Source organism: Haliotis cracherodii, unplaced genomic scaffold (assembly GCF_022045235.1).
Source record: "Haliotis cracherodii isolate W230 unplaced genomic scaffold, xgHalCrac1.p SCAF_10, whole genome shotgun sequence".
Taxonomy (NCBI): domain Eukaryota; kingdom Metazoa; phylum Mollusca; class Gastropoda; order Lepetellida; family Haliotidae; genus Haliotis; species Haliotis cracherodii.
The window spans coordinates 41,065,327-41,130,163 of NW_027266265.1; the positions used below are offsets into that span (position 1 = coordinate 41,065,327).

Below are 64,837 nucleotides of genomic sequence, written 5' to 3' on the forward strand. Positions count from 1 at the left end.
CAGAAGCCTGTTGCACGCGACACCCTCTTGTCGTGAAATATTTACCGCATCTGGTTCCGAGTCAGCAGTCACGCAAGCTAGTTAATCTGTTTCCAGGGTGATGCGAGATGCGGTAACAGAAACCGCACAGTAGAATCGCGAACTGCATCACTCAGCATCCATTGATGTCGCGTTCTAAAGACAGTTCAGGACGAACGTGATGCTTGATTGAACAGGACACAAAGATGAACAAACCAGCGACCATCATAATGGCGCCAGTGTGATAGTCCTGGGTACTCGGATCTTTCCCCATTAACAATTAAAGCCACAAACATCGTGGTAATCATTCGTTTATCATGTACTACACTGCCCCGTTTGACAAACGGTAATTCGATATTGCCACATGTAAGGCATGTCATGTTTCAGTAAGTCAGTTGCGTCTATCTGTTATGACAGTTTGTCGGTTAGATTAACATATTCATTTGTTAGGTACCTCCCGTTGGTCGCCTCTTACGATCGTACAAGCATAGTCGCCTTTTACGGCAAGCATGGGTTGCTGAAGACCTATTCTACCAAATCAGTCGGGAGTCTGCTATTTTAGCTTGTTCGGCATATCTACTTCTGAGGCATGCACTCATTTTCAAAATGTCAGTTGGGTATCTGCTATTTTAGTTGGGTTTTTTTGCATATCCATTAGGCATGTCTTCTATTTCGATACGTCAGCTGTTTCGGTAATTCTGTCAGTTTAATATATCCGTTACATATATTCATTCCTCGCCTTGGTTAACGTCGGGTAAAAGACAGCAAATGGAGGGTGTCCAGAAGTGTGAAAAAGGTAATAAGAGTAGAACAAGTGGGTGGCAACGACACCAGTGACATACACTGGAAGCATCGATCTTAACCTTGGAGCAAGATTGGACCCGATGCCCAGCCTTTGTCATGTCAATAATACCACCGACGCTCAGAAAACAATCTGACAATACCATGACTCTCTCGGAGACACGCACAACGGGCACTGATTTTGAAAATACAAATACCTGTGTATACAGCACAGACATCTAGAACAGCCTATTCCCATGCGTCAAAACAATAACATTCATACTGGCCTGACCTTTTACTCTCGGGACAGATGCTTTATGCACAAGATTTTAACGGCAGAAATGGGGCTTTGGCGGTGATTGAAAATAGCGGATATGAATGGATAAAGAACCTTTTCATCTGTGTACTGAAATTAGGCCGTGTATTTTGGTTCACTGCACTCAATAATATTCCAGCTATGTGCCAGGGGTTCGGTAAATAATCAGGTCTGGACCGGACAACCCAGTGAACGACATCTTAAAATGGTTTGCGATGATTTGCTTTCAACCAAGTCACCGAGCCTTACCACACGATCCATTCAGTCGCCTTGCCAAGGTTTTATGGGAACATACATTATTGCGGGAATCGCCAGGGTTCTTAACATGTAGCTTGAAAGAGCCTCTTGGAAGATCCATAATAAGGAACCTGTTATTCATGGAAATATTTCTGCTAAAATACCTGCATACTTGCTTTGCTTTGCATGAGCATCACAGAGAGAGAGACATTTGAGAGTGTTCTTTGTTCAACCCCACACTCACTCTATGGTGGTCGCCTGTTAATCAAATCTAGACCAGGCAAACTAATGATTGATATAATGAGCCAATATGGATGAACGACGACACACAATCAAGTTGTATATAATACAATAACAAACCAATCCGGATTCGAACATCAGCATCCTGGGACAGCTAAGAGGCAAAACTCAGCAACGAATGGGGCCCCCACACCCCAACCAACTTAAGACCCGTGAAGATCCGGGGTAGAATAGGTCTTCTGCAACCCATGTTTGTTGTAAGAGGCGATTAGCTGGATCGGGTAGTGAGGCTCGCTGACTTGGTTGATGCATGTCATTGTATCACAATTGCATGGATCGATGCTCATGATGTCAATCACTGGATTGTCTGGTCCAGACTCGATTATTTACAGACCGCTGTAATATTGCGGTGTTATACAACAAACAAACAAACAAACTTAAATGCACCAGCATTACTCATGTACATACCTGTCTAAGTATTCCCGGTCACTGCAAAAACACCCACACACATCAACAGAACTGCTTTTATTCTAAAATCATCTTTTATTAATCCAGATCACTGATGGTGCTGATCACTTATCATAAATCATTTCAGTTGTGACCATGGTGCCTGAAACTAGCTTGCATAGATTTTCAAAAACTACTATACTTCAGACACAACTATATATAGAAGATATATAAATAGGCAAAATAGTGTATGTAAACAATGGTCAATATTTAAGTACACATGTAATGCCTTCAAAATGACAACATTCATTATTACAAAGCAGCACAAAGCTGTACTTAATTGTAGGTGTTAAGCGTTCGAGATGCGATGGTAACAAGTTCACATAGATGCTGTCAACGCATACTTCACAGGATTAATCCAATATTGACATTAACAGTGATGTATGACAATGCTGCATACCCTTAAGCAATAGGCCTAAACTCCATTGAAACACATATGAACATGTCTCATGTCACTTCCATCACTTTGTATCTATTTACGGTCAGTCTGTCAACTGAAATCATTGCTGTTACAGTAAAAAAACAAAACGATGTCATGGTCCTTTAGAATTCCATCGTACAGCCTAAACCTGCGTGGAAGCTACTGGACTGTTCAACCAGCGTAAGGGTTAGAAACTAACAGTTTTTGTCCACTAGTCCTTATAATGATAACATATAGCAAATCCCTTAAAATTGGCCAATTTCTACTGGTCCTTAGGATACCTTTACCATTGGGCAGTTTGGTAAGGACTACAGGACTAGTGCCAATTTCTTATGCTGACCGCTGCATTCAGACTAGATGAAACTAAGCACGAACAGTCATGTTGCACAGGAATTGACAATGTCCTGAAATGTGCTATTTGTATTAGTAATGCAGTGACACATCTGCAGATGACTTGACTGCAGAGTTGCAAGGTCAGACAACCCAGTAAAATCCTTCAGTGACATGTACTGGATATCAGCATGATTTGATATTTGATTTTCCTGCTCATTAAATACTTTGATTACTCCTGATGGTTATACACCATTGTTTGATCAAATCTCTGTTGTATATATACTGAAACTGTTCATCACTAAACTACATTGAGATTACAAGGATTAGTTGATTGCAAAAGAGTCAACTGAAAAATACTGAGATCTACGTGTTATTATGGATAATGCTTAGAGTCCACTAGCCTGACCTGTACCGATGGGGACATACAAGTCTTGTATAGGGGTTAGTTGTCATTGTGCTCAGGCAATTTTTTTTTCCAAGTGGACTTATGTCATTTATCCCTGATTATTCATGTGTATATACAAGCAGCATATATACTACAACATTCTAACTGAACTTAAGACTCGATTTACCTAAGGGAACAACCATTTTATATTCAAGGGGCCTGGGAATTTGTTTCAAGATTAGATATTTTTACTGCTACAGCTACAAACCAGATAATTTTATATTTCAAACTATGAGCCTAAATTATTTGAAAGCAAAACACCTTGCAACAATGTAATTTTTGTGGCAGATAATACCTATTTTTTCAGAAGTCTCAACCATATAAAAAAAAAATCAAAAATTTTCAGGGACACTCCCGAATATCAAATGGTCGGTCCTTAATGCTGGTATTTGTCAATGACAGTGTAGCATACATAGATGACAATCAAATAGAATACATTTACATAATCCAGACTAGTGAAAGGTTAACACCAATACACCTAATCAATAAATATTTGATTTATCTGTACATTATATAAAAATAAATATAAAAATACAAAATATGAGGTATTCATCATCATTCCTACAGAAACAACATGATACAAGATACACTATTTTACCATTTTGAGATCTAAATGACAAATATGCTGATGCAATGAAAAATACCAAAGTATTTATTAACTTTAACACTACATAAATTGATTTGTTAATATCCATACACTACACTGTCATTCACATGTACTGACCACACTATAAAATACAAACTGGCATAAAATATATATACAACTTCACCTTCTTCTTCCACAACCAAGAAACTAAAATATTTTAAACATCGGCTTGTAGTAATGGCGTACTCCTACCATGTTATTCACCATGCTTGACCTAGAAAGGATGACATTTCACATACCCTGTGGTGGAGGGAACAAAGTTTAGTTTGTACTGTAATTTCATCTCCCTGGTCAATATTATCGGAAGTACATGAAACGGATGCATGCCGAATCATCATAATCTAAAGCATCATTAAGAAGGACGTTCACAACATTTGTCATGAGTAAAAAGTCAAACCTTTTTTTTTAGCAACTGATCACAACTTTTGAGGTCAATGTGGCCACGTGTAATCTCACATAACCCCTCAATACTTCATATGTCAGAGGAATTCTATCATATTCACTTGTTTAATTTTTAACTCTACTCACACCTAATCCCTATCATAACTCAAAATACACTAAGTTCAAAGCAGAAACCTGTTTGTCAACCAGACATCAGCCAATTATATACATGTGGTCCGGATGTGAAAAAAGTGGGAAAATGATACTTGAAAAGCAAATTTGGGACAGTTGGCTATTCTTGAAACATTTCATGTACAACTACTTGAATAACAGGTTGTTTCTTCAAAAATCATTTTCCGTTTATATCAGTTTTCCACCAAACTGTATTTGGTGGCGAGTTTAACATCTCCTTCATCAGGAAAATAATACAAATTATTAACAGCACTAATCATTAACAAATGTCCACATTCTAATTGTCATTTGTTGATGGTATGTGATGGTTGAAACCATTTACCATGACAACATGGCTAAAACATGTAAGGACGGCATAAGCATATTGTGATATACATCACAGAAAAAAAAATGCACAAATGAAAAATAATTATATATCAGGTAGAGATTGTGCCCTTTCTGTAAGTCATAGCACTAGTTCTGCCAGGGTCTACCTATGTCACTGTGAAATAATAATTTCTAGGAAATATGGTTAGAATGGTTTTGTTCCTATATTCCATGGCATCAAATATATGTGAAACAACACAATAAACAAAACGACATGTTACACACGGTGGTTAATTTCACATCTGTGTACAAGTCAGCACACTGAATAAATCCCTACCATGATACGTAAAAAATATGGCTGGCTGGCTGGTCATGTGTGTATATTTGTACCCACCCTTATACCCACCAGTACAAGCTTGGTCCAGTTATCCTTATACTATAGACAAGGCTGCTTCAGCTTATTCCAAGACTTGTTGATACTGGTTATAATGCAAATTGCTGGGACATAAAGATGCTGACTAAGCATGTCTCTGACCACTACATTTACTGTTGTCCTTGTGGAATAAGCTGTGACCTCATAGGCCGTCCACAGCAACCTTGACCTCTTCATTCGCGCTGACCTTCACCCCAGATTCTGCGTATTCGATTGTAAGCTCGGACTCTACAATTTCATCCGGAGGTGGACACTTGAGACAGTGGGGTTCGGGCAGGCCGTAGTTGAAACAAACGTCCCCGACACACTGGCAGCAGCCATACTCGTGGAACCAGCGGTACTTGGCGGCGCCCATAGACTTGCAGGAAGCCTTGCACTTGTGTATGGACATGCACTGCGAGAAGAACGCCACGGTGCAGTTCTTGTTCTCATCCTCATCACTCTTAGCTGCAGTTCTCTTTTCGTCATATCCTACAAATGAAAAAAACGATGTGTCTGAGTGGACAAGGGACACAAGAGTGAGTGAGTGAGTTGGATTTAACGCCAATTTTAACATTATTCCAGTGATATCACGGCGTGTCAGCTTAATGTGGGAGGAAAGCCCGAAGTAATGCAGGTCTCAGACGTTTATCACTTCGGTGAAACCCACAAGCACGGGTATGGTGCTGACAAACCTAGAAACATAATCGGGGTGAACCAGGATCATAGGTTTCTGGTGTGCCCAAGGGACGCCACTCTGCACAGAGAACAGTGTCACCTTAGACGACTGGGCCACCCGTGCCCCCAGGGACACAAGACATACACTTCCCACACTATGTGAAGCTGGGTGTTTAATGTGCAGAGCCAATTCTATCCCAATAGCTATAGCAGAAGCTATGTCATAATAGTTAGTAACATCAGAATATTCAAAGATTAACTTCAGCAAAAGAATAAGATTAACTGAAAACATTAATTCAGTTAACACCATATAAACATGTCCAAGCTTTGTGAAACTCATCAGGGCATTTGAACAGGGCATCACTGCTTGACTAAGGGACACAACTCTGCACAGCAGAAGCTATGCCTTTGCAATATGACACTCTGAATGGGCTTCACAAATGGCCTTCACAAATGGCCTTCATGTTGCAGTCAGGCCTTCGTCTTCAACTTGACAAGTCAGCCACTTGCCTAGGCTATGCAAATGCTCTTCAATAATTAAACAAAGCATATTACTAGAATTATCTAAACTCAGAAGCTATTTGCTATTTCTTTCAGAGAGGATTGACCTGTAAATGTTTTTGATCATGAAAGGGTGTTGGTCGAATCCACAGAAAACAATATTACAGTCATACCACAGCATCTTGTACATGATACATGTAATAGAGTCTGGGCCAGACAAGTCAGGTTTGCATTACCAAAGAGGTGACAAAACCATATTTTTAGTTGTTAATTATGGCAGTCATTAACATTCCAGCTACCTCGGCTTATCTTCGGGGTCAGCTTATCTGCGGTCATATACAGTATATCACATGAGCCAGTAAATATTTTATTCTGGGCCAGACAAACCAGTGGCTGAAATTATTAGCAACATCCAACACAGTCGGGATACAATGCCCATAATCAACAACAGAGTGCTGAGGACATCTTCCAACATCATCGGGGCGGTCGGGTAGCCTAGTGGTTAAAGCGTTAAAACGCACGCCGAAGACCCGGATTCAATTCCCGACATGGGTACAATGTGTAAAGCCCATTTTATTGATTTAAGGTGTCCCCCGCCGTGATATCGCTGGAATATTGCTAAAAGCTGCGTTAAACCATACTCACTCACTCACTCCAACATCGTCACGATTCTGACTGAAATAAGGAACACACTTCTAACGAAGGTAACTGTTACAACTTCTCCCTTCATTACCTATAGTGAAGGTGTACTTCAGGTCCTTGGAGACATTGGTTAAGAGAGTCTCCTCTGGCTGGTGCCGGGGGTATGTGTAAGTCACCCAGCGCTGCTGGAAGTCTGGAATCTCTGTCAGCACATTAAACAGGTCAGGAATGGGGTCCCCCAGACGTTCAATGGAGCTGGTCTTGTAGAGGTCCATGTTCGGGTCGGGTGGGGGGCAGAGACCTGTCCAACAAAAACATTCCTAATGAATCATGCCACACATTATGTAGATTGTAAGTGTTGCTGTGTTGTAATTGTTTGTTGAAGTTACACCAGTCAGCTTTAGACCAGCTATATCATTTTTGTCTGGAAAAGCTGATTTTTGACTCAACAAACCAGTGGTTGGTATTAAAAGCAACACCCCTTGACTTTGGGGTATAATGACAGGCAATCAATCAACGAAGTTGCCGAAGCAGGCCACTGATTTAGTGGCCCCTTATGAGAGTAGAGAAAACCCTTTGCACCAGAATAGAATTTTTTATTGGGGTAAAGAGGGTCTGTTCACAATTCATGATACTTAATTTGCTGCAATTTTCCATGAATTTATATATCATGTTCAAAGGCTATGCACTTTATTAACATGATTAAAAAGGTTTGAAACTTCCTGAATATCTGGTCTCATATTTGAAAACATAAAAGTCATATTTCCATCATATAAAACTTGAGTGTCAACCCCAGTTAAAATGTAGGTAGGACCCACTTTGCCATGTTTTTCTAACAATGTAATTCCATTGCTGTTGTAAATGTTCCATGTGTGAACGAGAAAACAATATGAACCGATGCAGGAATTAAATGTGACTCGATACATGTAAGTGTGTATTGCGTTTTGTATAATCTCACCACATTATTGATGCATGATCAATACACTGGTGAATCGAGACATCCCGAAATATTAATAAAGAGATTATTTTCTTCTGCAAATTTGTGAAATACAATTTTAAAGACATCCCAACATCATCATTTGTCTATTAATATAAATATATACACCTGAACACATCCCAGCATCACCATGGCCACCACCTAAACAAAAGTGTGACACACTGTAACCCCATTTGTGTGCAGTTAACCTCAAGCGACCTGAACACCTGACATACCCTGCCTCTTTATTCTCTTTCTTAGGCTATTGTAACTGTGATGGAGAGATGGTTGGGTGGGAATATTGTGTGTGAGATAGGATGAGCATATAAACATACAATTTATAGTAACAACATGTGATTTTTTAAACTTATTGTGTACCACATGAGGCAGATACCCTAGCCTGTAGAGAATACAACTGTGATAAGTCCACAAGGAAGCTGGTGCTAAACTATTCTTCAAGCTCATGATTGTTACAATGTTTAGTGTCATAAAGACAAGAACTCTTGAATGTGTGATCACTAAAGGAGGGAAATAAAACACTTTGCATTACTAGGACATAAACATCATGATATCAGGTATTACATGTGTCATGTGTCTTCATGCAGAACATCGTTTCAAGAAGGACCACATAGCTTTGAAGTGGGAACCCTATTCAGCCATGACTTATAACCAATCCAGAGGGGTGCTTTAGTCAACCGGTTCTACAAGACAGACCTTGCACATACACTCCAAGGATGATCAGCTCGAAATTACTTTTAAAGCTTCGTCAAAGCTATCAAATTAGTCCTGAGTGAATGAAACATGCTATGACAGGAAGCGGAATGATCAACAAAATCCACAAGGTGTTCGGGGACACCATCAGAATGGACGCGCCTTGCGGCAACTTCAATGTTAAATATCAAAGTCCCTACAGGCGAGTATCTGTGCCCTCCATACAGCACTCTATCTGGGAAACCTGAGTCCTGTTTGGATTGGAGGCCAGTGGAGATGTATGCCTTGATGATAGACGAGTGTAGCAAAATGAACACCGTAGTTCTCAAAACCGTTGTTTTCGCCACAGTGGATAACAGGATGAACAGTCTCTTACAACCATGTCGTAGGGTTGCCGAGGCTTTAGGTAAAAGCGTAAGCTCTAACAGGGCACATGGCAAGGTCTTTATGGTCCTCTGGATTCAAGATCAAGGTGAGAAAAGGGATGGGATAGGTGATCTGCTTGTCCCTGAAAGCTGGTTGTTGGCAAAGAAATCCAAATGAGGATGAGGTTGAGAAAGACTTTCCCATGACTCTCAGTTCTCTCCAAACTGTCCTGTTGACATTGGGGGGCACGGATGGCCCAGTCGTCTAAGGCGCCGCGATTCGCTGTGCAGAGTGGCGTCCCTTGGGCACGCCAGAAACCTATGATTGTGGGTTCGAATCCCGGTTCGCCCCGATTATGTTTCTAGGTTTGTCAGGACCATACCCGTGCTCATGGGTTTCACCGAAGAGTTAAACGTCTGAAACCTGCATCACTTCGGGCTTTCCTCCCATATTAAGCCAACACACTGTGATATAACTGGAATGCTGTTAAAAGCGGCTTTAAACCCAACTCACTCACTGTTGACATTGAGAGTGTGAATCTTACTAATGTGTGCTGCCGTTGCTGGTAGAAATGCCGTCTTGAGCGTGACATGTCTCTTGTTCGAACCGTACATTGATCCGTGGCTGGCGGGGAATAATAACCTGGCCGATATAAGTCGCACATGTACTGTCCGGGTCGCAGAACTAAGTTTAAAAATTTGATTTGGTTGGCAACTGCTACATTGTACTGTCTGTTATAATGGTTATTACAGCTAAAAGTTTAGAATTTCCCTAGATTAAGACATTTTAGTCACAAACTTCAACATGCTCTTGGACCCCAGAAACCTAAAAGATTTAAACACTGCATAACAAACTATCAAAATTGGTACACACTCAAAATTAGTGTCCCGTGGTCATGACTAGTTTTGATGTATTGCCAAACCTAGAGACTGACAAGAGCAATGCGTGAGGGAGTCGTCAAAGTATTTTTTACTTTAACAAGCCATGTCATATCAGCATCTGTATGATAGACAGATGGTAATCCATCCCAGGCCTAACATGTTTAACGATGATAAGGTGGTTGTCACAATAAGATAGTGATTGTGACTGATAGTGATGTGGCCCGCAGTTTGGCACTAAATCTTGCCAATTAGCACAATAGTTCAGCCATAAATGTGTCTTATTCTAAAAGTTTGAAAGTTGTACGAATATTTTTTTCTGTCAGTAATAAAAGTGCCAAAGGGGTTTCTTGTCTGTTGCTGATAAGCTAGAATCAACAGGTGGCTTCTTGCAAAGGTATACCAAAGCATATGTACTGTAAGAAACATTTATAATGAACCAATCTCATTAAAATCAGACCTTAGTTCTCGCTACTGCTAAACAAAGATCTGAAGACATCCACCAATCAGTGCGTCGCTTGTCAGATTATGAAAGTAACAGTCGGAGTGTGATTTCTAATCATACAACCTCGAAAACTTTAACATGGGGTATACCGAACGATGGTTTAACGACTGATTCCTTACAATCTAGACCATCTATTAGCCATTCCAGAATGTTTTTTGTTCAGGTTTCAAATTTTTAATCGGAATTTGTCAAAATATGTTTCGAAGCGAATTCGCCAATTTGAAATTAGTGCCATAAAACACGAGAAAGCCATTTGTCGGTCAAAGTTCGCGCAAGGTCGGTCTGACGTGACCCGTAATGGAATGTCCTCAGATCTTTGTTCAGCGGTAGCGAGAACTAAGATCTGATTTTAATGAGATTGATAATGAACACGCTCATAACAAGTTGTTTGTTTGTTTAGTTGTTGTTTAACGCCACACTCAGCAATATTCCAGCTATATGACAGCGGTCTGTTAATAATCGAGTCTGAACCAGATAAAACAGTGAGTGACCTCATGAGCATCGTTCCATGCAATTGGGATACGATGATGTGTTTCAACCTACGGAAAGCCTGACCACCTGAACCCATTAGTCGCCTCTTAACACAAACATAGTTGCCTTTTATGGCAATTATGGGTTGCTGAAGACCTATTCTACCCCAGATCTTCACAGGTCTGCATGTAATGAATTGGGGGATATAACAAGAGAGTTTTTAGGGTCCCATCCATATGCTAGTATATATGCTGTATATGTCCTCATAACAAACTTCATTTATAATTAACTATAATTAATGGCCCCTTGGAGTTTGTTATCACCGTTGTTTACTGAATACTGTATTTCACAGACAATTGAGTAGGCCTCAAAGTTTAATTTTTTTACAAAATAGCCAAATGGCTACAAATACTATTTTCCTGGCAAAATCAAAAAGTCAAGCTAATATTGTAGGTAGCCAAAAACATTTGAAAAGCTTAAACTTCCTATCAAAATATATACAAGTCTCAGCATTTGTCTTGGAATCATATATAAGCCTTGCAAACAGTTTTAAACATTCTTTGTATAATTTTCTTTTTATAGCAACCAATTTTGAATTACTTTTGAATGTCATCGTCATGAACGGTATCTCCATGTCTATATTTGCGTCCATTGCGTTATTATTTCCAAAGTTACTGTCATCATTGTTTTCACTCTCAACTTTCAGTGGTATGATTGTTTTTTGCTGTGCAAAGAAGGAAAAGTACTTTGCAATGATGTTGTAAAGTAAAATCGAACAGTCTACCTGTGTTGACGTTCATAAACTTGATCATGTGTTGATGCACTGCACACAGTAAAAATATTTTGCTGAGCTGCATGGAGCTATTGAAATGTTCACTGATAGTATACATACAACCAGTGCGGTTATACAAGTTCCATTGCAATCGGCAAAAAGTGGAGATTGAAAATGTGAATCAAGTAAATTATTTCTGTGTCCACAAATGTGAAGTAATAAAATTTGGTCGCTACAAGACATTTTTTCAAGGTAGTCAGTTGGCGACCTCTGAATTTAGGTTGCATTGGCAAACAATTATCTTCGACTTTGAGGCCTGCTGCCTGTGGCAGAATGTAATAGAATAATCTAACTTGAACTTGAGAAATGCATCATAACTGCTATTGTGTATGTTGAGTACATATATTTTGTTGTTGCATAATCAATTACTTATTAAAACATGAAATGTCACATCATATGAAAACTAAAAAGAACCAGGGTGGTCCATATTCACCGTAATGTTACAAGACTCTCCTGAACGTTTGCATGAAACATATATATACAGGAGAAGTTTCCAATGGGCATTTCCAACTACTCCCCAGTTTATTTCAGACTAGTGGGTTATACAAAATAACTAGATTTGGGGAGAAAATAACACTTTCACTAGTCTCGGACAAACAGACTAGTCTATCCCTTCATATATGGTATGAACTTAATCTGTGGATATCCATGACCTGATTAAAGCTTTTTTTCAAAATGCTTTGTGGCTACTATACGACAATCTAAATTTGTCTCTGGCACGGTCAGGACAACATACCATAAGCTTGACTTACCCACACATGAGCAGCACTCTGTATACAGGTCAGCCAAACAAACCTGGCAGTCCCGGCAACAAGTGCAGTTCTTTTTATCCGACATGTTGCACTCGCAACATTTGATCAGCATGCACTTACTGACCCGGCTGGCACAAATCGCTTCATTGCAAGCTTCGGCTAGGCAGAGTACAGCCAGCACTCCACAAAATGCCAACGCTACACTTGTCCACTTCATTGCTGGAACAAGCATAAAGACATGTCAGTAAACTTTGAAAATGTTCAGGAATAAGGCGCTACAGTTGTCAAGTATGCACACCATGTGCAAGCATTGTTTTGACGGGAAACCTGCTCAGTCTACGAACTTTCTATGAGGAGTTATCGGATGTCTGAGGTCAGTTCAGATCTACTGTACTCGCTGTTTTGAAATTTAAACTGCACTGGAAGTGAATAAAGTATACTACCTCTATTGATCGGATGTGACGGTTTCTAAATCCCGATTGTAAATTGATCTGTCACTTTACATTCTTTCTCTTCAGTCATGGAGTAAACTTTTTTGCCCCCTCTATCGGCGGGTGGTTAAAGGGGGATAATCTTTGCTATGTTCATTCGCTCCGGTACAGGGCGTTTTTTCTTAACAGGGAAGTTTGATTCCATCAATCGCTGTTAGGATCTAAAACAGCTTATGTCATGACTACTTCCAATGGGAAAATACACGTCAGACATATGGATAACATTTCTTGGCTCGTGATATTTTGCTCAGCGTGTATAAAAAATCTCAATATGATGAAAAGTATTATATTCTAGTGCAGGAGAAAATCACTCGTTGCCAAAATGGCCCCACCATTTTGGAGAATAATGGCCCCGACATTTAGTGAAAATAGACACCCCCACCCCGAAAATAACACAATGACACAAATCTTCTGTAATTTAGTTTATTTAATGCAAAGAAAATGCTTTCACTGATCTTTGAGTCACATGGTCTCCATCTCAAATATTTTCTTATCTTATTGGACGCGTAGATCCGGGGTAGAATAAGTCTTCAGCAACCCATGCTTGCATTAAAATGCGACTATGCTTGTCGTAAGAGGCGACTAACGGGATCGGTTGGTCAGGCTCGCTGACTTGGTAGATGCATGTCATTGTATCCCAATTGCGTGGATCGATGCTCATGATGTCAATCACTGAATTGTCAGGTCCGGACTCGAATATTTACGGACCGCCGTCATATAGCTGGAATATTGCTGAGTGCGGCGACAAAAAAACAACAACGACAATCTTATCTTCTTGGACCATGGATTTCCACCACACTTGTGAGGTCTCAATGCTGTACCAACTCCACCCATGTACTGCCCCCACAACAAAGATGACAATGATATCTGTGGATGAAATGACGTGGAATGTGATAATCTATGAGGCACTGATAGAAGACAAAGATGACAATGATATATAGACGGAATGTCGTGGAAGGTGACAGTCTATGAGGAGAAAGAGGTGCCATTTTCGCCAGGGAAACACCGTGACGTTACTCTGAGGTGTCGTTTTAGCCTGCATCTGGCATTCGTCGAGAATAGCCCACGGAATGCGTGTTGAACAATCGTTATGTTCTTCACAGGTCTGTGCAAGTTTATCATTCAAATACCGACAACCACCCCAAACAAGCATGGTATAATCATATTCCCCGCCAACATGACATGTCTGGTTGTGCGCAAGCCAAGAAATATTGTACTGTTTTCAAGATCTGCTCCGGAAATGAACACTATTCCGCCATTTTCAATCTAAGTCAAAGTGGTTGCCGTGGAAACGCGAAAAATATTTTTTTCCAAAAAATCCCAAACTTTCAAAATGCACCAGTTCACCACTAGACCTATCCATGTGCCAAGTTTGGTTTAGATATCTCTCATGGTTTTAGAGTTCTGCTCCGGAAACGAAACGAAACGTGATGGACGGACGGAAAGTCGGAAGGACGGACAGCACCCATTCCTTAATGCCCCTTCGACTTCGTGGCGGTGGAGAATAATAACACAGAAGCACAGTATCTGCAACTTTTCATAGATCCACCACGGTTTCGGCCAAGTTTGCACCTCCTTCTTGAGACAGTAGACTAACGCATAGTCTCTGAACATATTTAATTGTGATAGCAACAAACAACTCAAACACTGAGCCCCAGTGAGATTGACGATTGATCTAGACTTGCTTCATTTAAGGCTATATAGTATTACATCGAGGGCTGGACCGAAGGGGATAGTCATACAGACCCTGAAACAAATATATCCAATACAGCCCATACAATCTATAATTGTGGGCAAGTCTAGATTATTGCAGTTCATGAAAATGAAGAGTCTCTAGGCTCCTGTTTTTACTGTACATGTAATTTATTAAGATAATTTAACAACTATTTTCTTCGGTAAAATATGTTTATTTCAGAGACAAGACGTTAGTCTAGGAAGGTTTTTGATATGGTACAGGGTCTCATGTTGAGACTAACGAAACCACTCCAGGCATTGATGCTGCCATTTTGACACGGTTACCATTTTACGTGCGCTTCGAGATAATCCCGTTTACTCACCCATTACGAAAGGGGACTAACGGCCAGACATGACACGTCGAATGGTCAAAACTGCCAAGGCGAAGTAAAAAATAATGATATATTGAAAACTAGAAAGGATCAGTTAGTTAGTGATTTGGGTTTCAGGCTGATTTTAACAGCATTCCAGTTACATATCACGGCGTGTCAGCTTCCAGCTTTGAGGAAAGTCCGAATTAAGAGATCAGAAACGTCTGAGAATTAAGTCTCAGACGTTTACCGTTTTGGTGAAACCCAAGAGCACTGGTGTATGGTACTGAAAAAACTAGAAACATTAGCGGGGCAAACCGGATTCATAGGGTTCTAGCATGACCCAAGGGACGCAACTCTGCACAGCGAAGTAAGTATATATTGGCTGTTTCCGCGGTCACTCGGTCACCGTGTGCGAAATACTCATCAGTCGGAAAGCGCACGTTAAATCTCCATAGTAAGTAAGTAAGGTCACTCGGAAACGCACGGAAATCGCGGTGTGTAAATCGGGCTTGTGGCGGAAACCAGCAAAACTGTGACAACTCTATGTCTAGGGATTAGATCCGGGTGTTATTTACCATTAAAAACACAATATATGTATATGATACAATTCAGATATTAGATTATTAAGGCCTACGGCAAAATTCAAAAGATAAATGAAATCAACGGAAGTTCTTCTGAAGCATATGTTATTGTATATAGTTGTTAGGGATGTACTATAACTGTGAACATTGTAAACATTATCAATGTTATACGTCAGTGTTTATTCCGATCACGATTAGGTGCTTCAGTGCGGTGCCATAATGGCCCAGTGTTCTTCAAACACTGATCCATCATTCAAATGCCTTGTTTGTCTGGAGATATTACAGTCGCCTGTCAAGATAACCTGTCCTTTTCAGCATGTGTGAGTCGGCTGTGTAATTTCGGGCGACGTTGAAGGGGAAGTGTTCGTTTTTCGATCACTTATTCAATACCTTCCCTGATTATGCCATGTATTCGATTTGATGCGTGAATTGTAAATGTTTTCAATCATTTTGAATGGTCTACAATGAATGTATTAATGACTTGTACTTATTGTTAGTTCACCAGAGGAACATTGATAGATTGGATGGGTTGGTAGCCCTATGTTTACGTCAGTGCTCAGGAAGCATTGGCTGAAGCAACTGACCTACAACTCATACATGTAAACTTTATGTGATTACTATCATTATTGAACATAATTGATGAATGTTTATAAATTGTTTTTTCAGTTTTGAATCTCTTGAATTTGTCTCCATTTTCATTTTGACATTGACAGCTAATTTTAGAAACAGAAACTGGGACTGAAGATATGTACCCCAGGTACGTTATTGTATACAGAAATGTACCCTAGCCAAGTCAGAATACAGAGAGATACCCAGTAGCCTAAACGACAGACAAGTCCATATTCCTCAACCCGAAACTGAACCTGGTTCACATTGTAGTTCTATTTCACTTGATGATGAGTGCATGTAATGTATCACTGTCGCTGTGTTCGCTAGTGTTTTTATAAAGCAGACTCGAATGCATCTCATACAACAGTATGACAGTTCAGATCCATTTATGGTAAGGAAATACGAGAGAAAAATATATAATGTGTACTGCCATGTTAAATTTTACCGCAGTTTGGCGTCCAGGATGTCGTATACGCAAGTGTTCAAGGAACCGGTTCAGCACATTGGGCAAAACATCCTGTGGCTGTACCTTTCTGTATTCTGAATACCTTTCTGCATTCTGATTTTGGCTAGGGTACATTTCTGTATAAAGAAACGTACCTGGGGTATATATCTGTAGTACCTAAGCTAAGTTACGAAACTAGGTAGTCAATTTTGAAATGAACACAATTGGGGACAGTCGTGTGTGGTAACTCAAAATTTTACTTTGGGTGCCCCAAACAATAAATCCTAATGGTATGGGTTTCCGAGCCCCCTCAGAAGTATTTCTTTTTACATGTCTTATAATAATCCTGATATACTAAAACTAGGTCTTACCTTTAACTACATTTATTTCTGTTAGGACTTGGATGGTCAAATAACTTGTGTTGTTAAGTCTAAAGTGATGATGCCTCATCTAGCAAGACAAGTCAATCAGGCGTATCTTGTTACCAACACATGATTTCGAGACCCTCAAATTCAGTGAAGTTAAAAATAGATGCACATGATCAGTCACATGACATTACACTTAGGAAGTTTACACACAGCAGCCGATACATAATTAGTGGATGCAAATGTTTGAAGCAAAATTATCATCAGATCAAATTTAATTAAAATGTGCATGAGTGCAAAGGTTTTGAGGTACATTTTCATTTCTTTTTGAATATCTCAGCAGCAAGTTGCAAACACTTTCAAGTTTGCAGTGGGCTTTGAACCATCTACCTTGGTGACATCATTAAGTACTCAAAAATAGGCGAGGCTTGAAAACATGTGGTGTGGGGATATATAGAGCTGTACTCAGATGTTTTGTTGCTGTAATGTTTTGTACCCAGGGTACATTTCAATGGTAACCCGATCAAGACTACCCCTATAGGCAAAACTTATCAATGACAAAACAAAGTTGTTGGTAGTTGCACAAGTGGTCCTTTAAACATAGAATATATTGCACAGCAAGTATCCACATGCGATGGAGGAATATAATATTCAGTCACCCTTGATATATATTGATAATATCAAAGTCCCGATTATCCGATATGGTTGGTTGCATATGCTTATGTCTGATTAACAAGTATGTCGGATAAACAAAAATTAAGTTGTATTGTGATTGAAAAAGGGACAACTACATTGTCAGTAAGGATAAGATTTATTGATGAACAACTTCTTTATAACAATTAAGAGTAACATAATATAAACAACAGGATAATAACTTCAAGAAGCCATTCACATCAAAAGACTCCCAACTGTCGATCAACCATGACCAAGGCTATGACATATCCCAACTCATCAAAGACCCCAGCCATAATCTCGTTGTTTATATTACTGGCTTCACCCTTTTCTTTATGTTACAGACTTTGCCAAAAAAAATCTGTACTACCCTTTTGGGTACACTACAGGCTTCTCTGACCTCCAGTATAACTACATGATATCTACTCTACTGATATCTACTCTATCGCACACAAAGTCAGCGATCTAACCCACTCAGCCACCGAGGCTTCCACAAAAATGGAAGTCCGACAACTGGTAGTCTAGGTCACATACTTTGAGTACCCCCCTGACAAGTGTAAATTGGCACGGCTCCCAATAATGAATACACAGAGTGGGTTAGATCGCTGACTTTGTGTGCTGGCGATTAGGTGCCTCACCCTGGCAGGTGTGGGTTCGATTCCCGGACAGGACTCAACCCAAAAAAGTACTAGACTCTGTACTTTACTAAGGAAGTGTTATCCCAAATATAACATTAGTTACTGTATATACTTGTCAACCATACTCTGCAGGGTTAGAAATTGGCACTAGTCCTATAGTCCTTGCCAAACTGCCCAATAGTAAAGGTATCCTAAGGATTAGTAGAATTTTGACATTTTTAAGGGTTTTGCTATATGCTATCATTACAAGGACTAGTTGACTGAAACTGTTAGTTTCTACCACTGCTCTGTATATCACTTGCTTGATAATGGTGTTAGAACCTACTCCCAAACGTTACTCTAAATTGTAATAAAGAAGTTGTTCATCCATAAATCCTATCCTTACTTAGTACTCCAACTTCTAAATGCCTATGAAAAAAATACATGATAGATAATGAAACATGTACTTTGTAATAAAATACACGTAATTAGAAAGGAAATATTCAATAAGCTGTGGACTCACGGGCAGATGACCTAGGAGTATGCTCATCATTGTGTCGGATTAACGAGACTCATTAATGAGTGGTTTCAGCAATATGTTCAAATTAGTTGTGTTGTAGTCGAAGTGCGAGACTGTCGAATAAACTGGTCTATACACCACTGATTTAATCAGCCTACGTCATTTGTGTCGGATAAAGCCGATTGTCGGATTAACAAGTGTCGGGGTAATGAGACTTGACTGTACGTCTTTGACGATGTATAGAACTAACATATGTTGTATCAGGCATTACAGATACATGATTTGCACTGTGGTGGTTTCAGATACTGTGAGCGCTGTGTCACAGGGCTACAGAGTGTGCCAGAGCCTACATGTCCACAGTGTCGGTCACCTATTGACCCCACCCACATGGACAGGGCAGTGGACATTGAGAAAATCATGAGGACAAACAGAGGCAGTTGCCAGTGGTGTGGACAACAGGTACAATGCACCTTTCAAATTAACTGACATTAATTGTGAAGTATTGTAGTCGTTACAAACGGAAAATGTTAAAAGCAATGCTTATTCAGTGCAAGCGCATATGACCCTCCACAAACAGAAATTGATTAGTTTAGACCTGTTCATAGGCCAACATTTGGCCCCCAGGCTGCAGCAATTGTCATTAAATATTCCGAATCAGAATGAAAATTTCGCAATTCATTTTATTCATTTTATACTGTAATTCTGGAAATTAATGCGTCTCCAAATTAATATGCCTGCTGACCCCTAGCCGCCAAAATGCAACTCATTATCACCACAACCCCATCCCCAGTCGAATGATACATATCCTTACCTTAATCCAATCAAACAGAAAATATCACCGCTTATTAATGCTTATTAATATTCTAACAGTGTTTGCCTATAAACAACACCGTTTATATGTTTACTGAGTTGACTGGCATTAAGGAAGTTCAAAGGCATTAAAATAATTGAACCAACGACAGATCACTGATTGGTATGCGGAGAAGGTGTCAACAAGCTTCACACAAGTGGGTAGAACTCTTGTCTCTAGCAGTGATGACTCACTGGATGCCCATTGTATAACTCCTATTCTTTGCATGACATTGTTATATACTTGTTACAGCTGCTGGTCAATAAACCGTGTTTATGTTTATATTCAGGGTGGTATTTCCGCAATCCAAAGTGTGCAGTGATTGCAGATAGTCATTTGGAGACATAAATACAAAGTTAATTAATGCGAGCAAAGACATTGCATGTTTCACATATATTTCACATTTGCATTAATTTCAAGATTTACAGTATATAAGGCTGTTAAATTAATTGCTAGATTGTCATCCACTTTTTGGGGGAGTGGGGAGGGAGGCTTTTTTATTTCCTGTTAAAGTCGTCAAGCTGAAAAATGGACACCTTGGTATGAACAATAGATGACTGACATAGCAAAGATAATTAACAAACATTGATTTCAACAGTAGCAGCTGGATGTATCTGTGTCAAACCTATTTTCATTTTTCCTGCCCCAATTTGTACTTGTACATTTATGGTTTAAACATATTTTTATTCATTGAAATGAGTTGGGATTGGTCAACAAGCTTTACAGCTTATGTTAACACCGCTCCCATACAACATATATTACATATTGAAATGAAGGATGTGATGTCATCGATATAGACATTATTTAAATAATATGTCTGTACATATTACATCAGATACAAATACAAAGTGAACATAAATAGAAAGTTACAGCTTGTGTGTGTCTAACAAGTCGTTTGTAACAAAAGTAATTGTCAATCATGAGGTTATTGTCCGCTTAATTTAATTATTAATTTGTGAGGAGCTGAAACGTTTTGTCTTGATGATGAAACTTGTACATTTATGAATTTATCCTCCTATACGTTAACGTGTCAATTTTCCGGCAAGCAAACTTGTTGAATATTTCGATAAGAGTAGCAGACTCTGGCAAAGGACAGGCAGAGAGTCTTTAATGGTTTACACACACTCACATATTTTCAAAATAGCGAGGCCATCTTGACAGCAAGCAGCTTGCACACCCTGAGAGTTGGTTGTCGACCAGTTTACAGCATATCATAAATATGAAATGGCTGTTTGACAGCTGATGTCATTACAGTGCCCTAAGCTCTAAACATTTCAGTCAGGCAAATAAAATTTATTTGTCGGGGTGTGTGTGGGAGGGTGTTACTTGTGCGATTAATTCATGAATCATACATGCATTTAGTGTGTTCATACTTTCACTTTTCATGTATTGTTTAACTTTTCTTTTTGTTAAAATGGTTTATATATTTTTTCAAGCATACCATGATTTTAACAGTGTCACTTCAAGGAATTTTGAACTCAGCATTCTTTGTCATGTCTGCTGCATATGCAACATTGTTGCTGGGGTATGACCTCATAGAAGATAGCTACCCGATACATCGCAAAGAACATTGAATTTGAAGAACAAAGCATGGTTTATTTCATGATAAAACATTGTTCTGATTTATAATAACACTGAATGAGATAGCAGTCTTAAACTTATCTGCCAGACAGTTGGGCAGGTGGAGGAAATGCAGCCCGACAGAAAAGTTACCAGCCACGGACAGGTGTGCAAGCAGTTATTTTGGACTCTACTAGCATATCAAGCTGACACGCTGTAATGTGACTGGAATACTGTTCAAAGCAGTGTTAAACACAACTCACTCCGTTCCTTTCATCATGTTCATTTACAGGGGGGTGGAGTATCCTGGTAGTAAAACATTAACTTGTCAAACCACACAGTCCAGGTAGAAGTCTTACATGGGCACAATGAGTGAAGCCAAATCTTGATGTCTCACATCATGACGTGTCTGAGAAATTGCGAAAAGTTATTGATCAATACTCCTGACTTTGTGTTTATGTTTTTGCTCACCAGATGGCAGTGTATAAGCTGCGAGACCATATGGAGAAGTGTGCCAGTGCCGATCACAGTATTCCCCAGTTCAGGCCAGTCCGTGAGACCTCACAACCAGTACCCAGGTAGTGCCATGGAAACCGTTGCTAGTCTTTTTAAAAAAAAATGTCTTGTGGGAGAAAAATATAACAGATATATCAGTTTTATTGTCTTTGATCTCCAAAATGTTTTCACGAATATGATAGCATTTGTGCAGTGAGAGCATGTTTGTGGGACTGTTTCTCCACTTTTCATTTGTACTATGTCAGATCCATTATGGATTTGGATTCTTTTGCTAGCTTTTTGTCAAAAGTAGGGAAAAGATTCATATGTCACACACATTCAAGCATTTTATTGTCATGAATCACAATACATAAAAAAATTACCTTGTGTGTAGCTAATGGCTGTATGATGGATCAAGGCATCATGAATGGCATTTAACTTTGGAAGATGATGTTATGGTCTTCAGCAACCTATGCTGTTCGTAAGAGGCGGACATACTCCGGGGTCTATTTGATAGAGCGTCTGTCTGGAGAGCTGAAGGACGAGGGTTCGATTCCCAGACATGTCATATCAAAAGACGTAAAAAGCTGGTACTTGTTGTTACTCTGTCTGGTACTCGGCATTAAGGGTCTAAAACAAGGACTGGTCGGCTTTGAGTCAGTATAGTGGGGTATTCATGTTAAACTGCAGCATGGCTATCTCAGAGGGCTAAGCAGACAGTTTTTGTGGCATCAACAAACAAAAACAACTTTTTCTTCTTTGTTTCTCTGAATTTGTTGAACCAAATTTGCAGAAAATGAGCATAAATGTTTTGTCTTATTGTCGACTGGGGTGTTTTTAAATCAACCAAATAACAATGTTACAAAAAGTAGAAAATCTATTAAAAAAATGAATAAACTTATCCTCTCTCCCAGAATGCATTTCTTCCTTCTTTTGATCCTTCTGTGGAAACATGCTTGAACAAAGTTTCCTTCTTCTTAAAACAATTTACATGAACACATCCCAGCATCAAAATGGTCTCCACCCAAACAAATAGGTCACGCACTGTCATCCCGACCTACATGACATGATCACATGACTACCCCTGCCACCTCATTCACTTTCTCATCGCCACACTGTGAGTTCCTTGGTAATACATTTTGTTTTTATTTTCGGATTTCTTTCCAATATTGTATTAACTTTGTGTTAGTAACCTGAAGGAAGTTGGGCAACGAACATGTAAATCATCCGGCATGTTTTCAAGTGCAGTAAACTTTCTCCATTTCGGATCCTCACAATCTCTGTTGTGATTGTCATAGCCATTGTAGTGAAAACAAAACATGTTCCCAGTCTCATCTCATGAATAAATCCTTTACCATCTACCTACGAAAATGCCACAAGTGGGTCTTTGACACACACTCAAAGTTCAAATACTTGGTACATGAGCCGTCCGCTACAAAGAAGCCTAAGAGGGTCACCAAGACATCTGTCCCCTCCTCCGTTTCTGTCGTTATACCATCTCCAGCATCTGTCTTACCTGAGCTGTCGGTGGCTGAGGATAGCGTCTCCTCACGGATGACATCCCTGCCGTACCTGTCCTTTCCCCAGTGCGCCTGTGACCACACCAACGGTTGAACAACCAGTCACCTCAGGCTTCCGCATGGTATTCTCTGGAGACAAATTGTCCAAGCCAGTTTCGACAGCCCCACTGGTTGACCCTCCTTGCGTTCCACGATTTTCAGCTACCGTAATGGATTCAACTTTACCTCAGAATGATCGTACACGTTCGTCTTCTACCTCTCACAAGGATCGCCATAACCAGGGGCGCTCCCACGCTTCTGCTAGGGATCGTCATTCTTCATCCAGGAATCACCTGGTTTGAAGATCCTTTCGTGGATGTTGTCGATCGTTCCTCTTCGCGTCTTAGCATACTTCAGTGAGTGAGTGAGTGAGTGAGTATGGATTTACGCCGCTTTTAGCAATATTCCAGCAATATCACGGCGGGGGACACCAGAAATGGGCTTCACACATTGTACCCATGTCGGGCATGAGGAGCGAACGCTTTAACCACGAGGCTACCCGACCGCCCCTTGGCATACTTCAGTTTGTACAAGCCTGTCCGTGTATATTTTGTTATTCAATTGATCTATGACTCGAGATGCACCATTTGTCTCATGCAGGATTAGCATGTAAAGTTTAGAAATCACGTGCATCATATCATGATAAGAATAAAGACATTGTGGTAACACTTAACTGATTGTTAGTTTTGTCATTGAGTGGTACACACTGGAAACATCTCTTCTTAACGTACATACTTCTCTATATGTTTTGCGTTTCTTTTGGCAGTGAGTATACATTAATTTATTTGGGTCACCAGCTTCCTTGTGTAGGTTTCACAATCGTATCTGTATCCAGGTTATCTGCGCCACCATCCAACCGTGGGATAAATGCACAGTGTGGGATAGCATAAGTCTATAAATTTGTAAATTTTACATTAAATTATGTATTTATATACTTATCCTATCTCACACACTATATGCCCACCCGACCATCCCAGCGTCACAGGGTCTCCAGCCTGTTAGCCCCAAGATAGAGAATGAGGTGGCAGGGATAGTCATGTGATCACATCGTGTAGGTCTCTATGCACAGGATTACAGTGCATGACCCATTTGTTTGGGAAGTGACCCGATGCTGGGATGTGTTCGGGTAAATTGTTTTTAGAAGCTGGAAACATTGTTCAAGCATGTTTCCATAGAAGGATCGAAAGAACAAGGTAGAAATACATTGTGTGAGATAGGTTAAGTGTATTAATAATATACAATTTAAGTCTAAAAAATATAATAGTCTTGGTTCTCAGGCACCGCCTGCATCATCATAATGTCGTTTTTATTTCAATTGTCAAAAAGAATTAAAAAATCCTGATACTTAAAAACAATGCAATCTAATACAGCACAGAGTTACTTCCCTTTACATGCGCACTGCCAAGCTCCTCGTGACGCCGAATACACTTACCACTGCTAAATTACTTTCTTTGTCAATTTGAATTTCTGTTTCATTAAAGCTATCATGTTATTGATATAGTAAGAATGTAAGGGAGAAGTTGTGTTGATTTTCCGTAAGTCTGCAATCTCGAACTAATCTGATTATACAAACAACAAAGTAAAAACATGGTCAGTTGTAAACCTTTTCAAAATGAACCATGATTGCATTCCCAAAGACACAAACAAAAGTATGAACGTTACTACATTTGGGGTTAGAGGCCAAATTTCAAGATTCTTGTAATGGCCGCGCCCACACTGGTGGCAGCGATGTTACTGAGAGTGTAAACGAAGGTGTCACGCGCTGGGAAGGAGCTTGGGGCTCTGCTTTACTGCACATCCCGTGTTATGATCATGGCAGCTTTAGGAGTTTGTATGCTTGTTTATGTAAGGAGGCCCTTTGCCAGGTTGATGGTACACAATTGTATATTTTGTTACATACTAGTTTGAAGAAGCAAAAAAAATTTTTAAAAATCAGCCTGCCTGCACTATATTTTTTGAAAATCATTTCGTGAGAACCAATTCTTTTATTTTTTTAAGCCTAACGTAAAATTTAGTTTTTGTGTTTTGCAGATTAAGAAGCATTGTCAAAATGAAGTTGCTTGTTTTGTATTTATCAGCTAGTCCTCATTATTTATGAAGAAAATATTTGAATATCAACACTGACAGCGAATTTAGTTAAGTAGATGTCTTGTAGACAGACCATGTCTATGGATGTTGTGTGGTGATGAGGTTCTGGCTGTTAGGAACGCGTGAAGGGATCGCTGACTTGGTTGATGCATGTCATCATATCCCAATTGTGTGGATCGATGCTCATGATGTCAATCACTGGATTGTCTGGTTTGGATTGGATTATTTACAGACAGCTGTCATATAGCTGGAATATTGCTGAGTGTGGCGTTTAACAACAAATAAGCAAACAATAAACTGTTAGAAAAGTGCAGTGTTTGGACTGTGTCTTTCATCACTCTGTTTCAGCAATGTTCCCAACAGATCCACCTTCCAGTGTCCATATTGTGGGGAGAAGAATTTGGAATGCTCAGCATTGGTCAAACATTGCAATGAGCAACATCGACACTGCCCACAACAAGTGGTGAGAACACTGTCAACATCTTGAAGGACAAGCTTTTCTCTCCCCAAATCTACATAGGTCTTCAGCAACCCATGCTTGCCGTAAAAGGTGACTAAGCTTGTCGTAAAAGGCGACTAACGGGATCGGGTGGTCAGGCTCGCTGACTTGATTGTCATCAATCCCAATTGCGTGGATCGATGCTCATGATATCAATCACTGGATTGTCTGGTCCAGACTCGATTATTTGCAGACCACCGTCATATAGCTGGAATATTGCTGAGTGTGGCGTTAAACAACAAACCAACCAACCAACCAAGATATTTTCCTATATATGTGTGTGTAACATAAATTGTAGATCTGTAAATGTGCTGTGGACTGTAATTAGTTAGTTTATCTCATGGTGATGACGCCTGAAGATTATGTTACATGATGCAAAATAATGTGTCCTATGCTCAAACAACTTGAGGCACTGTGACTCCAAAGAGACTGAAAAATGTAAGACTGTTTGATTAATTTTTTGTATGCAGGTACGATACTATTGATAAAACATCCATTCAGTATTACTGTCCATTATCGTTTCTCGTTGCCATGGTTACAGCCCTGTTGTGTTTGATACTACCTGCTGGTCTTGTTACCATGGTTACTGCCTTTTATGACACTTTTTCTGCTGCAGGTTTGTCCTGTGTGTGCGTCAATGCCATGGGGAGATAAATCACGTGTCAGCGCCAACTTCCTGCAACATCTCAACCTCAGGCACAAGTTTGAATATGATACTTATGTAGTAAGTACATGCCATTAGCACCTAAGACACAAGTTTGAATTGACACTTATGTAGTAAGTACATGCCATTAGCACCTAAGACACAAGTTTGAATTGATACTTATGTTGTAAGTACATGCCATTAGCACCTAAGACACAAGTTTGAATTGATACTTATGTAGTAAGTACATGCCATTAGCACCTCAGACGCAAGTTTGAATGTGATACTTATGTAGTAAGTACATGCCATTAGCACCTCAGACGCAAGTTTGAATATGATACTTATGTAGTAAGTACATGCCATTAGCACCTCAGATGCAAGTTTGAATATGATACTTATGTAGTAAGTACATGCCATTAGCACCTCAGACACAAGTTTGAATATGATACTTATGTAGTAAGTACATGCCATTAGCACCTCAGACGCAAGTTTGAATATGATACTTATGTAGTAAGTACATGCCAATAGCACCTCAGATGCAAGTTTGAATATGATACTTATGTAGTAAGTACATGCCATTAGCACCTCAGATGCAAGTTTGAATATGATACTTATGTAGTAAGTACATGCCATTAGCACCTCAGACGCAAGTTTGAATATGATACTTATGTAGTAAGTACATGCCAATAGCACCTCAGACGCAAGTTTGAATATGATACTTATGTAGTAAGTACATGCCATTAGCACCTCAGATGCAAGTTTGAATATGATACTTATGTAGTAAGTACATGCCAATAGCACCTCAGATGCAAGTTTGAATATGATACGTATGTAGTAAGTACATGCCATTAGCACCTCAGACGCAAGTTTGAATATGATACTTATGTAGTAAGTACATGCCATTAGCACCTCAGATGCAAGTTTGAATATGATACTTATGTAGTAAGTTCATGCCATTAGCACCTAAGACACAAGTTTGAATTGATACTTATGTAGTAAGTACATGCCATTAGCACCTAAGACACAAGTTTGAATATGATACTTATGTAGTAAGTACATGCCATTAGCACCTCAGACACAAGTTTGAATATGATACTTATGTAGTAAGTACTTTGCACCTCAGACACAAGCTACAACCGTCCTATTGGAATTCCAGGTTAGAATTGGTCCCAGCAGCCTGTGATCATCATGGCAGCCATCTTTATGAAACGGGTCATTCAGGTGGTTGATTGCATGTCAGTGTACCCGGTCACTGGGTTGTCGTGTTCAGGCTGGACTATTTGCAGGCCATCATCTTTTAGCTGGAATATTGCTGAGTGTGGCATTAAACATAAGCAATCAAACGTTTGAATACAAAAAGATAAATATCAAACTCCGCCCACATCTCTCCACACATCCACTTCTTGCCATAAGTAGGAATTGACTTGCCATAAGTGGGTATTGACTTGCCATAAGTGGGTATTGATTTGCCATATATAAGTGGGTATTGACTTGCCATAAGTGGGTATTTACTTGCCATAAGTGGGAATTGACTTGCCATAAGTGGGTATTGATTTGCCATTTATAAGTGGGTATTGACTTGCCATAAGTGGGTATTTACTTGCCATAAGTGGGAATTGACTTGCCTTAGGTGGGTACTGACTTGCCAGAAGTGGGTACTGACTTGCCATAAGTGGGAAGTGACTTGCCATAAGTAGGTATTGACTTGCCATAGGTGGGTACTGACTTGCCATAAGTAGGTATTGACTTGCCATAGGTGGGTACTAACTTGTCATAAGTGGGTACTAACTTGTCATAAGTTGGTATTGATTTGCCATAAGTGGGTATTCACTTGCCATGAAATACAGGCCTATCTTTTCACGTTGTGGATTGAGTCATAAGTCTGTGACATACAAAAGCAGAAACATTTTCCTGACCTGAAACCTTTTTCATCTCCATGATGTTGTTTGGCCCACTAACATTGACAAGATTAAGAAATAAGGAAAACTTGAAAATCTTATTCAGTATCGTGGTTATTGAAAGTGTTCACTTGATTGTATCACATGTTAGGTAAGGACAACATCAATGACATGTATCTCCATGTTTTGAGAAAATATTTTCTTCCAATCTTGCAGGATTACCAGCATGATGATGACTCCATGTTACAGGAGGCAATCCAGGCCTCACTGCAGAGCTTCTGAGTCTTCAACAAAGCTATTGGAGCCTGACTGCAGAGCTTCTGAGTCTTCAATGAGCTCTTGGAGCCTCACTGCAGAGCTTCTGACTCTTCAATGAGCTCTTGGAGCCTGACTGCAGAGCTTCTGACTCTTCAATGAGCTCTTGGAGCCTGACTGCAGAGCTTCTGACTCTTCAATGAGCTCTTGGAGCCTGACTGCAGAGCTTCTGACTCTTCAATGAGCTCTTGGAGCCTCACTGCAGAGCTTCTGACTCTTCAATGAGCTCCTGGAGCCTGACTGCAGAGCTTCTGAGTCTTCAATGAGCTCTTGGAGCCTCACTGCAGAGCTTCTGACTCTTCAGTGAGCTCTTGGAGCCTGACTGCAGAGCTTCTGACTCTTCAGTGAGCTCTTGGAGCCTGACTGCAAAGCTTCTGACTCTTCAACAAAGCTATTGGAGCCTGACTGCAGAGCTTCTGACTCTACAACAAGCTATTGGTGCCACATTGCAGAACTTCAGACTATTTGAACCTCTTGAGAGACTTACCGACTCTGGAACTGACTATATGAACCTTTTTAGAGAGCTCTTGACTCTGGAAAAGACTATTTGAACATCCTGGCAGAAATTCTAACAGTGCCATGGATGGATGTGATGTTTGTGTGTTGAATCTGATCTTGTTCTACTGCCTGAGATGTAAACTGTTGGGGCACCAACAACTTGGTGGAGCTCCCATCACTCAGACAGTACCGGAACTTGTACCGGTTAACTTACTCAAAGACTGATAGGACAATTATCTGACATTCAAATAACTTTTCAAAGACCTGGGCCCCATTCCTTTAAGCGATTGTAGCACGAAGACAATTGTAACTTACATACTTTAACATGAATTTGTGACAGTCGTAGCGCTACGATCGCTTTGTGGAACTGGTCCCTGGACCTTACTAAATTTACTGTGTCATCAAGGCTCCATTAATTAATGTGCCATTTATTCGGTTGTATTAATTATTAATGACAAAATCCATACTTTAGACAAAGCATGCCTTAATAATATGTGATATTAGGTTGATAAGATGAAGGAGTCCGATAATTTTTTTATCCAAAACATGTTAAGTACATCATGAAATGAATGTTGGAAGTGATGCATTTGGCAGTTATGATTAGCCAAACTGGAGTGTGAGTGTGTGAGTATGGTTTTACGCCGCTTTTAGCAGTATTCCAGCAATATTACGGCAGGGAACACCAGAAATGGGCTTCACACATTGTACCAATGTCGGGAATTGAATCCAGGTCTTCGGCGTGACGAGCGAACGCTTTAACCACTAGGCTACCTGACCGCCCCATAACCAAACTGTAAACCTTATACTTAAAGTATCATTACTGGTAGTAAATGATCCATTTTAATGTTGCCCATTTACTACTGAAACATTAAGATTTTAGTGAACCATGTGCGAAGCCCATTTCTGGTGTTTCATAACATTTCTTACTTCCCACTTCATATATTGTGAAATTTTTGTTACCACTGACACAGATCACAAACTATTTTACCAATTTTTATTTTTTTTATTTAATTCGTTTTTTGACAAGTATTATTTTGAAAGTATTTGTCATGAAATTAGTACAAAATCGGCCTCTGCACTGCCACTGAATCTGCCGGTATACTAATATGTTATTAACAACAGCGGCAGGAGCTAGGATGATTGCTTGAAGTCACTGGGGCATGGGTATGGCATAATTGGTGAAACTTCACAGTGGGTAAACTCATGTCAGTTTATGTGTCATGTGATACATCTCAGTTGGTATGTCATGTGATACATGTCATGTGATTCATGTCAGTTGGTATGTCATGTGATACATGTCAGTTGGTATGTCATGTGATACATGTCAGTTGGTATGTGTCATGTGATACATCTCAGTTGGTATGTCATGTGATACATGTCATGTGATTCATGTCAGTTGATATGTCTTGTGATACATGTCAGTTGGTATGTGTCATGTGATACATGTCAGTTGGTATGTTCCATGTGATACATGTCAGTTGGTATGTGTCATGTGAAGCATGTCAGTTGGTATGTCATGTGATACATGTCAGTTGGTATGTGTTATGTGAAGCATGTCAGTTGGTATGTGTCATGTGAAGCATGTCAGTTGGTATGTGTCATGTGAAGCATGTCAGTTGGTATGTGCTATGTGATACATGTCAGTTGGTATGTCATGTGATACATGTCAGTTGGTATGTCATGTGATACATGTCAGTTGGTATGTGTCATTGATACATGTCAGTTGGTATGTCATGTGATACATGTCAGTTGGTATGTGTCATGTGATACATGTCAGTTGGTATGTCATGTGATACATGTCAGTTGGTATGTGTCATTGATACATGTCAGTTGGTATGTCGTGTGATACATGTCAGTTGGTATGTGTCATTGATACATGTCAGTTGGTATGTCATGTGATACATGTCAGTTGGTATGTGTCATGTGATACATGTCAGTTGGTATGTCTTGTGATACATGTCAGTTGGTATGTGTCATTGATACATTTCAGTTGGTATATCATGTGATACATGTCAGTTGGTATGTGTCGTGTGATATATGTCAGTTGGTATGTGTCTTGTGATACATGTCAGTTGGTATGTGTCATGGATACATTTCAGTTGGTATGTCATGTGATACATGTCAGTTGGTATGTCATGTGATACATGTCAGTTGGTATGTGTCATGTGACACATGTCAGTTAGTATGTCATGTGATATATGTTAGTGGGTGTGTCATGTGATACATGTCAGTTGGTATGTGTCATGAGATTCATGTTAGTTGGTACATGTCATATGATACATGTTAGTTGGTATGTGTCATGTGATACATGTCAGTTGGTATGTCATGTGATACATGTCAGTTGGTATGTCATGTGATACATGTTAGTTGGTATGTGTCATGTGATACATGTCAGTTGGTAGGTGTCATGTGATACATGTTAGTTGGTACATGTCATGTGATACATGTCAGTTGGTATGTGTCATGTGATACATGTCAGTTGGTATGTGTCATGTGATACATGTCAGTTGGCATGTGTCATGTGATTCATGTAAGTTGATATGTCATGTGATACATGTCAGTTGGTATGTGTCATGTGATTCATGTCAGTTGGTATGTCATGTGATAGATGTCAGTTGGTATGTCATGTGAGACATGTCAGTTGGTATGTCATGTGATACATGTCAGTTGGTATGTGTCGTGATTCATGGCAGTTGGTATGTCAGGTGATACATGTCAGTTGGTATGTCATGTGATACATGTCAGTTGGTATGTCATGTGATACATGTCAGTTAGTATGTTATGTGATACATGTCAGTTGGTATGTGTACGACCATGCTAGGCCAGAGGCTGTTTTTGTTGACTTGGTTCTGAGCTAAAATGTCTCATCCTTGTGCAGTGTGGGACACCCCTCTATAGGTTGTTTATTAACTATTGTATGTTTCCATAGTTTCCTGAAAGAATGTGCTTATGCCAAGTTTGTAAGCAATATCATGCTAATGTTGATGATAATATTGAATACTAGGTGTATATAAATGACTATATTTGGTGCAAGACTCCTCACCACAAAGTGACATGCTTATGGTGTCTTAAGTTCCTGTATGTATTGTCATTGTTATCTTTCTGCTAACCAAATATAAAACCGTAACAAAATTATTATGCCAAAAAGTTTACACACTCTAGTATCTTTATCGCACATGTTATGTAAAAATGAAAACTTGATACGAACAACCTGCAAAATGACAAGACTAGTACATATGGTTCCTATTTACAACACTTCAATGAAAACACAAATGTCAACATTTGTATATAAACTGCCATAAATGTGAAAGTTTAGACAAGTATTAAAACGAAAATGGACAGAATTATCACAATAGTGCCCGCATGATATCAGAAATCTGCGGGCCACTTTTCCCTAACGATAACATTGGGCATGTGTCTATTCTATTGTTATGGGACGTCATCGGCTTCACGTTTCTTTTCTGTGACGTCATCGTATATTGTTCTATGGCACTGCATTTTGTAAATCAGTGAACTCCGCTGTGACTTTTTTTAGTTATACAGCCACTAAACATACACTGCTGTTTGTTGTTTTGTTCTTGTGTGGATTAGCTACAAATTCTATCCATTTTGCCTATAATAATAGCAACATTATTGTTCAGGGCATTATCATTTGCAGAAGCCCTTGATCCGTTCAACTGCCCTCATTTGTTGGCCACTCTATTATTTTTATTAATATAATCATGAATGTGATTTCTTTAAAGATTAATATCATTGCATATCACAGTTAATGATATGTAAACACAAAACATTGTTGAATAATGAATTTCTGTACCAGAATTTTCTTGTGAAATATGTGAGGTGGGTATCTAAAAATCCAAGATGGCTGTTACTGACGGTATACAGTCGCATTAGGTCAGTAACAACCATCTTGGATTGTTATTGACAGTATATGGGCTCAAATGGGGGTTATTAGTTCTGCACTCTGATTGGTCAATCTCACTTTGAGGCATTATAAATCACTACCCAGGGCCCCCCATTCCACAATGAGGATCGTAAGTCCATGTATAAGTATGAGAGTTACGATCACCTTATCCTTGAAATCGCTTTGTGGAATGGGCCCTGGTAAATGAATGGTTCAGTGTGCTTTCAAAATGCATTCTCGGCTCCTTGGGGAATATACAGATATTCACGATCCCTAACTTGTTTTGTTCAGTATACAAGCTGTCGGTTAGATTCTAGAAGGTGTATATTTACATCACCATCACATGCAATACATGTGTAGCTTGCACATCCCCAATGTTCCCTGCAGGAATTGCTGGAATATAAAACGACACACACCAACTCACATCCTGGATGCAGAATGCTTTCTCAGTATCTTTTGTTTTTACGGTGGACAACACAGGATTGGGTGGTCAGGCTTCATGATCAGGTGGTTACAGTGTGTGACTGCGTAGGACACTAAGCATGCTTTGTTGTTGTTTGTTGGTTTGTTGTTCAACTCCGCACTCATGATCGGCAATATTCCAGCTGTATTACAGCAGTCTGGACCAGACAATCCAGTGATTGATATCATTAGCATCGATTAATCATGCTTTGAAACAGTGGTGTTCCTTATCCTGGCTTCATCGTATCTAAGCTGCACATTGACATTGCTTGAACATTGCTGACTGTGGCATAAAAGAACACTCACACACTCACTGAATGGAAGCATGGTAGAGCTTGTGTCTCGTAAGATATGCCTTATGAATGTCTGATAACATGTCTTATGATGTATGTTTCTTCAAGATTGAACCGCCTCCGTGATCTTGTGGTAGAGCGTCCACCCGGAGAGCGGAAGGTCCGGAGTTCGATCCCCGGCTGCGTCATACCAAAAGACTTTAAAAGATGGTACTTGTTGTTATCCTGTATGGCGCTCGGCATTAAGGGGCAAAACAAGGACCTGCTCGGAGTTAGTATACTGTGTCTGAGTGGTGTATTCATGTTAAACTGCGGCATGGTATCTCAGTGAGCTAGCACTATAGCATCAGTCCGGACTAGTACAAGCAGCCACACACACACGTGCATGCACGTCGCTATATAAGTGCAATAATCTTGGACGCGACCTTAAACCCCATTTCCCCTCACCTCACCTTTTTCAAGATTGTCTCATAAGGTGTGGCCCTGTGGGGTCCAGGTTCAGAAAATGGCCACAGGACTCATTGCCTGGCGTAAAAGGGGACATGATACAGTGATACAGTGGTGAGGCTTGGTGACTTAGTTGTTTGTGTGTCATTGTGCCCAGACAGCTGTTGGTGCTCATGATATCAACCACTGGTTTGCCTGGCCCAGACTTGTACTCGATCTCTGCTTGTTCCTGTATTTTGTCTATTTTCCAAAGGTCACTGAACCACAGACTTGTCACCACAAAACAATTTCCTCAGTTGACTTAAGTTTTTTTGGATATACCTCTGTGTCATCATGTGATGACCAGGGCGATCGGGTAGCCCAGGGTTAAAGCGTTTGCTCATCACGCCGAAAACCTGGGTACCCGACATGGGTACAGTGTGTGAAGCCCATTTCTGGTGTGCCCAGCCGTGATATTGTTGGAATATTGCTAAAAGCGGCGTAAAACCATACTCACTCACTCACTCAGGTGATGACCACAACAAAAGATGTCTACTATGTGAGGCTTAGAACTTTTCAATCAGCCGTTCTATATAGATGCAATGAAGCTGACTGTGGCCTAAAGCAACAAATATACAATAAATTTTAAGGTGTGTCTCCTTGGTCCAGCCAGCCGACAGAGGTGCCCGAGTCAGAATCCTGAGGCACGGTCGGGTAGCCTGGTGGTTAAAGTGTTCGCCGTCACACCGAAAACCCAGGTTCGATTGCCGACATGGGTACAATGTGTGAAGCCCATTTCTGGTGTCCCCCGCTGTGATATTGCTGGTATATTGATAAAAGCGGAGTAAAACTATTTTCACTCACTCACTCAGAATCCTGAACTCCCATCCAGTTGTCTAAAATCTGACTTGTGACGGGGGCACGGGGGGCCCAGTCGTCTAAGGCGCCATGATTCGCTGTGCAGAGTTGCGTCCCTTGGGCACGCCAGAAACCTATGATTGTGGGTTTGAATCCCAGTTCGCCCCGATTATGTTTCTAGGTTTGTCAGCACCATACCCGTGCTCGTGGGTTTCACCGAAGTGGTAAACTCCCACATTAAGCTGACACGCCGCGATATAACTGGAATACTGTTAAAAGCGGCATAAAACCCAACTCACTCACTCACTCTTACTTGTGACATTGAGGTTCTTTGAGTGAGTGGAGCATACACAGCAGTGCCATGCAATGTGTTAACATACAACATACAAATGCAACTAAAATATGATGTGACAGATCCCTTAATGCTGTGGATCGTTGCTCACAATATCAATCACTGGATTGTCCGGTCCTGACTCGGTTGTATAGCTGAAATATTGCCGAGTGTGGTGTTAAACAACAAAGTAACACATGCTGATTTTGTTTTCATGTGCCCTGTTTATTTGTTCACTGATGTGTTTGTTACTATTTATGGCTATATATTAAGCTCGACTGGGCTGTATTTAAATACTTAGATGATTTAATCCTGGGTTCAATTCCTGGTTCGCCCTGATTATGTTTCTAGGTTTGTCAGCACCATACCTGTGCTCATGGGTTTCACAAAAGTGATAAACGTCGAAGTCCTGCATCACTTCTGGCTTTCCTCCTACAGTACATCAAGCTGACATGCCGTGATATTACTGGAATACTGTTGAAAGCCGTGTTAAACCCAGCTCACTCACTGATTTGAAGTTTACACAATATACGGCTTTTCCACTGAACGAGAGATCGAACACATGGCCGAGAAATTGATGTACATAAGCATGTGAACGGCACAATTTGACATTACTGAAGCGTGAAGCGTGGAGCGTGGATGTACCACATTAGCTGTTGAGGACAACAAACAAGCAGGCTTTATCAAGCAAGTAACTTGGCTGATCAGGTTGTATTGATATTTGTCAAACATAAAGAGTTAAAGATCATTTGAGCCTCTGACTGAACAAATGAGTAATAACTGGGATAGTAAGTTCTTGTTTGAGAATTGTTTTATAGGTATAAAACAAACCAGGTTTTCTTGGATAGAGTTACTTTGATCAGGTTGATTGTGTGACAGTGTACCCAGAGTATGTTGATACATGTAGTTGTTCATGGAGGCATTCACTGATCATTCACCGACTGTCACGATACAGGAAGATAGTGCTGACTCCAGTGTCACACATCTAGACTAATTAACCAAAAACTCACTCACCCACCGAACCAGAACAGCCACCCACACACCTAGACTACCTACCCAGAAACTCACTCACACACCCAACCATCCCAGACCCGAACCGGCCTTCACCTTGACAACCTACCCACCCACCCACTCACTCACCTAACCGGTCCTCATCTACACAACCAACCTACCTACCTACCTACCTACCTACCCACCCACCCACTCACTCACTCACCGAACCAGCACCCACAACTGTCTGACCCCACCAGACCACTTCCCAAAACATCCGACCACAGGAACTCAGTCCTCCCTACCACAACACACACACACCAGGACTATCCATCCACCTCCTCACTCCTTTACCCCCTCAGTATATCGTATCTCTGCGCCAATTTTAATGTTAACTGAGTGAACAAATAAAGTTCAGCTCCACTTTGAACAGAATTTACTGTAACTGATCAGATTGACTGCTGTCTTGGCTGGTCAAGGTGAGACGCCTCACAACTGATCGCGAAGGACCTTTTGTAAAGTGAGGATTGAGCATTTAACCATGTGATGAACAACTTTACTCAACCAACCAAAATAGTGGGTGGTCTAGTGCTTGATATACCTGCAACACTGTAGTTCGGAAGCACAACCTGAAATTATGCAGCCATGTTGATTATGACTGATTTGAATCCCATCGGTTTGAAAAGCTTGTCCAAGCAACAAGGGGACACAACTCTGTACAGGGAGTTGCATCAGCTGAGACCACTGGGCCAGTCTTGCCCCTGGGTATTAGGATTGGGTTGTTACGATTTGTGATGATTGTCATGATACTCTGAAGGATTGTTGCTCCTGCTACCAAGCTGTTCATTATTACAGGCTGTCCCTGACATGAACAGACAACTCATCAACATGCTATACTGCTTCATTATTGATAGGGTAGAGCGTCTGCCCAGGGAGCGGAAGGTCCGGGGTTCATACCAAAAGACGTTAAAAGATGGAACTTGTTGTTACCCTGTCTGGCACTCGGCATTAATAAGCCTATACAAGGACTGCTCCGCTCGGATGTATAATGTGTCTGAGTGGGGTATTCATGTCAAACTGCAGCATGGTATCTCAGTGGGCTAGCACTATAAATCGGCATCAGTCCGGACTAGTACAAGCAGACACGCACACGCACACACACACACGTCGCTATATAAGTGCAATAATCTTGCAAGCGACGTTAAACCCCATTTAACCTCACCACCTCATTTTTTTATAGGGATATGATTTCCTTAGTATGTCAAGTGTAAATTTAAATAGAATGACATATCTGATTATCCCTGTAAAAAGGTTGAGTAGTTTGTTTGTCTACCTAATGTATGTATAGACACCACAGTGAATATATATAGTCCTGTTGCTACTTGGCACCGATATGATCACTTCAGTCAGTCTTGTTGAGGACTGCAATGGGATGTTATTGATTTGATTTGATTTGATTTGATTTGATTGAATGTAGTGCATTGTTCATGTACCAGAAGAACTGTTGGTTTTGTTGCTGATAGTCAGTTCTTGGGGAGAAGTCATTCAGGGCTTTTATAGAACCAAATCGAAGAGTGCTGTGAATGGGATAAACAATAACTGGAAGAGGGTGTGGAAAACATTTCACAGTTTGTGTTAGGGTGAGGAAATGAATGTTGTTGTTAAAGTACTGTCTAATTTTGGTGGAATTATCTTCACACTCATCTTCCCGAGGCAAGGGGGCTAACTGACTATAAAAGTCCAGTTTCCACCCTTGCCGAACTATGGAATTATGGAGTTATATTTTGGCAATTATATGTTATATCATATGATGAGTCTCTGCATAGTCCAATCAAAATCACGTAACAAACTAGAAATCCAGTTAAAAAACAACATGGATTTCAACGTGCAGATTTTGATCGAATGCAAGATTTACAAAGCATGTGTACCATCAACTGGGTGTCGACAGATCTTTTCCAAATCTTTTCATGTTTTTGATCATGGGTGCTCAAATGATTTGATGCATATCATGAGGTAAGACCCGTTTTATTACAATATAGATTTTGGACTGTGCACCACCATTTTGTTTGAAGCCAATGCAAGTGATAATTTGATGAGCCAATAGGAGGGACATAGAAGGGACATATCTCGTAATAGCCACTAGTGGCGCAATGATGGAGCCCAGAAATTGCAACGTGATTCGGCAAGGGTGGAAACTAGACTTTTTTATAGTCAGTTAACTCCCTTGCCTCAGGAAGGTGCTTCACACTGGACAAAACTGACAAAAGGTGGTGACAGAAGTTGACATGAGGGCTGGGATGATTCCAAATTTACTACCTTGTACCTTACCCCTTTTTACCCGACCCTACCCTTTGTAGGTTTCAGGACTTGTGAACAAAATGTCTGATTTGGAAATGATTGTTAGATACCTGTATGAAACGATTTGATCATGCATTCACTTAAGTTGACAGTGGTTTTATCTTTTCTCAAAGATATAAAAGTCATAAGGCATGCATACATAGAATGAAATGCAAACATTTGCGACTTGAAGTGTAACCATGTAATTTGACTATTATATTCATTAAGCAATACTCCATGTGACACCTGGTAGTCCTGTGGGTACCCGGGTCCTACTCAGGACCCACACGAACCAGGTACCCAAGTTACCCATCCCAGCCCAAGTTGACATGTGATCGTGACCGTCATAACTAAGAAGAGTTGTCTCCCTGAATACCTGAAGACCATGTTTTGGCGAAATTATCAACAGAATGGTACAAACATGCTGCAAGTGAAATATTAATCTGCAGGCACGAAAAGCATAATCTGCTTTGTGTTAATTGTTTAAGACAGTGCTTCAACAATTTGAAGAAGATTTTGAGTGTTTGATGTACATGATGCTTGCAAATGCTGTGTGAAAGATGTACTGTTAATTTTGTCTTGAACAATATGACTCTGAAATAAAGCATTTCAGACTAGCATCGTATGTTCAGTATTGTCTTTTGGTGAATTGACTTCTAAAGTCTGTCATAACTTACGATGATGTTCTGATTACTGGACCTTCAAATATGATAGATTTAACAGTTGAAGAGGAACAAGCCTTTGACCAACTGGTAGGCCGAGCTAGTTTCATTCAAATCTTTCCAATACATTTTGGTATCCTCTGTCAGAGTGAGTGAGTGAGTTTGGTTTTACGCCGCTCTTAGCAATATTCTAGCAATATCATGGCGGGGGACACCAGAAATGGGCTTCACACATTGTACCAGTGTCGGGAATCGAACCCGGGTCTTCGGCGTGACGAGCGAACGCTTTAACCACTAGGCTACCCGACTGCCCCTCTGTTAGAGACATGGAGGCCAAGCTTATGATGCATCAGTAGTTTCAGATGGGGAAAATGTTTAACAGTCACAGTCAAGACTTTGTTGAGGCATAATATAGTGAAATTCAGTTTGGCAACTACAAAACTACCAAATCAAGTTCTTTGAATAACTTGAGGAATAGTTCACATATCACTACAAATTATTATTTAAAAAAATGCTCAAAGAGCTCCATGGATTCAAGAAGAAGCTAATGTTAACAATGGTTAAGGTACAATTTAGCAATTCAATTAAACAATTTAGATTTTTTTTTCAGTGTTCAGAGCAATTTCACCAGGAAAACATGAAGAAAAATGGTCTTGCCTTTACAAGCTGTACACATACTTTGTGAAATGACACATCTTGCATGTGTGCTACCACATACAGCCATCTATGCAAACAAAGCTCATTGTTTCCTGACATCAATATTTTAAATAAAAGGGGCAGGAAGGATGAGGGTCTCTTATGCCCTCAATTGTCAAATCTTAACTGTGGATAACATGGGCACATTGTTATGAAAGTTATCAGATATGTTCTATTAGCTGACAATCTGCCTTATTTCTTTGTAACGATTGCAAGGTTGGACTTCTTAAATGATAAAATAAAACTGAGCTATAAAGGCTTATTTTCGAACTTCAGCATGTTCAACAGACAATCTAAATATGAGTGAGTGAGGTGGGTTTTTATGCCACTTTTAGCCATATTCCAGCAATATCAAGGAGTGGGACACCAGAAATGGGCTTCATAAAAAAGGTTCCCATGTGAGGAATCGAACCCGGGCCTTTCGGCATGACCATGATGACGAGCAGATGCTTTAACCACAAGGCTACCCCACCGCCCCAATCTAAATGTGAACAAGTCTCTCACCCAAAAAGAATCTTTTACTTCTGGTAAAAGTTTGTACTAATTGTATCTACGACTCCATAGAAAATAATCTTTTGTCAAAGACTTCGTCATATTTGCATTGACACTAGAGTAAAAGTCTTCCACAAAATCCCTTAAACATTCTTTGGACATATTTTAGCATTGGCAATTACTGTTGTCACAAGTTCACATGCAGAGGTTGAAATGAACAAAATCACATTTTCATATGAACACATCTGATAATTTTTTTGATGATATATTTTCTAAATGTTTTGTCCTTTCCTTAAATTATGCAGATCCCGTGGGCCAGAAGGTGTCTTTATCATTACCTTGTCCTTTTGCCACAAAAAAACATCGCTTAAATTGCAAAGGGAGATAATAATGCGACAAAAGGCGGTTACCTCCCTTTATCTAAGATGGCGACTTCCATACGAAACCGTGTGTGAATGGTTGTGTTTCTTATTTCAGTCATGACAACTTTCCCGATTAACAAGAAAAAAACGCATGTTCCTATAACTCACTCCCAGAGTTCATGAATGAGGCTGAGAGGTCTCTTCTCGATAGTTGGGCCACATTTACTATCAACTTTTAGTTTTACGAAATTAGGCAACAGTTTGTACAACGGGCACAGAACGGGTGTCCTAAGACTATTCGGCGCCAGAGGATTAACACAGGAGTCGAATAGGAAACAAGAAATGAATGCCGGGGACACAGGGGGCCATTCCGCTTCAGAGCGAGATGGTCACCGACACCATCACGGTCGAGATAAGAATAAAAAGTATAAATTTCAAGACCCGAACCACTCGCTTGAAGAATACAAAGCGACACTGTCGAAAAGAGGATTGAAAAAGGTAAACATGCAAAATTGACTTGCTTGAATGCGGACACGACGCTGTTTCATCTTTTGAAGTCGTATCACGCTTGATCAGATAATTTCTTTTCATCATACTGGCAATGATAATTGTCAAGAATCTTGACAAATTAGGCATCATCACGGGTGCCACCAGCTGTGAGTCAAATAAAGTAGCTATAAACAGGATCTTTATTGACGAGAACCTTGCCTTTAATGGGTGCTATTCAACAGGTGACTGGTGAGGTGAAATGGGGTTCAACGTCACGGTCCACGATTATCTGCATTTATATAGCGACGTGCATGCATGCATTGTGTATGGCAGCTTGTACTAGTCAGGACTAATGCAGATTATATAGTGCTAGCCCACTGAGATATCATGCCACAGTTTAACATGAATACCCCACTCAGACACAGCATACTGACTCCGACCTGATATGTCATTGTTTTAGCCCCTTAATGCCAACAACGAAGTACCATTTTCATAATGTCTTTTGGTATGACAGGGCTGGGGATCAAACCTTTTATTCTCCACTCTCCGGGTGGATGCTCTACCCGTAGGCCACGAAGGAGGTCTCAGGTCAAAGGAGTGTAGGACATTTTCCCATGCAGAAAATTCCCTGCATGGACAAAACCCCACTGGCAATTCCCTCGCATGGACATTTTGCCACATCTAATCATTGCTAATATTAATAGGTAGCTAAGTAACAAGAGACAAGTGACCATATGATGTATTGATAACGCTTTTTGGCACACTCTCTCACTCTCCAATTTCTTCAGTCCTTTCAAACTGTTCATTGAAAAGGGACCGCCTCCGTGGTCTTGTAGAGCGTCTGCCCGGAGAGCGGAAGGTCCGGGGGTTCGATCCCCGGCCGCGTCATACCAAAAGACGTTACAAGATGGTACTTGTTGTTACCCTGTCTGGCGCTCGGCATTAAAGGTCTAAAACAAGGACTGGTCGGCTCGGAGTCAGTACACTGTGTCTGAGTGGGGTATTCATGTTAAACTGCGGCATGATATCTCAGTGTGCTAGCACTATAAATCGGCATCAGTCCGGACTAGTACAAGCAGCCACACACACACGTGCATGCACGTCGCTATATAAGTGCAATAATCTTGGACGCGACGTTAAACCCAATTTCACCTCACCTCATTGAAAAGGTTCACAGGTTATAAGTCTGTTCACTTTTGATTGTGACCCAGTCAGCATGGTCAGATCTGTCACATATATCCCTATTGTGATCATTTGATTTATTTCCAATTTCCTCGGCTAGTTAACATGGTTAGAAACTATTGAAAACATTTGCATGCTCCCTTCATCTCATCCTAGTCCATGCACCCAAAATGTAAAACAACAAGTTGCTGAGACCTGTATGTAATCTGTACATAATGTTCAAATTTCAAATTTCATCAAAGTAATTATAAGATACACAAGCCCATTATTGTAATACTTCTTTGATAAAGTGCTGAGAAAAACAACATGACATGGAAAAAGAACATGGTTTCATCTGCACTTTAAATCTGCAATTGTCTTAAGTGTTCTCAGTTATGGTTGGGTGTGGGGAATTGTCCGATTACTCTTGGGGTAATGGGCAGTGGGGAATTGTCTGTGTAGGTACCCAGCTAACACAAACATGTTATAAAAACATCCCTAAAACATTTTACGAAACGTTCTGGAAATTAAAAAGAAAATGTTTTCTCCACGTGATAATTTATGGTTCCATTTGATTGTAACGTTTCTAAATTGTACGTGAAATATTCCAGAAATACTTTTGGAAACGTTTTATTCATGCGAATTTGTATGGTTCTGGAAACATTTAAGTAACGTTTTCTATGAACATTATATATTATCATGATTATAGATACATCCAACTGAAGAGAAAATATTCCATTTAAGATAACGTTTTATCAGTAGGTGTTTTGTAGAAACATATTTTAATATTCATTCAGAGACAGATAAATTTTTGTGGTAACTATAATAGTATTACAGTATCATGCATCTCATTGAATACATCCCACATTGAATACACCCCAACCCACTTAACAGTCAGTGGCTGAGTGCAGATACAAATCCTTTTAGAGCCACAAAACCCTCAAAAGATACTTAATCTAGTAGCTCATGGTATTTAACAACAGTTTCTGCACTTACATTTGCATCATTCACAGCCCTTGGTCTATTTGGTGTATTCCTCAATATACCTAACATTTCCGTGTGTATCTCCTGGAATACTGTTGTCTCCTTTTGCCCTTGGTTGCAGCGAAAACAACAATGTTCCACATTATAACAAAGTTATAACTTGAACAATAAGCATTATATTGTTACCGGTAATCCAGAGATGAAATATATTATATAGGTTCATAACATTATTTTAATTCTGGAAACCCATTTGTCTAGAAACGCTCCATGCTGTGGCCAGTCTCTGTCATAGATATTTCCAAAATTCAAAATTGCTGTTTTCATGGTTACATCCTAAGGAAGTTAATAAATGTATCAAAAACTCAGAATTTAAACTTTGTCGCCAATGGGCCTTCCCATACACACACAGGCTGACATGGGCTAAATTTCCCACCTCTCACATTATATATGTTATATATATATTTTGTTTATATTGTATATAGTGTCTCATAAGCCAATGTCTGGCTGGACGCACTCCATACACCTTTTGTCTTATGTGCATCGATTTTATATTGTGCGTGTGACACTTTAATAAACTACTACTACTGTTTTTTCATAGTTGTTTACACCAGGGCCTTTATGCATTGTGAACTTCATTTCAATGCCACATTTAATAATGCGACTATTACTAACAATGGATTGCAACGATAGATCATATTTGACAAGAACTTTGTATCAAACAAACCGTGACATTAACATTACAAGGCCGTGAGAAACACCTTGTTGTATTAGCCAACTTAAGTACAACAGTGTTACTCTGTATTTCTACACAATGTGATATGCCACAAGCTGACCTCTGGAAGAGGCTATAAATACAAGTTACGCTCTGCATTCAACACGGCTAAAAGTCATTCATTGCTGATGTGAATTTGATGATTGTTCAAGTACATAAGGGAATATATTTTCTGCATATACACATTAAAATTTTCACTTTGATCATTATATATTGTGTAGGTTGGTGTGCAGTTGTTAGGCTTTCAGGAATGGTATTGCCTAACCTGACGTCTTTTCACGAGACAAGGAATTTTGTCACAACATATTAAAATTGTTTTTGAAACGTTTGCCTGGTATCAGTTTTTACAAACGAATTAAGAACATGTTCAAAACATTTATTTTTGTGATAACTTTTCCAAAACGTTTTAAGACATTTTAATAACTAGTCATGAAAAATAATTAAATGTGAGAGAATGCGTGTTTTACCATAGATCTACATTTATGAACTTCTCCACGGCCTCCCGCACAAAATATGCATTACTAAATGTAATAGCCTGTGACACTGTCTGTGATCAGCAACAAACAAATCATGTGAAGTTTTGTCTGACTCATATCTGCTATATTTTCTTTAGACATTTAGTCTACAGATTAAACTGTTACTGTTGTGAATATGTTCTATTACTGCATTAACAATCCACAGCATTTTGATAAAGGAGTGTGCTAGCTTGGAAACTTGTGTTCAACTATAGGCTGTTGGGGTCGTAATCAGTACTCACTATAATACATGGCAATAACATTTCATGAAAATATGTTCTTGCATAAAATTTCTGCATTGTGTTGAAAACATTGTAATAACATGTTATGAAACAGTATCGTCTATGTTACAGCATGATGTTCTTGAATAACATTTAAAAATCATTTCAATAACATTTCATGAAATAGTTTCTGGCATACCATTTCTGCAACGTGTTGAAAACATTGTAATAACATGTTGTAAAATAGTTTTGCCTATGTTTTAGCATGATGTTCTTGAAAAACATTTTAAAAACATTTCAATTACATTTTGAATAATTATAAGTCATTTACACCTTATTCGGATGATTTTACATATATGTGTACACAATGTATTTAAAACATGATGATAACATTTCATTAAATATGTTCTGGCAAAACATTTCTGCAACGTGTTGAAAACATTGTAATAACATGTTATGAAATAGTTTCGCCTATGTTTGAGCATGATGTTCTTGAATAACATTTTAAAAACATTTCAATAACATTTTGAATAGCTGTAAAACATTTCTAAAATGTTAATAAAAGGTTTTGACAAAAAAAAATTTTTTTTTAAAAATACAATGAAACCTTTTGAAAATGTTATGTGTTAGCTGGGTAGTTACCCTGATCCCTAGTCTATACAGCTATATTTTCTTGCCTAAGGTTGAATGATCATGCACAGGCAAAAAATATAAAGATCTGTTAAGTGGGGGTCCAGGTAATTCCTTGCACAGTATCTGAACTAACTGTTGAACTATGTTCTGCTTGGAATGTTGAAAAAGATACTCAAAGTTCATTGAATTTTGTTAAACATATTTGAGGATGTCGGGGTATTCAGGTAATACCAAGCTGACATTGTTATACAGTACTGTTACGACCTGTCAAACAATAAGTACTGATCACAATATAACCTAGCGTGTTTTCTGCTAGCAGAGAGAACAACATACAGCTTGTAGAAAACCCATGCAGAAACAGACAAGAGCAATCTAGCACATGCACACACCATATCAACATTGCAGCTTGTGGTTACCGTCGAAACATGTAGTGAATGGGTTAGCGCTATGTTATTACCTCAAGTTGTGGTAATAATATTATGACAATTATGTGTATATTAGGGAAGTTATCTGGTAGTACAGCGATATCAACTTTTCAGTCACAAACCTGCGGGAAATATTTTTTTTTTTTTTTTAGAAAAATGTGAGGGTAATTGCCATCACCGTCTGAATAGGATTTATGAAGGTGGTGTTCTCGGCTATGTGATGTAGGGTCATGCTTTCACTGTAGGATCCCATCGCGGTTTATCGCTAAGCATAGCTAACTCATATCAGTCTTTTTTTTCAGTTTGAAAGAATGGAGAGATGGAAGAAACATGATAAGAAGAAGCCAAAGTCTAAAAAGCCTAATGCCCCCGAACCAGGGTTTGCAGCCGATCTGTATGAAGAAACAGACTACTACTATGAGAATGGTACATCTTGCATGGACACAGACATATTGTCCTATCTTGACAAGGCCCAATACTACCAATATTAACAGTTGTTATACTGTCATCATGGTCATGGTGTGGAATGTCATGTACTATCACATGGGCGGATACAGAGTTGGGGTGCGCACCTCCCCTTTTTATTTCGAAAAAAATCTTTATTTCTGTATAAATTACCACCAAAGACAATAAATAGATCTTAATTGTGCATCCCCCCCCTTTTTTCAAAATAGCTGAATCCGCCCATGTATCATGTCACATCGTGATTCTGAAAAGTAGAAGCAAGGATAACATTTGAATGTTTGGCTATGTGACAGAATATTTGGGAAGGGATGCTGATGACATTATGTAACGTTCATTAGATTTTGAAGAAGCGCTTTTAAAAAAACCAATACTATTGGTCACACAAGAATATGCCTGAACAGAAACCATTGGTCCTATGGTAAAATATAAAACAATGCAGGTAGGCTGCCAACTGTTCTGTAATCATGCTAATGTTTGAGTTATCAGTTTGAAAGGTGTGCCCCCTTGCGCAAAGTGAAATACTGTGGTCGACTTAATAAGTGCCCAGGGCGCTCTCAAAATTAGAAATAGGGGGCTCATGTTGGAATATTGTGTACATTGATCAATCGGAAGGGGTGCTAATTGAGATTGTTCACTAGCCAATATATTAGCAAATATCGCCGTGGGCGCTTATTAGAGCGGGGCGCTTATTACGTCGAATACGGTCAGCGCTGCCCATAGGCCCGTGGCAGGTAGATCTCGTGTCGGGCCAGTCAAATTTGTATGGGTCCTTATTGCCTGCAGGAAATTTACTTTACATGTTTTAGTCAGACTGTTGTGAAAACTGTCATCAGTTTATTGTGAAAAATATTCGTTTCTTGCAAGTGTGCTTGTGGTTTACTTGTTTCCTGTGTGTTTATAGGTTTGAGGAAAGTATACCCCTACTATTACACGTTCACCTCATACGTGAAGCAGCGCTGGCTGGGTAGGTCAATCCTGGATGTTATCAAGTCAGAGTTCAAGGCTTATTCAGAAGAGGATTATGTGAGTCTACTTAGCCAGCAGGTAATGCTGGGAAATCACTACATTTGGATGACGTCGTATATCGCAATGTCGATGTATATGTTCTTCTTTAATGTTGATACTGTATCAATACAAATAAAGAATATCGATACTAAATGAATCATAATCTGCTAAAGAAACATTTACGTTTATAAAAAATACCATGGCTAAGAAAAACAATAAAATTTCATCAAATTCAATATTAAACATTTAGTGAGTAATCCTAGTTGATATTTAGCAATAGATTTATTAACTGCGGGTCTGCAGAAGTTCATTTTTAAACTTATTCTATCTCACACTATGCATTGCTTCCTTCCCGTTTTGATCCTGGTGTGGAGATGTTTCCTCTGAAAAGAGTTCCCAGTTTCAATAAAACATTACACCCGAACACATTCCAGAATCACCATGGTTACCACCTAAATAATGGGTCATGCACCACTGCAATCTGGTGCAATCTGTATTTATTTTTTCTTCTGGATGAGATGTGGTTTCCACAAATGTAGATCGATATTTGATTAATAGTAAAGTTAATATATCACTAAGCTTCTGATGTTGGTAAATTTGTTTCACATGTCTCATGTTTCACTTGTGCAGATCAATGCAATTAGCAGTGGTAACCTGACTGTCAATGGAAAAAAGGTACAAGGGGGTCACATTCTACGAGACAGTGAACTAATAGCACATAAGGTCCACAGGTACGTACTATACCTAGTCAACACAACTCACATATAGTAGTAGCCAGACTCTGTATATGGTAGTATCCAGGCTCTGTAGATAGTAGTATTCAGGCTCTGTACATATGGTAGTATCCAGGCTCTGTATAAGGTAGTATCCAGGCTTGGTATATGGTAGTATCTAGGCTCTGTAGATGGTAGTATTCAGGCTCTGTATATGGTAGTATCCAGGCAATGTAGATGGTAATATCCAGGCTCTGTATAAGGTAGTATCCAGGCTCTGTATATGATAGTATCTAGGCTCTGTAGATGGTAGTATCCAGGCTCTGTAGATGGTAGTATCCAGGCTCTGTATATGGTAGTATCCAGGCTCTGTAGATGGTAATATCCAGGCTCTGTATCAGGTAGTATCCAGGCTCTGTATATGGTAGTATCCAGGCTCTGTATAAGGTAGTATCCAGACTCTGTATATGGTAGTATCCAGACTCTGTATATGGTATTATTGGTTCAAATCAACAGTGTTTCTTACCTGCTCAAAGTTGACTCAGTAGACAAATGAAAATCCTGGTTTCTATGTTGTCTCACATGTTGATGCTCCTCCTTCAGACACGAGAACCCTGTTGTGGGCTGTCCTATTGAGGTAATTGCAGAAAATGATGACTTGATCGTCATAAACAAGCCGTCCTCCATTCCATGCCACCCTTGTGGCAAGTACAGACACAACTCGGTCGTCTTTATCCTGGGCCAGCAGCTGGGGTGCTCTAACTTGAGGAGTGAGTATATCAAGGCAAACAGCAAGAGTGCTCTAACTTGAGGAGTGAGTATATCAGGGCTGACCTCAAGCTCTTGACCACATGTGTTGCAGACATCTACCGACTGGACAGACTGACCTCAATCACTTGACCGTGTGTGTTGCAGACATCTACAGGCTGGACAGACTGACCTCAATCACTTGACCTTATGTGTTGCAGACATCTACCGCCTGGACAGACTGACCTCAATCACTTGACCATATGTGTTGCAGACATCTACCGCCTGGACAGACTGACCTCAGTCATTGACAGTGTATGTTGCAGACATCTACTAGCTGGACAGACTGGCCTCAATCACTTGATCGTGTGTGTTGCAGACATCTACCAACTGGACGGACTGACCTCAATCTCTTGACCATATGTGTTGCAGACATCTACCCGCTGGACAGACTGGCCTCAATCACTTGACAGTGTGTGTTGCAGACATCTACCGCCTGGACAGACTGACCTCAATAACTTGACCATATGTGTTGCAGACATCTACCCGCTGGACAGACTGGCCTCAATCACTTGACAGTGTGTGTTGCAGACATCTATTGGCTGGACGGACAGACCTCAATCACTTGACAGTGTGTGTTGCAGACATCTACCGCCTGGACAGACTGACCTCAATAACTTGACCATATGTGTTGCAGACATCTACCAGCTGGACGGACTGATCTAAATCGCTTGACCATATGTGTTGCAGACATCTACCGGCTGGACAGACTGACCTCAATCACTTGACCGTGAGTGTTGCAGACATCTACCGCCTGGACAGACTGACCTCAATGACTTGACCGTGAGTGTCGCAGGCATCTACCGGCTGGACAGACTGACCTTAATCACTTGACCGTATGTGTTGCAGACATCTACTAGCTGGACAGACTGACCTCAATGACTTGACCGTGAGTGTTGCAGACATCTACCGACTGGACAGACTGACCTTAATCACTTGACCGTATGTGTTGCAGACATCTACCGGCTGGACAGACTGACCTCTGGTGTGCTGATAATGGGGAAGACAACGCAGAAGACGAAGGTGTTGGAGGACCAGGTATTGAAGAGAGAAGTACAGAAGGAATATGTCTGTCGAGTGGTTGGCAAGTTTCCTGAGTAGGTGATTCAGTGTTATATCTTAAAAATGTCCCATTAAATACTGAAACAGAAGTTTATGTCACGTTTCCGTCATTTACCATCCATCCCATCCATCCTTCCTTCCTTCCTTCCTTCCTTCCATCCATCCATCCTTCCTTCCTTCCTTCCTTTCTTCCTTCCTTCCATCCATCCTTCCTTCCTTTCATCCATCCTTCCATCCTTCCTTCCTTCCATCCATCCTTCCATCCTTCCTTCCATCCTTCCTTCCTTCCTTCCTTCCATCCTTCCTTCCTTCCATCCTTCCATCCATCCTTCCTTCCTTCCTTCCTTCCTTCCTTCCATCCTTCCTTCCATCCTTCCATCCTTCCTTCCTTCCATCCATCCTTCCTTCCATCCATCCATCCTTCCATCCTTCCTTCCATCCATCCTTCCATCCTTCCTTCCTTCCATCCTTCCTTCCTTCCTTCCATCCTTCCTTCCTTCCTTTCTTCCTTCCATGCTTCCTTCCTTCCATCCATCCTTCCTTCCTTCCTTCCTTCCTTCCTTCCATCCATCCATCCTTCCTTCCTTCCATCCTTCCTTCCTTCCATCCTTCCTTCCTTCCTTCCATCCTTCCATCCTTCCTTCCTTCCTTCCTTCCTTCCATCCTTCCTTCCTTCCATCCATCCTTCCTTCCATCCATCCATCCTTCCATCCTTCCTTCCATCCATCCTTCCATCCTTCCTTCCTTCCATCCATCCTTCCATCCTTCCTTCCATCAAACCTTCCATCCTTCCTTCCTTCCATCCTTCCTTCCTTTCTTCCTTCCATGCTTCCTTCCTTCCATCATCCTTCCTTCCTTCCTTCCATCCATCCTTCCTTCCTTCCATCCATCCATCAGAACTTTTCTGATTAATGCTTGTTCAGTATTTTCTTAAAAACTTCCAAAACTGCTTCCAAAGCAGATTTTTTCATAAAGAATATAGCCGTATGTGAGACTTCATTACTTATGTAAATGTTTAGGTTTCAGAGGGTTTCATGCCCCGTCTATTACATGTTCAATATCTCTGTGTTCATGCTTAATAATCTATACATCTATATATTATGTCGGTATGAAAATACCTGCCGCTAAGCTTCATTTCTCACCATGTATCACCTTCATTATCAATTGCCAGTGTTTTTAATTAAGGTCCCAGCGACCTGTAGGCCAGGCGTTTTATATTTTCGGATTACGGACCCGCCAACTCTAATTTTTGAGAAAATGTTAAAAAAATAATCAGATTTCCATATATTTTTTTCCCCGCCGATAGCGACGTAGTCAGTTATTTTATTTGTTATCATCACCTTTTAATAAGAAACGCATGAATATACCGTTGTAAACTAGTAAAGAGGTACATTATCAATTGTTGTTGATCTCGAAGCCGAACATGAATAGCCTCCCTTGACAATTGTCTGTGTTGTAAGTGGTAGAATTTTTATTGTTACAAGCGGCTTTATCATCACAAATGGTGGTCTTTTGAACACAGAATATGTTCATAAAGTATGCCAGAGGCATTCTGCATTAAAAAAAATGCATCTGGCTCTTTTTTTTTCTTTTTCTTTTTCTCCCTCCTCCAACCCTAGACTTTGAGCTGAAAAATCCATAATCCTAAAAATAAAAAAAAGCCTGGCCTTAGGTTTTTCTGCTGATGAGACTCTAGGTTCTCCCTATTATTCTCCACCTGTGGGAGGGGATATAGGAATAGACCCTGTCCGCCCGACCTCCTGTCAATAACGTGTTGTTTCTGGAACATTCTCAAACTTTGCACAGATATCAGTCTAGCCATGAACTGGTGCCTTTTGCTGTTTAGGAGTTTTCCATGAAAACAAAGTACAATTAGGTTTAAATGAGGGTACAGTTGCTACAGTTGTTTTGGGAGCTGAACTCAAAGACCATTCAATATTTCTTGATCAAATTGTACACTGATATCAGTCTAGTCAGGGACGGCTTTTGCAATCAGGCGCTACACTCCATTGAACATGCCATTGACAGGGGATATGAGTACTAGTATTTCATTCTTTCTGTATCAGTTTATCACAACATTCAAAATGTTCAAAGGAAATATTGATATTAGTTTTGTCTTAAGTTCCTACTTCTGATTGGTTGGTTTCAGTGGGAAGATCGAGTGCCGAGAGCCAATCGGTGTCATCTCCCAGAAGCTGGGGCTGTTCCGAGTCAGACCCGATGGCAAGCCGTGTCACACAACATTTGAGAGGCTCAGTTACAATGGCACATCAAGTGTGGTCAGATGTACGTATAGAACTCTGGGGCACTCAGGGTGGAATTGGCACCCAACACTCTGCTTCTTGTGGTAAGAGGGCAGTCGGGTAGCCTAGTGGTTAAAGCATTCGCTCATTATGCCAAAGACCCAGGTTCAATTCCCCACATGGGTACAATGTGTGAAGCCCATTTCTGGTGTCCCCCGCCGTGATATTGCTGGAATATTGCTAAAAGCGTTGTAAAACTCACTCTTGTTGGAAGAATTTCATAAGGTTGTCCATCTCTGTTGATACGTTGTCCTTGGATCACCTTCACAAGGGATATAATAGCAAGCACTGGTGTGCCTGGCCCATATGTGTTTATAGTCAGGCAGCCCTTGTCCAGCTCGAATATCACAGATTGCAACATTGAACAGTATTTACTTCGTCATTCAAATCCATTAATCTGATAACTTATGTACACACAACTGTTTTCTTCAACATGGAAAGAGATGGCTTGCTCTGCAACAGTAAAGAGTAAGGAGTATTGTTTCTCTGGTTGATGAGTGAGACGAGTGGAGCAAGGAATGAGTACCTAGTAGGATGAGGTGGTAATGTGAGTGTTATCCTACTAGGTTACCTACTGACTCACAGGCAGCTTGGGTGCATTCTCTGGTTAGAATTTTCTGGTTAGAATTGGTCTTCAGAAACCCATGCTTGCCGTAAAAGGCGACAATGCTTGTCGTAAGAAGCGATTATCAAATCGGGTGGTCAGGCTCGCTGACTTGGTTGATGCATGTCATCATATCCTAATTGCGTGGATCATTGCTCATGATGTCAATCACTGGATTGTCTGGTCCACACTCGATTATTAACAGATGGCCATCATATAGCTGGAATATTGCTGAGTGTGGTGTTAAACAACAAACAAACAAACATTAGTGTTATGAGTGTGTCAACTGAATGTTCCAGGTCAGCCTCACACTGGGCGGACCCATCAGATCAGAGTACACCTACAGTTCGAAGGTAGGTCACATGACACATGCAGACAGTGCAGCACGTTAAACTCATGGACAAGGATGGCCCAGTGGTCTAGAGGCATCAATTCTATGTGTTCTATGTGCAGACTTCCTAGATAGGACCCAAAGTGGGTTAAGTTCCAGAGTTGTTGCTGATATCGATCCAAGTTTTGTCAGCAACTTATCTGTGATCATGGGATTCCTCAAGATGGTAAACATCTAGAACCTTCGTCAGTTTGGGCTATTCTGACGCGCTGTGATACAGCAGGTGTTTGACCCTACTCACTCAAAGAATGCAACCTTACTTCCAATAGTTACATTGATTCCTTATGTATTCAGTAGAAGACTTTTGATTTGTATGAGTTGGGAAAACTCTTTTATGTTTACTCTGTTCTCATCTCCAGGTCATCCTATCATAAATGATCCATTCTACAACAGTGAGGCCTGGGGCCCGAACAAGAACAAGGGAGGGGTGATGGAGCGAACAGATCAGGAGGTAGGTTTAGAGAGGTTCCGACAACAGCAAGGCCTGGGGCCCTAACAAGTACAAGGGAGGGGTGATGGAGCGAACACATCAGGATGTATGTATAGGGAGGTCCCTACAACAGCGAGGTCTAGGGCCCTAACAAGTACAAGGGAGGGGTGATGGAGCGAACAGATCAAGAGGTCGGTATAGGGAGGTCCCTACAACAGCGAGGTCTAGGGCCCTAACAAGTACAAGGGAGGGGTGATGGAGCGAACAGATCAAGAGGTCGGTATAGGGAGGTCCCTACAACAGCGAGGTCTAGGGCCCTAACAAGTACAAGGGAGGGGTGATGGAGCGAACAGATCAAGAGGTCGGTATAGGGAGGTCCCTACAACAGCGAGGTCTAGGGCCCTAACAAGTACAAGGGAGGGGTGATGGAGCTAACATATCAGGAGGTAGGTATAGGGAGGTCCCTACAACAGTGAGGCCTGGGGCTCTAACAAGTAAAAGGGAGAGGTGATTGAGCGAACAGATCAGGAGGTAGGTTAAGGGAGGTTCCTACAACAGCGAGGCCTGGGGCCCTAACAAGTACAAGGGAGGGGTGATGGAGTGAACATATCAGGAGGTATGTATAGGGAGCTCCCTACAACAGCAAGGTCTAGGGCCCTAACAAGTCCAAGGGAGGGGTGATGGCGCGAACATATCAGGAGGAAGGAGCTGTTCTCAGTTGCGTCCATTAGCTCCGAGAATCGACTGGTTTTGTTTGAATCCAAGATTAGCCCTGATTTTGAAACATGGTCTGTCAGAACATACCATGATCATGAGTCTTGCTATTGGGGGAAACCAATACGAATCACATCTGCTGTCTTGCAGATAGTTCTAATGAAATACCACAATGAAAGAATAACTAATCATCATTGTGACATGTCAGCAAGAAGTCATGATATGTCTTGCTCAATATCTTCAGGTATCTGATAGAATGCTGGAGCTACACAACATAGGCCATTGGACAGAGGGTGCAAACCCCCTTTTTGACGAGAGACTAAAGGAATTAGCTGAAGCGGCAAAACTTGAAGAAGGGACGGTGGACAGTAGTGACACCGGCAAGTCAGGTACAGAAGGGGCAGGTTGTAGTGGTACAGGAGATGCAGCCAGTAATCAGACTGATGAGAGACAGGCTGTGAGTGGACTCGGTGAGGAACCACCAGTCAAGAGACCAAGAACTGATGAGAACCCTTGTCCTGACATCCCACCCTTTGACAGGGAGAAGTGGATCCCAGATGCAAGTTGTTCTAGTTGTCGGCTGAAGTACGTTGACCCCAGGAAGGAGGAGCTGGTCATGTACCTGCATGCTCTCAAGTACGCTGTAAGTGGTCCCTCTTAGGAATTCTACCAAACACAACATGGCGGTATCTCTTCATGGGAAAACATATTGCTATGACATTGCCAGGATCACTGGATTGTCTGGTCCAGACATGTGCTTCAAACAAAACAAAAAAACGCCTCCGTGGTCTAGTGGTAGAGCATCCGCCCGGAAAGCGGAAGGTCAGGGGTTCCATCCCCGGCCGCGTCATACCTAAAGACGTTAAAAGATGGTAATTGGTGTTACCCGGTCTGGGTCTTAGCATTAAGGGGCTAAAACAAGAACTTGTCGGCTCGGGGTCGGTATACGGTGTCTGAGTGGGATATTCATGTTAAATTGCGGCATGGTATCTCAGTGAGCTAGCACTATATATCGGCATCAGTCTGGACTAGTACAAGCAGCCACACAAACACACACACGTTCATGCACGTCGCTATGTAAGTGCGATAATCTTGGACACTACGTTACACCCCATTTCACCTCACCTCACCTCAAACAAAATGGCAGGGTCCAGTCAGGATATCTGATTGATTTTGTGATCTATTTTGTGATAAAAGGGGTCTTGCCTCACCAAGTGCATCAGATCATTTGAGCAAGTTGATTAAAACATGATAGATTTGGAAAATATCTGTTGACACCCAGTTGACGGTACACATGATTTGTAAGTCCTGAAATCAAACGAAAGTTGCCATGTTGTTTACAAACTGGATACAAATTCTGCAACAGGATTTTTATTGGACTATGCTTAGACTTGTTTGGCCAGCAAGAAATTCCAACTTTTATAGTTAGTTAACTCCCTTGCTTTGGGTAGATGTTCATCCCTTGGTTTTGGTTGAGGGTGGGAAGAAAGAGAAGACTTCTAAAGTGATGGATATGTGTAGCTTTTATTTTCTGGATGATGTTACTGATTTCTATTTTGGGAAGTGTAGATCAACTACAAGTCAGTGCTTTAAATGACATGATGCAAGGATAAATGGAATGTTGTGAAACACCAATTTGAAGTAGCCAGAAATCTTTTGTTTCATGGGACAGTAAACCAAGGAAAGTAGCAGTTCTGACTCAATGCTCCATGTTGTCCATGTTCCAGGGCCCTGACTGGGAATACAGCACACCACTACCAGACTGGGCCAGTGATGACTGGCAGGACCACTGATACCATCGATGTTAGGCTGATGATCTGGATGTGATGTGTCCATGTTCCAGGGCCCTGACTTGGAATACAGCACACCACTACCAGACTTGGCCAGAGATGACTGGCAGGACCACTGATACCATCGATGTTAGGCTGATGATCTGGATGTGATGTGTCCATGTTCCAGGGCCCTGACTTGGAATACAGCACACCACTACCAGACTGGGCCAGAGATGACTGGCAGGACCACTGATACCATCGATGTTAGGCTGATGATCTGGATGTGAAGTGTCCATGTTCCAGGGCCCAGACTGGGAATACAGCACACCAATACCAGACTGGGCCAGAGATGACTGGCAAGACCACTGATACCATCGATGTTAGGCTGATGATCTGGATGTGATGTGTCCATGTTCCAGGGCCCAGACTGGGAATACAGCACACCACTACCAGACTGGGCCAGAGATGACTGGCAGGACCACTGATACCATCGATGTTAGCCTGATGATCTGGATGTGATGTGTCCATGTGTCTGATGTCAGATAGACATGGTGCATGCATCTCCTGTGTCTGATGTCAGATGGAGTGGTGTGTGTGCATCTACATGTGTCTGATGTCAGATGGAGTGGTGTGTGTGCATCTCCTGTGTCTGATGTCAGATGGAGTGGTGTGCGTGTGTGCATCTACATGTGTCAGATGTCAGATGGAGTGATGTGTGTGTGCATCTACATGTGTCTGATGTCAGATGGAGTGGTGTGTGTGCATCTCCTGTGTCTGATGTCAGATGGAGTGGTGTGTGTGCTTCTATATGTGTCTGATGAAATGCATCCACTGATCCACTGTCAATTAGAAGCCCACTGTATTTTTAATATGCATATTTTTATGGAAATGAAAGGACAGAATTACAAAATCTGTTGTTATTTACACCCAAACAATTGCAATACTTATGCCATTGGTAGTCATCCATAACCTGTTAATCTGCTGAAAATGATGTTCTGGACCTCGTGGGAACTGGGGAATGAACTGGAGGCCATACTTTATGATTTTATTACTAAGAATCATACAAACAGAGGGAAAATAAGTAACATCATCTCAGATAAACTATCATGACATATGGCCTTGTTCGGGTTGAGTCTTCAGCACATGCTGTAGCTATATACTGTAGACTCTATGTCTACAGAGTCTACTCTGCATGACATAGAGGTAGAGCGTCATGCAGTGTCAGATCACACACAGTCTACTCTGCATGACATAGAGGTAGAGCGTCATGCAGTGTCAGATCACACAGTCTACTGTACATGACACAGAGGTAGAGCGTCATGCAGTGTCAGATCACACAGTCTACTGTACATGACACAGAGGTAGAGCGTCATGCAGTGTCAGATCACACAGTCTACTGTACATGACATAGAGGTAGAGCGTCATGCAGTGTCAGATCACACAGTCTACTGTACATGACATAGAGGTAGAGCGTCATGCAGTGTCAGATCACACAGTCTACTGTACATGACACAGAGGTAGAGCGTCATGCAGTGTCAGATCACACAGTCTACTGTACATGACATAGTAGTAGAGCGTCATGCAGTGTCAGATCACACAGTCTACTGTACATGACATAGAGGTAGAGCGTCATGCAGTGTCAGATCACACAGTCTACTGTACATGACACAGAGGTAGAGTGTCATGCAGTGTCAGATCACACAGTCTACTGTACATGACATAGCGGTTGAGTGTCATGCAGTGTCAGATCACACAGTCTACTGTACATGACACAGAGGTAGAGTGTCATGCAGTGTCAGATCACACAGTCTACTGTACATGACATAGTAGTAGAGTGTCATGCAGTGTCAGATCACACAGTCTACTGTACATGACATAGTAGTAGAGTGTCATGCAGTGTCAGATCACACAGTCTACTGTACATGACACAGAGGTAGAGCGTCATGCAGTGTCAGATCACACAGTCTACTGTACATGACACAGAGGTAGAGTGTCATGCAGTGTCAGATCACACAGTCTACTGTACATGACATAGTAGTAGAGCATCATGCAGTGTCGGATCACACAGTCTACCGTACATGACAGAGGTAGAGTGTCATGCAGTGTCAGATCACACAGTCTACTGTACATGACATAGAGGTAGAGTGTCATGCAGTGTCAGATCACACAGTCTACCGTACATGACATAGAGGTAGAGTGTCATGCAGTGTCAGATCACACAGTCTACTGTACATGACACAGAGGTAGAGCATCATGCAGTGTCAGATCACACAGTCTACCGTACATGACATAGAGGTAGAGTGTCATGCAGTGTCAGATCACACAGTCTACCGTACATGACATAGAGGTAGAGTGTCATGCAGTGTCAGATCACACAGTCTACCGTACATGACACAGTAGTAAAGCGTCATGCAGTGTCAGATCACACAGTCTACTGTACATGACATAGTAGTAGAGCATCATGCAGTGTCAGATCACACACAGTCTACTGTACATGACATAGTAGTAGAGCATCATGCAGTGTCGGATCACACACAGTCTACTGTACATGACATAGTAGTAGAGCATCATGCAGTGTCAGATCACACACAGTCTACTGTACATGACATAGTAGTAGAGCATCATGCAGTGTCAGATCACACACAGTCTACTGTACATGACATAGTAGTAGAGCATCATGCAGTGTCGGATCACACAGTCTACTGTACATGACATAGAGGTAGAGTGTCATGCAGTGTCAGATCACACAGTCTACTCTGCATGACATAGCAGTTGAGTGTCATGCAGTGTCGGATCACACAGTCTACTGTACATGACATAGTAGTAGAGCATCATGCAGTGTCGGATCACACAGTCTACTGTACATGACACAGTAGCAGAGCGTCATGCAGTGTCAGATCACACAGTCTACTGTACATGACATAGCGGTTGAGTGTCATGCAGTGTCGGATCACACAGTCTACTGTACATGACATAGAGGTAGAGTGTCCTTTAGTGTCGGATCACACAGTCTTCTGTACATGACATAGTACTAGAGCTGCATGCAGTGTCAGATCACACGCAGTCTACTGAACATGACACAGAGGTAGAGTGTCCATCAGTGTCTGATCACACAGTCTACTGTACATGACATAGTAGTAGAGCGTCATGCAGTGTCGGATCACACAGTCTACTGTACATGGCCTAGTGTCATTTCCTATTGAAGGTCCTATAGATAAAGAAGATAAAAATAATTCTATATTATACAAGTCACAAGACAGAAAATGAATTTGTAAAGTGCTGTTGATATGCATAGTTTGTGAACACATTAAAGGACAAAAGAAGATCTTAATTGCATTAGACCAATTCTGAGGTCTGGTGGTAGGGCGTTTGCCTGGAGAGCGGAAGGCCGCGTCATACCAAAAGACATAAAGAGATTGTACTTGTTGTTACCCTGTCTGGCACTCGGCATCATGTTAAACTGTGGCATGGTATCTCAGTGGACTAGCACTATAAATCGGCATCAGTCCGGACTTGTGCAAGCAGCCACACATGCACACACACACGTGAATGCACGTCGCTATATAAGTGCAATAATCTTGGACGCGACGTTGAACCCAATTTCACCTCACCTCTAATGGAACGTTTTCGGGCAACAGGACGAGTACCTGACCGACTACGTCCAGGGAGACCCACATTAACGTCAAGGCCTGATGATCGTTATGCGTTGTGACGGCATTACTTACGTCAGAGATCCATCTCTGTCAATGCACTGGCTGCAACTGAGACATGCCATACATGTGAACGTCAGTGCACAGACTATTCGAAATGTAGTCCCCGACCTGTTTGTATCCGTAGCAGACGTCCTGTTGTTAGCAAGACTTTAAGTGGCAAGTATTGGTTTGTTTGTTTGTTGTTTAACGCCGCTCTCAGCAATATTCCAACTATATGACTGTGGTCTGTAAATAGTCGAGTCTGGACCAGACAATCCAGTGACTGACATCATGAGCATCGATCCATGCACCACCCGATTCCGTTAGTCGCATCTTGCGACAAGCATGAGTTGCTGAAGACCTATTCTATCTCGGATCTTCACGGGTCTAATTGGCAAGTAAAGTCAACATAACAAGTTCGCAGATTTCAATACTTTAGGACATACACGATCAGAAATACTTGACCAAAACTATATTTAAAAGCGAAAATAGCGTAAAACAGATGATAAGAAGCGACAAAAAATCGCCCCCGAACTTACACTTCCGCCACAGCGAGGGGTTATAACGGGTTTCCGATGTTTGACGGAACACACCCAGCGAATGATTTCCAGCGAATACACATTGTTATTGATAAGTGCTTGGATGGCAGCACCAAAGGCCAGACCCGTTTAAAGAGGGATGAAGATCAAAGCCACCTTTACCATGTGAAAGTGGATGAAGCTATCCCTCAGAACTGGAAACAACAAAATTGGCGTAGTACTACACCCAGCATATAATGGAACGTGCTCCAGTTCTACTGAAGGAAGGGCAGATTATGTGTATTAGTGACGGCCAGGGTGAGAAATCTATATCCAACGCACAAGAAGGCGTGATAGATGTTGATTCCCTGCTCTCTCACCAGGAAGAGTGTGTGAGTATGGTTTTACACCGCTTTTAGTGTATCACGGCGGGGAAAACCAGAAATGTACCCATTGAGGAATCGAACCTGGGTCTTCGGTGTGACTTGCGAACGCTTTAACCATTAGGCTACTCCATCGCCCCCTCACCAGGAAGAAGCGGATACAAGGATTATACTCCATGCAGTAGCTGCAGCAGGAGATGGTGCTCAGACGATTGGTACACACCGTGGGCAATCAATCAAAGCAAAAGAAGAATTCTTGAAAGGGCGGGACGGGAAACACAACCTACTAACCCACTACATCCTTGTGCATACAATATATAATCTGCTCAGCATGGATCAACAGAAGATCCTTCTATCACTCTACTGTCAGCTCTTCTTTGGGCATGGAAAGCGTACTGCCTGATCCCACAAAAAGTATCCCAATCAGGCATGACGTTCGTGGGACCCATGTATGGCAAAGGAAACCTTGCTTCACTAAACGCTCTGCAATCTGAAAAGACAGGCAAGAAGAATATTTAGGGAAAGAAACGTCCGTCAAATGAAGATGCCCTCCGTCTGTATCACCTCCGTTGGTCTTATCAGTTTCTGGTGTGAAGGCAAGCAGTTGAACCAATGACAACACTCCCTGATGCAACTACACGTGGGTATAAAAGAATCCCCTATGGTCCTGGACTCCAGCCCAAAATGATGAGCAGAGCTGCTAAATGACCTTGTGTGCGAGTGCCATCCAGATGGATGTGGAACAGAATGTTCTTGCTTGGACAACGGACAAACATGTACTGCGGCCTGTGATTGTACACCCTTGGTAGATGAAGATTGACTGTTCTATGCAAATCCCTGACTCATTCCGCATTTAATCCGAGTCTGAACCAGAAAGAAATCTGTATCACAACATTTTTGGCGATAACATGTCTGTTTCTATTGTTCAATATCTGAGACAAGGATGGTTCACAGATGATTGTTGTGATTAATATACTGATACTACGCCATACATTTAACATGGTATCTCGATCATGATGGCACTAATATTTGATTGTGTGTATGAAGGAAGGAAAGGGGCATGTATTGGACGTTGACACTTGAGGTTGACCAAAAGAAATCATTTAGCGAAACAACTATCTGAAAATAGATTTAAAATGTTTTATTTTTTAGATTTTGGTCCCATGCAGTCATATACTCGTATATTGCCTACTGATCTTCAAACAGGTAACATTACCTTACTCCGTATTAAAGATAGAAACGATGCGAATAATGTTTCACAAAGCCGCTTGTGTTCAAGGAATAGTCGTAGTGTGCTCGTAGCTGCGTCTATCATTCATGATGATGTTGGACGATTCAAATGTCAATCCTGTTGTTCCTTAAGGTGTCTATGAGGTCGCCTTCCGCCTAGGCAATTTCGGCTGACCTGTCCCTCTTTGTATGTGAGTAGGGTACACATTGATACGATTTCTTTTTTCGTATTGATATAGTTTCATTATGGAATTTAAAAAAAGAAAGATAGAATTATTTTTTTTGCTGCTCTGTTTATTAACGTTCGAGTAGCTGACCATCTCTCAGAAAGAGAGTTAGTTTGGCCTTCGCTATTGCATCTTCGGGCTTTAGATCTACCACAGATAGCGTTATCTAACTGCAATTCTTGTTTTAACCGAGCCCGGGGTAGGGCATGATCTTCCAGTAACGAGTGAGCAATGGATTCAGGCTGACTGAGAGATGGGCTGATGTAAGCCTTACTTTGTACCGTCACTGGAAGATACCAGACAATAGCGTGGCAGTGGTTCTGCCCACCTTAACATTCCACCTTTAACTTACTAAATAACAAACACAAGAAGAATCTCAGCACACATAGGTTTATTCACAGACCACAAAGTCCCACATAGACTTTTGATAAGTCACACCAAACACGTGTAATAAACAAAATGGACGCTCTTCACAGAGAACCCTTCGCGTCCATTTATACAATTCCCATTATAAATGTTACACATGGACATTCGACAATTCTCACCGACCACGTGGAGAAAGAAAATACAGAGAGTACGTCGCACCCATTTATACAGAAAATGTGACACATGCAAGTAATTTCTCTCGCCGGTGGCGGTGTATATAGGCACCCACAACTCCATGAGCCACACGTGTACGTAGTTATCAATCATATTACCATGCACGAGACCCGTGAAGATTCCGGGGTAGAATAGGTCTTCAGCAACCCATGCTTGCTGTAAAAGGTGACTATGCTTGCCGTAAAAGGCGACTAACGGGATCGGGTGGTCAGGCTCGCTGACTTGGTTAATACATGTCATCGATCCCAATTGCGTTGATCGATGCTCATGATATCAATCACAGGACTGTCTGGTCCAGACTCGATAATTTACATACCGCCGTCATAAAGCTGGAATATTGCTGAGTGCGGCGTTAAACAACAAATCAACCAACCAACCGTGCACGAGTCACGAGCATTTACAGCCTTAGCGAACAACCACGTGGGCTCGGAATATGACGCAAACAAAGTTAACAAAATCTCTGCCCTACTCAAATAAAGTGAGAAAAGTAGTGAGACTGTATAACACCTAACAGACGGCCCGATCAATTTGCCTGTTGCCCTAAGTCATGTTTGACCCCATTGCAGAAACGTTTGAGCAAGACTGTCATGACCAGATCGCTCTACCGCATTCGTGACCAACTCGTTCCTTTCCGGGTCAAACCGAAAGTGGACTCGTGCCCCTCTCGAAGGTTTCCATATTGGCGTATGAGTGAGTGAGTGAGTATGGTTTTACGCCGCTTTTAGCAATATTCCAGCAATATCACGGCGGGGGGACACCAGAAATGGGCTTCACACATTGTACCCATGTCGGGAATCGAACCCGGGTCTTCGGCGTGACGAGCGAACGCTTTAACCGTCAGGCTACCCGACCGCCCCCTATTGGCGTATGAACGCGCTAACTACTTCATAAGAGAACAATAATTCATATTCTCGTTTGTAGTAAACGTTATGTTGGCTTATTCGTGTTTAAAACTACTGAACCTCTCTGGGACTAACATATTTTGTACAAAAGTATATTTGGCAAGGCATTTAACTCATTCTTTCTCAGCTGTTTATCTTTTATTTTTAAATAAGATTTTGATACTAGCTGAAGCAACTGACTAGAAGAAGGTTTTTTCGGATATAAGTACTTCCACCAATGAATTCCTCAGACATATCCAGTTAAGTGTAGAAAATTAAACATGGTCTTTCTGGACAATGCTTTAAACGACAATGTTTAAGTTATTTTATGACTGAATTACATGTTTCAAGGACAACCTTATCAAAAAGTACACACATTTTATATGAATTAATTACACTAAAATTATGGTGGAATATCACAACTACCATGTTTAGAAATATATAGTTTTTGTTTTTTTGTTTGTTTGTATGTTGTTTAACGCCGCACTCAGCAATATTCCAGCTAAATAAGCCCGGTCTGTAAAATAATCGAGTCGATGACATGCATCAACCAAGTCAGCGAGCCTGTCCACCCGATCCCGTTAGTCGCCTCTTACGGCAAGTATGGGTTGCTGAAGACCTATTCTATCCCGGAATCTTCACGGGTTAGAAATATATAGAAGTATTACTAAACATATACCAACAACATAGTGAGACCATGTCAATACTCGAACCCCGTGGGGATTCCC

General features: G+C 40.9%; 3 protein-coding genes across 3 annotated transcripts; 2 read left to right on the top strand and 1 right to left on the bottom strand.

The window, feature by feature from the left end:
• Positions 1-2,120: 2,120 nt before the first annotated feature.
• LOC139454390 (twisted gastrulation protein homolog 1-A-like) lies at positions 2,121-13,100 on the bottom strand. The gene is made up of 4 exons (XM_071236056.1): positions 12,990-13,100; positions 12,547-12,765; positions 7,147-7,356; positions 2,121-5,726 (listed from the first exon to the last, which is right to left on the bottom strand). The coding sequence occupies exons 2-4, from the start codon at positions 12,761-12,763 to the stop codon at positions 5,398-5,400; spliced, it is 756 nt and encodes a 251-aa protein (XP_071092157.1). The 5' UTR covers positions 12,764-12,765; positions 12,990-13,100; the 3' UTR covers positions 2,121-5,397.
• A 2,738-nt stretch (positions 13,101-15,838) lies between these two features.
• Positions 15,839-28,908, top strand: LOC139450629 (E3 ubiquitin-protein ligase RNF166-like). The gene is made up of 6 exons (XM_071232418.1): positions 15,839-15,986; positions 19,197-19,353; positions 21,779-21,882; positions 25,795-25,909; positions 26,562-26,669; positions 28,703-28,908. The coding sequence occupies exons 1-6, from the start codon at positions 15,886-15,888 to the stop codon at positions 28,766-28,768; spliced, it is 651 nt and encodes a 216-aa protein (XP_071088519.1). The 5' UTR covers positions 15,839-15,885; the 3' UTR covers positions 28,769-28,908.
• A 12,275-nt stretch (positions 28,909-41,183) lies between these two features.
• Positions 41,184-56,985, top strand: LOC139450640 (pseudouridylate synthase RPUSD2-like). The gene is made up of 11 exons (XM_071232429.1): positions 41,184-41,610; positions 46,615-46,738; positions 47,679-47,800; positions 48,413-48,513; positions 49,099-49,265; positions 50,258-50,399; positions 52,514-52,650; positions 53,571-53,624; positions 54,022-54,113; positions 55,051-55,449; positions 56,534-56,985. Exons 1-11 carry the CDS (start codon positions 41,296-41,298, stop codon positions 56,597-56,599), a joined length of 1,719 nt encoding a protein of 572 aa, XP_071088530.1. The 5' UTR covers positions 41,184-41,295; the 3' UTR covers positions 56,600-56,985.
• Positions 56,986-64,837: the final 7,852 nt, after the last annotated feature.

Coding starts and splice junctions, on each gene's coding strand:
- LOC139454390 (XM_071236056.1), bottom strand. CDS start 12,763: ATGAAGTGGACAAGTGTAGCGTTGGCATTTTGTGGAGTGCTGGCTGTA. Junction 7,357..12,546: donor AGAGTGCTGCTCATGTGTGG/GTAAGTCAAGCT, acceptor TTTGTTGGACAG/GTCTCTGCCCCCCACCCGAC. Junction 5,727..7,146: donor GAAGTACACCTTCACTATAG/GTAATGAAGGGA, acceptor TTTCATTTGTAG/GATATGACGAAAAGAGAACT.
- LOC139450629 (XM_071232418.1), top strand. CDS start 15,886: ATGGCCCAGTGTTCTTCAAACACTGATCCATCATTCAAATGCCTTGTT. Junction 19,354..21,778: donor GCCAGTGGTGTGGACAACAG/GTACAATGCACC, acceptor TTTGCTCACCAG/ATGGCAGTGTATAAGCTGCG. Junction 21,883..25,794: donor ACCTCACAACCAGTACCCAG/GTAGTGCCATGG, acceptor ACTCTGTTTCAG/CAATGTTCCCAACAGATCCA.
- LOC139450640 (XM_071232429.1), top strand. CDS start 41,296: ATGAGGCTGAGAGGTCTCTTCTCGATAGTTGGGCCACATTTACTATCA. Junction 47,801..48,412: donor CTTATTCAGAAGAGGATTAT/GTGAGTCTACTT, acceptor TCACTTGTGCAG/ATCAATGCAATTAGCAGTGG. Junction 50,400..52,513: donor GTGGTTGGCAAGTTTCCTGA/GTAGGTGATTCA, acceptor GGTTGGTTTCAG/TGGGAAGATCGAGTGCCGAG.